The following is a 71,217-nucleotide window of genomic DNA, read 5'->3' as shown; positions in this document are numbered from 1 at the left end:
GGCACCTTTTATATTTCCTAGACATAAACAGTAAAATTATGTCAAATATTACAAGTTTATAATGGTAATTGGAATTCCATGTATCAAGTCTACTTGGTACACAGGATATTTATTTCTTTCCGATTTTTACAATTATTACATTGTTTTTTAGCTTTTCATAACATCACATATATTTTGTATCATAGTTTCTTTAAATTTAAATATATGATTGGTATTTGGATATCTGCCCTGGTCAGTGGATGTATCATGCCTCTTTTGACATGCATCGGCTGTAATACTTTCTAAAGTAGATTTGCTTTTTGTTGGGTGTGAATAGACCTGTTCATGGCCATGTAGCCCGACTGGCAGGCCCGGCCTGGCCCCCGGACGGGCTTGAGCATGTATTTTAGCCTGCGGGCTTGACCTCGGGCCTAAAAGCCCGAGCCCAATTATTTTACGGGCTGGGCTTGGGATTTGTTAAAAAAGCCCGGCATGGCCCGACTTTTGTATAAGTTAAACCCTAACCCTAACTCTTCTCATCCCCTTTCATCACTCATGTCTTTTTCTTAGCCGAACAAACTCCCTTCTCGGTCATAGTCTCGCATGGCCAAACATTCTCAAGAGTCTTCTCACTTTTCCTTCTCTCTCAGAATCGATCTCAACATCTCATTTATTAGATGCGAGTCACGCAAACTCAGGCACTAGCTGTGAATCCTCTCTTTCTCTCTCTCTCTTTTCATTGTTCGGTTGTTCCTCTTCTCATTTCTCCTCCTCACTCTCAGAATCTCAGCTCAGTTCATTTATCAGACGTGAACTCAGGCACCGGCAACAAGTCCTTTCTCTTTGCCCTTTTGTCTCTTATTGTTTGGTCGGCGGCGAACACAGACACAGACACAGGTACCGGTAGCGAATATAGACACAAACTCCGATCTATCTTTTTGTTAGGTCGGGCTTCGGGCTCGGGCTTCAGGCTTTTTATTAGAGTTGGGCTCGGGCCCAAGTTGTAGGCCCGTTGGTCGGGCCGGGCTCGGGCCTAACAAAATCTTGTTTATGAAGAGTAAAAGCCCGGCCCGAGCCCGACCCGGCCCATGAACAGGTCTAGGTGTGACCAACTGGGCATAAACTAATTTTGTATTTTTATTTTTCATATCTTTATATGTTGTTAATACATAGGTCAAAATGTTTTAAAAACCAACCCAAAACGAGAACCACTTTGGCCACCGGTTTTTGGGTTAGTGGTGTGATTGTCTGGTCTGAACAGATGGCATGTAGCAATTTAGAAAAAAATACAAAAATGACTAAAAGCTATTGTTTGGGTGCTAATTTTGTGTTTTTATTTTTCATATCATTATATGTTGTTAATATATAGGTCAAAATGTTTTAAAAACCAACCTAAAACGAGAATCACCTTGGCCACCGGTTTTTGGGTTAGTGGTGTGATTGTCTGGTCTGAACAGATGGCATGTAGCAATTTAGAAAAAAATACAAAAATGACTAAAAGCCATTGTTTGGGTTGAATTGGTTGGCAAAAAGGAACGGTTTAGGAGTGAAATGGAACCAGTTGCTCTGATGGTATCTGGGTGAACGGTCCAACCATTTGGGTTTGGGTTAATGATGGTTTGGAAATCATGACAGTACCATCAAGTCACAGCAGATTTTTTATCATCTATTAAAATGTAAGGTTATGGAAGAGTTCAAACGCTGGTTTGACGCATTTGTGCACTCTGGTTCAGTTTTGTAGGCATGTAATAATAATGGATTTGTGCAATGACAATGATAACAATCATGAATTAAAAAAAAAAAAAAGGTTTGCATTCAAACCAGTGGTAAACGAAGTTGCCCAACTTGGAATTCTTATTCATACCCATCACAACTTAAATTTGTTTGTTGTGACTACAAAACTATCTTTTTGCAAAATTAAACTAACTTTACATTCTTATTATTAATTTGTATTGATACCGAACATATTTTATTTCCACTCTTCCCAAACGGAGCCTAAAGATAATACACGTAGGGAGTGGGATAAAAGGGTTAAGGTTGATGTAAACCCAAGAACTTACGGTACATTAGGAGGCAACCACCGAGTGGCCTACCCTATTTGATTTTACCATTAAGTTATTTTGGAACTGTTGAAAGGTATGGTTAAACTTGTTTTGTTTTCAGGCATAGAGATAGGTAAAATAGTAAAATCTGATTATTGACCAATCAAAACCCCATGAATTCTGATGAAATCTCTGATGGGTATTAGATGGAAGCTTTGGGCAAGGAAACTACATCTTAGTTTGGTTGGTGTTGATTGATACGCATCTTACTAAGATTTTGCTTTGCTTGGATGAACAACTCTTACATCCAAAAGAAAAAAAAGACGTGGATGTTGCGTCTCCAGTAGTGTGGTCATAGAATGTGCCTGCAGCCTGGTTCGTAGTGGGCGCTTTGGACTGTCATTTGATTGGAGAATAAAAGCACGCGAGAGTTGATGGGAAATTGGTAGGATGGGTGCCTAGTGAGCATTGTCTTTGCTTGACTACGCTGATTCAAATTACTGGTGGGATATCGGCATCTCCAATAGGAAGTGTTATTTTGTGATTACTCACAATTTCATAGCCTTTTGGTTCCTCGCTGCACGAGGTATCGGAACTCGACGTCCACTGCGTTTAAGGACCTGCAAACAAGAAGAATACGAGACCCTCTCTCTCTCTCTCTCTCACGCGTACCCACATTGAAAAGAAACAAGTGGATTTGACGCGGTGGAATTGGTAGAAATTTTGCCCTGAAATTAGGGGACGGTGAGAATCTTGGAGTCCTTGGTATTTGTAGTCATTGGCAATTTGACAGTAGTATTGAAAGGAATGCTCTCTGGATTGTTGAATACGGTATCCTAATCTCAGATTTAATTTTGTTTCTGCCAACTAATAATAATTTCTTGTCGTTTATTATGTTATTGTTCTTTTCCATTCCTGACTTATTCCCACTTCCCAGGGTAAAAAGTAATGGTCGATCCTGTATCGTCTATCATTTTGCCACTGATGCTTCCAAGTTCCATGCTTACTTTGAAACCTTAGAGATGCAACTTTATTTTCTTTTTCCGTCCTTTGGTGTTAGAACGGAGCTGGACTCTCACCAGCTGAGCCCTCTTGCACCCTCCTCTTTTCCTTTCCGTGTCTTCCGTCTTCCTATTTTTTGGGCATGTTGCCTCTTGTTCTAGTTCCTTTACACTTGAAACATGTGTTCCTTTAGTGGCAGCTTTTGTGATTATTGAATATGAAGTTTATTTGACCTTGCAATTGCATTTCTTGTAATTTAATACTCCTGGAATGTATTTCTTTCACTTGCCTACGAATTTTGTTGACCTGGTAAGGACCATTTTGAGTACCTTTTGTTTTGGCTCACCCTACTCCTATCCTAGCTTGTTCTGTATGGTTTTACCTCTTTAATGTCCCATGGTTCATTCATGCTGTTTAATCCAGCAATGAAGTCCATTGAGATATGACTGACAGAAACCCTTATATGTTACATGTAACCATCCTGGCGGCGTTGGTCTTATGTTTATTGGGGATTGACTCATCATTTGCTCTTAGTTGGTTTATATTAAGAAAAAGCATGATAAATTTTATGTTTATTGACGCAAATTTATACGAATTATTTTGTTTTCTTGCCCTTCCAAATCATCGTGAGTTAAATATGCTTTTATACCCTCCCTATTCAGTACTCTTATCGTGAGTTAAATGTGCTTGAGTGTTAGAGTGACTGCTTTCTGTCAAATAATAATAAAATAAAAAAAAAAAAAACTCCAAAGGTAGGACTGTGTCCAGTCTACCCCTCCCAAGGCCCCAGATAGCTGGGACCAACATTGGGCAATGGTTATCTTTGTGAGCACTATTCACTCATTCTTGGGCCTTAATCCCTTAAATGGAAAGTCAGTTTTTGCAACTCTACTCAACTCAGCCTAATCCCCACTATTTGGGGAAAAATCCTTGTGATGTTGATATCACCAACTTCTGGCTGGCTTGCGTAGTAGTGTATCTGACCTGCCACCTACCTGAATTCTACATTATTCTTTTTCTGATTGCCATAGATGTGTTTGGTTACACCTTTGAAAGGCATGTTTATTTCTGAAATTTTGCTCTGATTTATAAGTGGTTAGGTTGCAAACTTATCACTTTTTTTTGTAGTGGTGCTCATCAGTGTTAACTTTTTAAGTATTTTAAAACTTTGACAATGACAAGAATACCCCTCGTAGTCATGTTTACATATAAAGAGAACCGCAATGGCTACTCTTCTCCCTATAAGATCTGATTAGACTTACAGAGATTTCAGAGTTCAGGCATCCAAATGCCACTTTAGTGTTGGCTTTTCTCCCTAAAGTGGATTCCAGCAGCTTTGCTAGCAAACTGTGTTTTTTTCCTTGAATTTTGTAAATTAGGTTCTCCTTTACATTGTTCAGCATAAGGAATATAATAAGAAATGCTTCTGCAGAGTACAAATCTGTTGTTGTTGTTTTTTTTTTTTTTTTTTTTTTTTTTAAATTCTTGCACATTGCTCAATGTAAAAGGCAATTGATAGTGAATACTGAGTTTAAGACAGGCATATCCATCTCTTTGTATCAATTTAGCAACATTGTTGTTCTAGAAACCAAGAAAACATGAAAGGAAATGCAGTCACAAAGTGCATACAAGATTTAATGTGGTTCAGCAATTTGGGCCCATCTTCATAGATATGCAAATATTTATTATTTTCAATTTACCAATTATACCCCCACGATGGAAGATAGGTTTTATCACTGAACTAGGTTTTTCTATGATTTTCTAATTTGAATATAACTGGGAATATTTGTTGCAAATCAAGTACTGAAAGTACCCCTATATAAATTTTGTACCGTCAGATTTCACTTGTTATACTGGGGCCATTGACCCTGTATTGCTTGTAACAGATTACTTGGAATGCAAGCCATGATCTATTAAACTTGTGCTTTGCAGTTTTGCATGTGTATTATCTCTTTAATCTGCATTATTTTTGTCATTGTATAATTCTGAAATGTGGTGGCAAATGCCAGGTTTATGATTTTACTTTATGTGAACTTGATTACCCATAAGTTTTAAACTCTGGTGATGTTTTTTACCATGACAAATTTTTTGTTAAGGATATTATCTTGTTTTCTGTTACTATTGTCTTGCTGATTTGACTAAGCATGAAATTGTGGTTAGATATTAAAATTCGCCCAGTTTGGGTTTACTGATAAGCCTTCCCCCACCCCCACTCACTTCTAGTGTTAAGTTTGGTTGTATTCTTTGGTGACTTGTATGAAAACATCTCCAGCATTATTTATACAAGATGCTTCCGCATTTTACTTTGCTAGTTCTGTTAACTTTATTCTCAATTAACTTTTGGAGGAATGGCTATGGTCTTCATGGATTCCTTAATACATCCGTATGCATGGTCAGCTTGGTTTTGCCATTTTCCCTAGCGATGTTTCACCTTGGTCATGATGTTTGTTAGTGATGTTCTTTTAAATGTTTACAAGGATTTGTAATTTTTCTTTTTCATATGCATTTCTCCTGTTTTTTATTCTCTATATATTTTGCTGTCAAGTTTGAAATCATTTTTCTTTGATAAGTTTTATATCTTCCTAAAATGGATTTGCGGGGGTTGTTCTGATTGCTTATGCTTGGTATCCTGGTCAGATGAAGCTGCTGGATCATCTGAGGATGATTTTAGTGGAGGAGAGATTGATGCCCAAGAGGTTCAACCAAGAGATGAAGAACGAGAGCTTAAGGACAGGCTCTTACGTAAATATAGTGGATATATTAGTAGTCTGAAGCATGAATTTTCTAAGAAAAAAAAGAAGGGAAAGCTACCGAAGGAAGCAAGGCAAACACTACTTGACTGGTGGAATATTCACTACAAATGGCCATATCCAACGGTAAAAGTTATATACAAGGTTCAGATTTACCATTTTAGCGCCATCTCCATGTAGAGGTTTTAGATTATCATTGTAGGTTTTCTTTTGTGGTTGTGCAATATGTCTTTTACAGATTCTAGTTGTTATTGAACACAAGCTAAATTTGTTTGGTTTCTTGTATTTAGTACAAGCTGAATTACTTATCTATAATGATTTATTTTTCACATTTTATTTTAATTAAATTGTTGTATTTTTTCCCAAGATCTGGATATATTTTTTCGCAAATCTCCAGCTGGAGTAAATATTCTGCTAAATTTATAGACTGAAGTGCATAAACATTGCACTCTTTCATGAAGATATATATGGCCTTATTCTGCAATTCCTAATTGTTCAGGAAGCTGATAAGTTAGCGCTAGCTGAATTGACGGGCCTTGACCAGAAACAAATAAACAATTGGTTTATAAACCAGCGGAAGCGTCACTGGAAGCCATCAGAGAGCATGCAGTTTGATGTTATGGAGAGTTTTTCTGGACCCTTCTTCATGGGCGATTGAGGTGGACTAATTTTTATAGCAGCAGATGCATTATCCTTGAGGGTAACCGTAGCTCATACCAAACCCAATGCCTTCATGGTTGTTTTATCTCTTCCTACTTTTTCCTTGATTATTATAAGTTTGGTTGGGCTGGTTGCCAGAAGACTTGGTGTAATTCTTTAGATAAAACATCTTTTGCACTTTTCACAAAACTATAATCCAGGATCTAGCTGTTTGTGGATTTGAAGGTTCAGTCTGCCATGTTGAGCAACTTAAGAGTGGCTTCCATAACCGATGCTGTATGCCTTCCTGGTGAGTCTAAATGCGGTCATTTAGGTTTAGCAAGCTGTCCCTGGTTATGAGAAAAGGAAAACTGAATGATAGCTCATTCTGCATGGAAATTTCTCCCTCATACTTGTAATGTGAATATTCTTGTTGTACATGGAAAATTTTCAATTTTTTTTTTCTACATAGTTTTGTACTTTGGTTGTTAACTTATTCATACTGTCATTTCTGGTGGTTGGAGACATTATTTTCCATTACATTGACCCTTGTATTTGTTTTGTTTACACATTTCCTCTTATTAACTTTTTTTTTTATTTTCCTCTATTTTGATGTTTCATCTCTAAAGCTGTGTTTGAAAACAATGCAAATAAGTGTGAATGCAAATATGTAGAGTGTAAAATGGTTCATATAAATTGCAAAATTGGGTTAGTTTTGCACTGACAAATTTACATTCTTACCAGACTTTTAGCTGTAATGGATGTAAACATGAATTCCAATAAAGCATGCTTTTTTTTTTTTAATCACAAGCCCACTTGAATGCAAATATGTAGAGTGTAAAACGGTTCATATAAATTGCAAAATTGGGTTAGTTTTGCACTGACAAATTTACATTCTTACCAGACTTTTAGCTGTAATGGATGTAAACATGAATTCCAATAAAGCATGCCTTTTTTTGATCACAAGCCCACTTGAATGCAAATTTATTTCTTTTTTATTTATGTATTTTTACATCTTAGTATCAATGAAAATATACATTGCTGTCATTTGTCAATGCATAAATGTAATATTGTCAAATACATGCAAAAGTGAAGTAGAGTGCAAATTTACCCTGAACCGGAATTTACATCGTTTACATGAATTCCAAACTCAGCTTAATGTGCTGAAGACTGTGTAATAATTGAGGACCTAGGGCCACCAGTAGTAATTGGAAAAGAGTAAATATGCTAAGTTGCTAATTCGTATATAAGCAACTTGAAATAGATAACAATAGCCCATAGGTGCAAATTAAACTGATGATCGTTATTTATTGTGGTGCGCCTCAGACTCCCCACAGTTCATGTCAACCTTGCATTAATTTGGAAGTCCCCATGACATTTACGGGGGATGTTCCTGCACGCCGAGATGTGCGGTGGGGTGCTTGTGAGGTGCGGTCATGGGGAGATATCCGAACAAGAAACTTGAGGTTCAATTTCAGGTCACTAAATGCGCTAACATGTTTTTTAAGTCACCTGTATTATTTTGTAACACAGATGCAATTTCAGAACCTCTCAGTGATCTTTGTATCAAGAAAAAACCGGTCGGTTTTTTTGTTCACCCCTGTTCGGGGGTTTAAGAGCTAAAATCTAGGGCCTATTAGGACTGCATATCCTTCCTGACCAAGTAAATGGATGCTTAGGATTTTTTTTTTGGTAAATGGATTCTTAGATAAAACCAGTTTGTCCCTCTAGTCCCTGCATTAAGCATGTGCTTTCTAGTCAGATGAACAGTAGGAAAGGATATGATGAATTGTTTAATTGGATACTACATAATAGGAAGGGCTAAAAGGTCTGATGAATCATATGGATGAGTGACCATTTGTTAAATTCTTACGATATGGAACAACTTGGGGGATGTTTGGTATTTGATGGTGTTTATTTGATATACATTTTATACAATTTTGTCTTCGAGGGAAAGCTGAAAGCCTTCACTATTATCATAAATGAATAGCCCATTCCCCTGAATTTGGATTTGCTCCCCGGAGAGCGTGCCTCAAGTTTGGCTCGAAGCTCAGTTTAGACCAAATCGAATCAAAATTTTCACGAACCGATTTTGAATAGCTTGTAAAAATCTCAGCTCATGACCACCCCTAGTTGATAGGTCTTGTTTATCCAAACCACGAAACCAACCTGGGCAGCTAGAGACCTTACTTACTGAGCCACTTAGCACCTTCCGGTGTTCAAGTATTGTTCTGTAATTTAAAATGCCTATGGTGGTTATTACTTAGGCCACCATTGATTGAAATCTATGATTATTTGTTATCATTTAGAATTATTTTTTCCATTATCCTTTTAAATGTAATAACACTTTATTTTTCTCCATTTACTCGGTCAACGCAGCTTGAAGCCCCTGGCAAACGGGATAGTTCTGGAGTCCTGAGACCTAGGGTTGCATGGGTGGGCTAAATCGATCCTTGCCTGACTCAACCAGAACTATTTCTGGGCATGGATTCAAATTCTGGGATTTGGGATGGGCCTTTGTATTTAAAACTTGAGCCAGGTAAATTCCTGGGCTGGTGCATTGGATATAGCTTGAGTGTTACCCAGATCTGGCCTTATGTAGGCATGACTTATATTCATAAATTATAAATTTAATGTCAAAACTTGTCTTTGAACCTTGGATCTCTCTACAGAAAATGACCATTTAGTTAATCATGCTAAAGCGAATTCTTTTTTTAACGTACTAATATCATTGTATATACTGGCCCAATAATTATGCCTTTACCAAGCCCATCCCGATTTATGTGCAAAAGAGTCTGGGTTTAGGTCGGGTTGGGCGTGGTCCTACGTTTCACATGTATGGTTGGGTCTGTGTTGACTCTTTTCCGGTTCAGTCCTCTCAAGTTGCAGCTCTAGTCAGACTCCAGCTTTGGTCATTTAAAAATTTAATAGCATTGTTTTTGTCGAAACAAAATGATTTCAATGTTAATAGTTTATGCTTTGTAGGCATTTTCTCTGGTTTTCTTTTCGTGTTTTATCAAAGTAATAGTTCCTATTTATTCCCCTTTTGGGCAAAAAGCTTATTTGTTTGTCTGTTTTTTTTTTTTTTTTTTCTTCTCATTTTGTACTGACTGTTCAAGACTTCAAGTCATTATTTCCCTTTTCTTGTTTGTATTGTTTTGGGGTTAGGTTATGGGGAAAATCTATGATGTAGAAAAGATATGGTATGGGAAGAGTTTTGACCAATCAAAATCCACCTATGAATTTTGATAAATAACACTTGATTGGCTACCACGTTATGATTCCAGTTGATTGGTCAGAAGTTCTTCAGATACCATATCTTTTTCATATCAAAGTCGAATGATGCCAGAAAGACATGATATTTTGAAAAGCTTACAACCAATCATCGGAATTAACCAGGTGGATTTTCATCGGTCAAAGCCTAATCGATATCATGTCTTTCTGGCAATATGGATGAGATTACATTGTCACCCCACAGGGTGCACCCCACAGCACATCTAAACCGTGCATTGGGAACATCTCTCAATAACAAGTATGGGAGAAGTTTCCAATGCACACCCAGATGTGCATGTGGGGCGCCTGTGGGGCATAGATGTGAATTCATTATAGCTAGATTTGGCTGAAGCTGGGATTCTGGATTTTCTCTTTATAGAGTGTACCTCACACCAACATCATAATATTTTTAGCAGTGAGTTAGGAACATCTCCCATATTTATATGTTATTATTCATGGAAAGATGTAATGGTTAATTTATAGGGAAAGTTCCCGATTAGTACCCTCTACTTTGGTCCCCAAACTTTAAAATGTGACAATTTAGTACCCGAACTGTTAAAACTTGTCAATCCAGTACCTACTGTTAATGAATTGTTAACAAGCTGTTATGTGGTATTTGAAAAAGACACAAATGCCCTTTGAGTGTCATATAATTTTCTTTATCAACCATTCAAACGTTGACAAAAAATTAACAATCCCAAATCCTTGCTTCTTCTATTCAAGAAAGTTGGGACCACATCTCAGTAGGTATTCTAGAACTTTCTTGAATAAAAAGAGGCAAGGATTTATGACCGTTAATTTTTTTGTCAATGTTTGGATGGTTGATAAAGAAAATTAGGTCACACTCAAAGGGCATTTGCGTCTTTTTAAAAGAATGTAACGGTTGATTAACAGCTTATTAACAATAGGTACTGAATTGACACATTTTGAAAGTTAATACTGAATTGTCTCATATATTTTAAAGGTCGGAGACCAAAATAGCATTATGCCTAAAATACAAGGTATTAATTGGAAATTTTTCCTCATTTATATGCCATTAAAATTGATGTGAGGCGCTGTGAGTAGCAAGTCCGATTTCCATAGGTCCCTGATGTTGATCTTGAGGCCATAATAGACTGCTACCAAACGTTAGGAGCATCAGAACTGACCAACAGGTGGGTTTATACTTGGAAGATGAGTTTTGAGTTATATGCCAAATCCCAAAAGTCAGCTTGTGAAGTTGGGTGCTACACATACACTTATTGGGTGGTGGTGAAAAGCTTTTCTTTTTGTTTTTGAGGTTTCTGTTGGGTCAATTTTTAAAACATTGTTGAGTAATGATGGCTATAAAAAGAACTATATGAATTACAGGCTTATACCAATGCTAAAGTGCAGACTAAGGTCATTTTGAGGGCAAAGCTTCCAAACCACACAGTTGAATCGAAGAACTCGTGACTGGGACTCAGTCCTGATTTTTCTACGTTTAGTGTAGACTAAACTGCTGAACAACCTCTTACAGCTTTCCAGTTGGACATCCGTGTTGATTTTTAAAGCACAGCTTGCAATTTGGAGGGAGCATTTGTCAGTATATATGAGAACCATATCAGCAAAAACAATACCCATTTGCTGAAATGGCAGTTGTTTTTTTGTCTTAAAAAGCAAAATTTCACACACCAAACACCTATATCATTCAAACAAAAAGGTATTTAGGAAGACTACAATAACTAAATAACTAAAGGAAACAAAACCATTAGGATCGAGAAGACAACACTCTCTGAGCAAGCCAATCCTCTTGCCTGGTTCGCCTCTCTAAACATGTGCCTATAGGTTGCACCACCATCCATCGTCTCCTTCATTTGCAAGCATCCTGAAATAATGTTTTTTAAGATTTCAAGGATGAGAGATCGGCCCTTTGTAAATAACAATTTTCAAGTCCCCCTTAATCGTAATTGGTAGGTTGCTGAAGTTGAGGGCCAGATTATGGGCTTCCCAAGCTCCCCAAGCCTTTATTGGAAATACGGGGTCACGGAAAGTCAAAGCCTCTCTAAACTTGCTTCAACGGTCGGCCTTGCATCAAAAGTCAAAACCACCCTTCATATGCGTTGCACGGTAGTAATATCCATACTCTCCTCTTTATTTTTAAGGAGTGAAAATAATCTCATATTTAAAAATTCGAAACAAATTTTGTATATTTTGGGACAAGTTGAAAACTGGTTTTAGTAAGAGAAAACTATTTTTTCAAAACATGTGTGCAAGTGTGTTTTCCATGTAATTGATTAATCAAATTCCATTGAATTTAATCTCTAATGAGATTAAAATTCAACAGCTTTTGCCACATTTATAGAAGAAGTGCCAAGAGAAAAACCTTTAAATTAAAATCCAAGAATTCACCCAAGTGGTCTCTAGCAATGACAGTGACAGAACATATTCCATCCCTAACACGAGATATATCAAAATTAATTTTGATTTCACCGTACTTTGGGGGGAGCCAAGAAATGTGATTCCACTTTTTTGTTTATCTTTACTATCATTTGATTTCTCCAAGAGCTCCCTGTAAGCCAATATTCAGAGAAAGCCTTACAAGCTCTCTCCAAAATAGTTTGAGGGACATCCTCTTTGGTTTCTCCAAGAACCGCTTTGTAATGGTCTAATGGCTAAACTGTTGAAGTAATCCCTATCCCTTATTTCAACAATTGGAGTTACAGAAAAGGAAATGGATTGAATAAGCTTCTCATTGTGACAATCCACAACCTTTGACAATATTGGAGTCATGCCGGCCGATAAATGATGTTACCAATTAGACTATCTATCTATTTGGGTTCCCTTTGAATTTGATCACATATTGACTTCTAAAATGCATCTTTAGACTTAATATCCTATATTAAGGAGTAGTAGTTTTACTAGGTTGCTTGGGCCTTATTGTCTCAATGGAACACCATCTGTGTTTGAGTGAATCTTAAACTTCCCATTACTTCGATTACATACTGCTTTTTCTAGGTCTTCACAACAATGCATGCTTTTGCTCTTTGGGGATGATTATTATTTTATTTTTAATTTTTGAGAGCTAAAAGACGTTTAATCTGTATTTGATTTAAAGGAAAAAGTAGGGCAAGGTAGGATAACCTTTGCAAGTCTTGTATAAGTTTTCCTATCTTTCTCTTCCATTTCCTACCTTTTAATTCATTAATAACTGCTCAGATTACAATTACAATTGCTTCTGTTAGCATCCGGGATGAACATACAGCCACATAGTTCATGCTGTCAAATGATGTTTTAAGTTCTTTCATGCATGGGTGGCATGGCTTTTTTATCTACTAATCAACAAAGAACGTTTTTCTCGCCAAACCATTGATGTCGAGTTGGCTGCATTCCTTGTATTGATGAAATGTGTTCAAGCTGGTATGTCATTTAAGCTCCGTTTGGTTTGTGAGAAGATTTGGGTGGGATGGGATGGGATGGGAAAGTATAAAAATTTAATTTTACATTGTTTGATTTTATTGTGATGGGATGAAATGAGAAAGTGTAAAAGGGACCGAAGTATTGGAGCTCAATCTATTGTTCATTCTCCTTGCCATTCGAACTAGAGGAGCGGTGGTGGTGGCAATCTCTCTCCTCTCTGATCTCTCCCTCTCTCCCTCCATTCTTTCTTTTATTTGCTATTTCTCCTCCCTCATCCACTACAATTCTTAGCATTGGCAGCCTACGAAACCAACGAAGCTCAAAGCAACGGTAGCTTGCGAAACCAATGAAGCTCGAAGCAGTGGCGACCTGTGAAACTAGCGAAGCTCGAAGCAACGACGGCCTGTAAAACCAGCATCGACAGAGGATGAGGCATGCGGGAAGGAGGAGGAAGATGAAGAAGAATACCAAGTTCTAGTCGAATGGACGAGGCATGTGGGAGTGAGGAAGGAGATAGATTTTCTTGAGTTTTTTCACCGAGGTCCCACTGTTTTGGAGGAACCCCAAATCCACAATTTTGAGATATGGCATCCCACCTTTTTCTCATCTCATCCCCCTCTTTCCCTCAAGACAAATATGAGAAAAGGAAATATTTTTGAAATATTCTCTTTTTCTCATGCCAATCCCACAAACCAAACGAAACCTTAGACTCGGTTTAGGAGGAGTAAAAATACAAATTTGTAAAATACAAAATCTTATATTTTATATTATTTTCTATATATTTGGACTATACATATATATTTGTATTTATACTCTTTCCAAAGTGAGCCTTAACCTCAAATACACCCTAACCCAAATCGGCATTTGCTCTTCGCACTAACCTTGCAAAACATTTCATCATGCATTGGGAATATCTCCATGAATAACAATACAGGGACGCTGGTTGGCTTAGATTTGATGAGATTGGAATTTGTGGCCCACTGATTGCAAGGTTGGTGTTTGAGTGCTTTGGATGGTAGGAAGCCGGAAGAGGCCTGTCAGTAGTAGAGCATCAGCCTTAAGAGAAAGTAGCCGTCTGATATGGAAAACTTTGAGTAGCATGGGAAAAAGACAATTCGCAGCAGTTCGCTGGTGTATTTTTTCTCTCCTTTCCTCAATCACTTTTTTTTTTCTTTTCTTTTGCATGGAACCATGGACATGCATATTGCAGAGCAGTAGTACACATCAGTTTTTCATGTTCACATCTCTGGAATTCTTTGGCAATTGGCATTACATTACGCGGTATCCATCTCAAAATACCCTTTTTAAAAGTCTTTTCAAAACCCTTTTATCCTACTCTCAAAAGAAAAAAATGAAAAATGACTCCTTTGTTGATCTGATCGGGTTTCTGACAGGAAAGAGACGCCTCCTCATTGAGCCTTCTTCTTGCTCTCTTTTATTCATTCTCCAGACTCACAGGCTCATTAACTGTGTACCCCGTTATCCTGTTTTTCTTCTAACTTCACCCTCACCTCCTCTTCCCCCAACACATTGTTTTTTTTTTTTTTTTGGAGAGATAGAGAGATGAGATACATTAGATTAGTGATTGTAATTTCTCTTGTTTCACTACTATTCAACATAAATCTGTGCTCGTCAGTTTATGCCAAGACCCAAGAATATTCTTCAGGAGTCAAGATATGGAGGAAAAACAACAGTTCCAACAACTTCAACTACTATGGCTTCGGAAGAAAGGGTGGTCATGATGCCTCTGCAGAACAGAAGAGAACAACCCCAAGTGGTTCCAACCCACTTCACAACCGATGAGTTTTCGAGAATGAAGTAGTACGTTTTCAAGGATTTACAGCTCTCCGGTTTTAAAAATCTGATGGGTTTTCATTGGATGACTCAAAAGGTTCCTCCATCAAACTAAGGGGTATGCATTGAAACATTGAAACCTGGAAGTTGTAGAATCATGACTCAAGAGCTGAGTTCTTCCTCCAAGAAGGCAAGAATTTGTTTTCAATTGACTGTTTGGTCAGTTATGGATGAGAGCATAACTCCCATTTTTTAATAAATTTGTTTTGTAAGTTGTAACAAGTTGTAAAAGAAAAACGTTGTTATCTCTTTTCTTCTTTTAACAAATTATTTCCTTTTTTTTATATATTTTTCACCACTGAAATCCCGCTCTAGACTTAAAATCTTTGATGGATTGAGATGAGATGAATGTTTTATCCTTCAGCCCAGATTACTTAGATTAGTTGAACTTGATGGCTGGAATAGGGGCTTTGTCCCCCACATCAGCCATGCACGTGAAGTGAGAGATTGAGTGGTTGTGGGGTGTTGTGTTATTATTGGTCACACAGCCTCTAACACAGCCATCAAGTTCAGCTAATTCCGATCCGTTTCAATTCTTTGTTGCTGCCAGTACCCAAGGCCCCAACCCAGATTTAACCCGACTAGAATACACCCATAGCCATATATACATCATCAAGCAAAGCAAGAAGTGGCGGGTCCAAACCAAATGGCTACTTACTAGCTAGTCAATTGTGCCGGATTCACACACCTGACACCCCAGCCCAGAGTCCAGAAGGAATGGTAAATGGTAATTAAGAATAACTGGAGTCGAAGTTAAATAAGCACACACAGGCATTACTTAGGCATGCAACCCAACCCAGATTGGAGGGATCGGTGAGTCGACCCAAGAACTGCCATCAGGAGCAGGAGATCCCATGGGGAGGTGAGAGATCATCATCAGAGAGTACATGCATGTAACGTGGAGATTGCCAGAGGACGTTAGCATTTAGCATGTTAGCACAGCTCGCTATCTGCTGGGAGTTGGGAGTTGGAGAACAGAATACAACAGAGATAGAGGGCGTGGGACCCCCATTAACTGAGCCTGACAAAGAAGAGCATGTGATGTCAGCCCTCTTAGAGGCTAGACTACTACTGACAAATTTGTCAAGTATAACCCTCCACCTCCAGGTCCAGGAGTTTGTAGGGGCCAAGCTAGCGCAGAATATAACAGTAGAAAGGGAGCAAGTAGAGACGAGAGCCTTCACCCTTTTGTCCAGGCAAATCGATATGTCTGTCATAGGGGATCTCTTTTACTCGTACAGATATATCTATGATTCTCTGTAGCCGCCAAGAGTGAAGAAAATGACCACAGATGCGCCAAAAAGCAACACAACACACACTCACAGAAAGAGGGGAGAGGTTGTGGTTTTTCTAGTATCACTCGTCTCCAATAATCTCCACTCATTATCGTCCCCTACCCCCCGGAAACAAATAGATTTTTTTTTTCTTCTTAATTTAAAAAAGAAAAAGAAACACTGGAGTGTAATAGTGCTTCCAAATCTGATTTCTGCAACTCTCAATTCTTGTGTACAATCTTGGTTGTCTCTCCTCTTCTAAAAAGACTGGTTTCTCTTGGGGCATCTCCACGTTGGATGTCACGGACACCCCTAGGAGGCGGAGGGGTTTCAAACGAAGTACATAAAAGCTAGCAGATCCATCATGGAATTCGTAGGGCCCCAAGATGAAGAGCTGCAGTAGCTGATGAAGTGAAAAGTGACAATCCAGAAGCCATCCAAATCCAAATTAAAGACGACCAAACAAAACAAATCTCACTTGGATGGGCATGGGGCCACTGCTTGGACGCAAATTAAAGCTTGCGCTGTGTCTGGCTCCGGCCTCTCTGTGTGTGATCATGAAAGAGACCTCTCTAATGGCCACTGGGCTTGGAAACTGGAAAGCCCTGACATGCTTCATCAGTAATTTGAGCTCTCTATACATTCATTGAGGTTGAGGGGTCATTGCCTACTAACTTGAGTAACGTGGGGCGTGGGCGAGACAACTGAAAAAGCACGGCATTGGAATTCAGAATTTCAGATCACCAAATCTCAAGTTATTCTTGAGTTGTAACAATATGATGAATCCCAACTTCCTAGATTTTGGATGTGGAACCTCTGTTTTAACTCAGTCTGTAAGGCTGGTTTCTCATTTCACCCTTCTTGGATGGTTGTTTGTTTTTTTCTTCAGGCCAAAAAGGAATTAAAACCCTCTGATAGATTAGTAAGATGTGTGGCAGTTAAGTAAATGGCTCACATTGATCCATTAGAAGCTGAAATTACTGCTTGGAAACCGACCAGTCCGGCAGTTTTTGCCTTTCTAACAGTCTTTTTTTATACACCTGTAAAGACAAATATAAGGTTCAAAAAAAGAGGGTGTGAAAGATCCTGGCAATGAAAATTTCCAGAGAAGGAATTCCGTTGAGTACATTCCTTTTAGGCTTTTACAGAACCCGAGAGAAGGGAGAAGTGAAATCGAAATGATCAAGCAGCGATTTGAGAAAGAAAGAGCAAAAGGGAATTGACTCAAGACCCTAGAAAATAAACCCCACCTTAAAAAGAAGGCCAAGGATCAGAGTGCGTGCAACTGAGCAAAGAGCTTATTTCATATTTGCTTAGTGAACTAGACTAGAGCTTCAGCATATAAATGGGCTTTTATCATTCTCGTGGCTCGGTGTACGCAAAGAAGCTCGTCTGTTTGTTATGTTTTGTTATAATCAGTCATCGAATTCTATGCTTTTATTATTAGGCAATTGCCAAGGGATTACATTGGGTACAGCTAAAGCAACCTATCTACCATCTACATCCATCGATCATCAATACAATCCAACCCACATTCAATCCGACCCAGCTATAAGTGTTTGGTGGCAGTCTCTAAGAGTCCAAACTTCCAAATATGAATACGTATTGTATTGTATCGGTAACCCAAGGTCACTGACACTCGAAGTAATAGAAAATTATTTAAACACATATAATTTAACATTGGATGTGGGAGTGAAGTAGGGATTGCAACCAGGTGGGTTTAGGGAGAGTTTTGCAAATTCTAAACTATACCCACCTCTCAATCCATACCTTTCCCTGCATATTAAAATGCAAAACCCTTTATAATTCTACCTTTCTTGCATTGAGGGTGGGATAGGTCGAATTGGATCCAAAATTCCCATCTAATTTCCTGTTAAATATGAGCAATAAACCAGCCAAATAACATAAAAAAACTTTCAATTATTTGATTAAAACATGTAAAAAGTGCATAATTTATCAATTGTCATTTACATAAAATTTAAAATATTATTAAATTCAACTTCTATTATATAAATTTTATATGCCATTTACAATATGTGGATCAGAAAGGGTTGAATTTAGCCTAATATCGTACTCTATCTGTATTCGTACAGGTTATAAATTTATTTTATACATTATATAATATAAATTATGCGTATTATATTATAATATTTATAAAAAAAATATTGATGAATTAACAAAATCAGATACGTGCAACCATCTGGATCTGCTCTCCCATTGTACGTGAACCTAATAGTAGGATCAGCAACCTGTCAGCTTCCCAGATTCAACAACCCCTTCTTCCCATCTTTCATTTTTTTCCAAGTGACCAGGTCCAAACCCCACTGAACATCAAAACAAAACAGAACTGAACCACGTCTTCTACCCTCAAACCGAAACAAAGTATGACTACTGGTTCCCCCAATTCCTACTACGGTTTTGGTTACTAATTCCCACAATTGTGGTGGTGAAAAAAGACGGGGAACCCCACAGTAGGATTTTATTCAATGTTGAGAATATATTAAAGAAATATATGTTCACAGCAAAGGATTTGGAGCAGTTGCTACAAAGTGCAATGCTTCAATTCTCTAAACTTGTGACAGCACCACGATATCATTGTCGGAGTCTTTGTTTTGTTAATCTCCAATGATTAGAAATATGATCAAATTTCCTTTTTAACTTTGTAATTACTTTGAAAAGTCAGGTCCACTTTCATAACTTGTATTATAAGGGAAGGGGTTTTGATCAGAAAAAAGCAAAAGATGGATACTGTTGTCAGTGTCTAGCTTTCTTTTTTATTTTTAATTAAAAGCAATTTTGTCCAAAATTTTTTAAATTTTGTCAATCTCTCTGATTTGGTCATATTTTTCTAAAGATAACTGAATTTGTAAATTTATCAAACGTTGTCATAGGGCTGTTCATAAGAAGATTCAAACTGACCAAATTGATCAATTTGGACTGACCTAATTTGAGTCGGCCAGGTTTTTTTCAGTACCGGTCGGTTTCGGATTGTAAAAAATCATAAACCGATGGTTCGGATCAGTTTCAGTTTTCATATGTAAAAACCGAAACCGAACCGACTTAGTAGTTAGTAGTTAGTAGTTACAACCTAACTTAATTTCTAGTTTTCTAGTTAGGAATGACACTAATGGCAAGTATTGTAAGACAATTAGACAATAAATTTTTTTGAAAAAATTTAAAGAAAAAAATCAAAGGATCCTAGTTTTTATGGTCTTTTACACGAAATAGGCAACCAATTACAATTAGAATTAAGTGTCTTTTTTTACTTGGATTAGAAGGTTTCTTGAAATATACAAATTTCAGTCTTTTTTCTCTAATACAGTTTGATTTTCTATTTTCTTGATAACTTCTATTCTAACTTGGTCCGCCCCCCTACTAATTTCAGTCTTCTTTCTCTAATAGAATTAGGTGTCCTTTTTTACATCAAATTTCAGTCTTCTTTCTCCAATCTACCAATTTATTACCATGGTTGAACTTAGAGTTGAAATCGACCCAAACCGACCCAACTTGACTCAAACCGATCAGGTCGGTTTTGCTTAACACATAGTTGGTTTCGGTTTTAGTTTCAATTTCAGGTAACCCGACTAAGTCGGGTCAATTGAAAAAATCTCAATAAATCGACCCAACCCGACCCGTGAACAACCCTACTTTGTCATTTATTTTGCAAAAAGTCTTATATATATTATATATGTTCAAATATATACGGATCGGGTTTGAAGTATTAAGCCCAGGCCCCATCTTAAAATTTGTAAACTTGATGAGTAAACCGACCCTCAACACAAAACCCAGGCCCAAAGCCCGAAATTTCCGAGTCGGGCCGGGCTGAAAGAATGATCACCCTAATTTGAACTATTGATCGCCCGTTTGTACGGATAAGCTACAGCCTCTCAAATGACTGACTGACAGCCGATAGCTTTTTTACCAAACACACCACGGAAAGCCTGAAGACGCAGCGCTTCATCCCTCTCAGGGGCAACCTCGTCAATGAATTCCAGCTTTTCTCTTCCAGGCTGAAAGAAAGCCGACGGAGGAGCGAGGATAAGCCGAAGCAGAGTACCGGGGATGGCTTCACTCCTCCTTTGTCATTCTCCGTTCTCCGGTCACTGCGTTGTACCCTTTCGTTCAAAAAGTAAAGTCTCATTCTCCGGTGGTTATCGGTCTGTGCGATGTGCAGGGGATCGCCAAGCACTCTTTAGCCGCATTGCTCCCGTCTACGATAACGTCCGCCACCTGCACATTCTTTTCATTCCATACCCCAAACTCGCTTTTATTTATTTATTTATTTATTTCTATTTCAATTAATTATCACCGGCGACGACTTATTACGTTCTAATAGGGCGCCAAATTGTCCTGCGGAAGTATACAATCTGACTATTAATTATTTTTTTTTTCAGCTGAATGATTTACTGAGTTTGGGGCAACATCGCGTGTGGAAAAGGATGGCCGTCTCCTGGAGCGGGTATGCAATTTTAAACTAACACTTTCAATTCCATTTTTTATCAAAAACATCAAATTTTCTTGTTAATTAATTAGTTTTCTTTTCGTAGTCTTTTTCTTTTCATTTTTTTCTATGGTTTTTCTGTAGTTATTACCCAGAAAGAAATTTTTATTATTATTGCTTTTGAAATCGTGACATATAATTCTTGCAGGGCTAAAGAAGGAGACTGCGTGCTTGATTTGTGTTGTGGAAGTGGGGATCTGACATTCCTTTTGTCAGAGAAAATTGGATCTCGTGGGAAGGTTTGCCTACATACTTTTTCTTTTTTCCTTTCATTTTATTTTTACTATTAATAATTAATAATGGTAAACATTCTTTTTTTTTTCTTTTGTTTTTATTATACTAGTAAATGTGGACGTGCTTGCAGTTGTAACTTTAAATTACAAAACATACCTTTGTTTTCTTTACAATGACAATTATTATTAATTTATTATTATTGTTGGTGTTGTTGTATTATTTTGTATTCCATTTTCATCATAAATAAAAGTAAATTTTATTTTAACAATTTTTTATTTAATATGATGAATATATAACATTAGAAATGTTCCCAAATATTTTTGACGAAATTGTATACTTTTCAATTTTTGTGTTCTATCTTTTTTAAATATTTATTATTCAATTATGACATCACCACGAGTTTACTTGAAAAGTTTGATCATTGACCCACCATCTAGATAGGAAAGTAGCCTTGCTTTCAAATCAATTTTAAATTATATATTTCATCTACATTATATGAATAACGTTTGTTTATCATACTTAATTTTTATTTGATTCTTTGTACCTTTTTATTTTTTAAAAATTTATTATTTTACTATAACATCATTGGTTAATCCATTTGACCCAAACAACTAACCTACCACCCCAACCATTTATTATTGTATTTCCATCATTGATAAAATTATGTATAATACTTATTTTTGTTCAATATGATGAATGTATAATATTATAGATGACCTAATATTTTATTTTATTTATATATATAACATCAAATATGTGCCCAGATTGTTCTCTAATTTTTTCTTTATTTTTGTGATTTTTTGTTTTTATTTTAAAAATTTTATTATTTGACTATGACATTATTTAATTTAATTTCAAGGTTTATCTTAGATTTGTAATTTCATTTTCATTGTTAATAAAAATATTTCTTACATTTCATACTTAATTTTATTTAGTATAATGAATAAATAATATTAGAGATATTCTCAATTCTTTTTTCTTGTACTTTTATATATTATTTATTTTGATTTTTTATTATTTGATTATGGCATTATTGGTTAACCCATTTGACTCAAATGGTTGAATTGCTTACCCACCACTGGGAGGGATGAAAATGGTTTTATTTTCAAATTATTTATTTTTATACTATTAAAATCAATGTTATGGTTTTAATTAATAGAATTTAATGATGAGAAAAATATATCTTAAATATAGGATTTAATGAGAGAATATACCTTAGATATGAGACTTAATGAGAGAGAATAGGAAAACAATTTTATTTCCAATTGGTTTTAAATTTTATATTCCCTTTCCGTCATTAATAAAAGTATTTCTTATTTATCATACTTATTCTTGTCTAATATGATGAATATATGATATTAAAGATGTTCCCAAAATTTTCTTTAATTTCTATATTTTTTTTTGCATTTTATCAAGTTTTAATTTTTTATTATTTAACTGTGGCAACAATGCAACATGGGTTGGCCTATTTGACCCAAATTGTTTAATTTCTTACAACTACATAAAAATACTGCTTTTCCAAGTCAGTTTCAAAAGTACAAGTTTTTATGTTATTAGAATTATTTATGTATGGATTTAATTAGTGGAATTTAATAATTAAAAGAAACAAAAATGCCTTAAATGTATGGTTAAATGAGGGTGAATGAGTTAATACCTTAAATGGAATTTAATGAGAGGGAATTGAATGCAATGAATAATAGTATTCAAATTACATTTTCTGCTCTGATAATAGATAGGGACCCTATTCCAAAAAGGGGTATTTTAGTCCAAAAAATTTCCAGAAATCTTAGACCCTATTTGTACTTTTTATAGTAATATAGATAGATAGATTTATTTAATCTTTTTTTCTTTCAACAATTTGGTGGTCTTTGTTTACTGTTATTACTCACCAGAGCTCCATCCGAGGGCCTCTGTCAACAATTCAACCATGTTTGAAGTGACAAGCTTTTCTACACATACAGTAATTTGGGTCTGTTGGGCTAAAAGCCTGAAACTCGTCCACTGTAGGAAGATATGGATCCCATTTCATCTCTTGATGGGGTCAGACCTCAAGACTAGCAGACCTTGGTTTTCTTTATTTATCCATAAAATGTTGGCTGCCTGTTACTTCAAACCGTAAGTTCAGTTAGTAGTTAATGGAAGTTGCATTTTCTACTTGATAACCTGGTTACAATTCGCAGGTAACTGGTCTTGACTTCTCAAAGAATCAATTACTGGTGGCATCCTTTCGACAAGACTTGCTTTGGAAAGCTTGCTACAAAAACATTGTGTGAGCATTGGTAAATCTAGCATTTGGTCAGAACACTAACATCACTACTGAACCAAAAATTGTAAAGCTTCTTTCTCAAGCTTCCTGATGAAGCTTTCTGTTTTTTTGAGTGTGCTCAATATGTCACGGACTCACAATTTTAAGTTGCCCATTGTGCACTGTACTTCAGGGGGACTTAGAGATACACATTTTTAGTTCAACTTTTTATGACTAGACTTAGAGATGTACACATTTTTAGTTCAACCTTTTATGACTGGACTTAGAGATATACACATATTTAATTCAACCTTTTATGACTGGACATAGAGATATACACATTTTTAGTTCAACCCTTTATGACTGGATCTGAGTCATTGAAATTTAAATTTGCATACTTCTATCGACCAGCGAGATCAACCTTCTTTTCTATTTTCATACTTAAATGATTAATTACAACAATTGCAGATGGGTTGAAGGTGATGCACTTGATTTACCTTTTCCCAATGGTTATTTTGATGCAATTACTATTGGTTATGGGCTGCGGAATTTAGTGGATAGGAGTAAAGCCATGAAGGAAATGTTTCGAGTCCTGAAACCAGGTACTTTTATTAACTCCCTATTTTGTTTCTTAAGAAAGAAAAATTGTAGTTTGTATGGTAGGATTTCTAAACTTATCCTGAGCATTTCAGGCTCCAGAGTATCAATTTTGGACTTCAACAAGAGCACAGAACAATTTACTACCACAATTCAGGTACTTATCACAATATATCAAGGCATTGCATGCAATCTTCATTATTATTGTATTCGTTGATTTCTTTGAAATCAATACTGCATTGCTATCCTCATGATGTAAAGAGTTTCTTAGATTACTTTGGACTGGTCTATCCATTAGATCCAGATGCATGACATGAAAGGTTTACTGATCATGGACTGTTACACTGATATATTGAAACAAAATTGCATGGGAACATTGAAGGACAGATAGCTACCCAATTTTGAGTTCATAGAGGCATAAAGTAATTGACTAAACTCAATTAGGCCTTATCTCAACTATATGGAGTTGGCTACATGAATCCTTTTCCGCCATTCTTCTCTGTTCAATGCCTTGATCATTGTGAAATTATGGGCCTTTAAATCATTTCTAACTACCTCAATCCATTCCCCTTGCTCTTCTAAACTCTTCAACTTGTAACAAATCACTTCTTCTCATTAGTTGTGTAGATGGCTTTCTTTGCACATAACCAAACCATCTTATTCTACTTTCTCTCATTTTACCACCTATAGGAACTACTTCTACATTACTTTGGACCGGTTTATCCATCAGATCCAGATTCATAACATGTATACTGACCATGTTAGCCTTATAACCATTTTATAAGGTTTTCCATTTGTCTTAAGTGGTTTTCTCCCATCGCATAGAGCTTTGGATGCCCCCCTCCAATTTGCCCATCCTGCTCCAATTCTATGGGCGACATCCCACCTCACTCTCTCCCTTGCTATGGATTATTTGTAGAGGCATAAAGTACATGAAAAGTTAACTAGATAATTTGGGAGTTCATATTCAGACTGGTGCATCCATTATATCTTCTTTCAATCTTCTTGATGGGTGGCCTATGTTGCTATTTAGTATCTATTCCAATTTGAGGAAATGTTTTTGTTGCTTTTTCCTCTCCCATTAATTGTTTACAACGTTATTATTTTAAAATTTTTAATTTTGTCTAGGGTATTGACAAGTTTTAGTATTTCAAAATCTTAATTCCATATTTTATTTGCATATATTGGTAAAAAATGATGATATTGAGCATTTCCATTTTGCAAGGAATGGATGATTGATAATGTTGTTGTTCCGGTGGCAAGCAATTACAACCTGGCCAAGGAGTATACATACTTGAAAAGTTCAATCCGTGAATTCTTAACTGGTAAGGTCTTGGTGAAAATAAACTGTCTGAGAGGTGCATGCATGTGGAAATTATATCGTAAGAATATAATATTGACTATAGGACATTTTATCTTTATTCAGAAATATTTAACAAAGGATCCTTTCATTTCAATGTAAAATGTATAGATAAGTTATCAGACTGAAATGTTTCAGTTATTTTTGTCCCTTTCATGCAAAAAACTTAATTTCTGTACATTTACATCAGAACAAAAAAAAATTGGAAGGGAGGTGAAAGACAAAGTAATTCTGTAAAAGGGGTGAAAATAATATCTGAAATATTTCTCTAGTGAGGATTTTAACGTTTCATCTTTTTTGTGGTGGGGGGGGGGGTTCTATTTTTGATGTAAAGAGATTTCTGCCCACAGAGCCAAACAAGAATTGGTAACAGGTTTGGGTAGACAAGAAGGCACGAATAAATATGGAAAATTGAACTTTTAATCCAATGGTCAGAAGAAACCCTTTTTCAGGCAAGTGTAATATCAAATATTGAATAGCCAAAAGTACTTGTGAGAGACACTAGAGAAGGTTAGGCACAGTCTGATGTTGAACAGCAGATTGCACAGCTGGCCAACTGAGGGGGTTCCCTACATGGTGGATGTCTCAGATATTGTTCCTCCACATGGCAGAAATATGGCAGGCAGGAAGATCCTTATTTGACCAGATTAGGGAACTTTTTCCCAAAAAATCTGCCTGCAACTCAAGTGTCATTGTTATTAATCGTGATGTGTATTGGATTCCTACAACAAGGCTGCCTTTCAGTTATTGCATTTGTAGATATGGGAGAGTAGGTGCAAGACCTGGTGTCCACATCTGTCAGGCCAACTCATCTCCATCATGTAATCATGTGCAAAATTTCTTCCATGGAAACTTCAAATAGTTAAGTACTATGTTGGTACATGGTTCATATGAACTTGTTCCAAATCCTAGCGGGAAACTGTGGCTGCTCTGCACAGATAACCTTTATCCTGTATGAAACATGTTTATAGTATGCTTGGAACTTACGAACTTCTTAATGAGTGATCCTCACTATAGTTGTTCATTTAATGATGATAAACTATTTGTTGTATAGGCTCTGTTGTTATCAATGTAAAGGGAGATTTTTTTTTATTAGATTGAAATGTTTCAGCAAAAACTTTCACCCTTTTCCAAAGTAAATGGTGTGCTGCACACAAAATGGGACCAAGTTCTTAGTGAATGATCCTTGCTATAATTGTTTCATTTAATCGTCAACTTTTTATTAAATAGGTTCTGTTTGTTCCAGTGTAATTTGAGTGAGAATATGGAGAATGGAAAGTGAATATAATATTCTACAATGTTCTGATGCAGGCAGAGAGCTAGAGGAACTTGCCATGGAAGTAGGATTTTCCAGTGCCAAACATTATGAGATAGCTGGAGGCCTCATGGGAAATTTAGTAGCAACTCGTTAAATAGGAATTTCCACTTGCTTCGCATTCTCTTTGCAAGTTTTCCAAGTTTGTTCAGAAGAATGCAAGTTTATCATCAGTTAAACTGCAACTTTAGGTTAAGAATTCTTTTGTAATCTAAATCCACAATATTTACATTGACTAAAACAAAATATACTTACTGGCTTATTGCAAGTTTGCAACTCGAGTAAAAATATTAAGCAACAATCTTGGTGCTATTAAGATAGATGACCAGGAGATACCCCAATAAGAAATGAGCACATCATGGAGGGATTAGAGATGACTCTGATCAGTGACAAGATGAGGACTGAGACGATTTGGTCATGTACATCGTTGACCAACGATTGCACTGTTACAAAAATACCTAGCTGAGCTTTGTAGGGTCCTCGAAAAGTTGTTGTCTAGTGAATACCCTAACTAAAAGACCAAGAGAATAATTTAAACCAGTTTACAAGCTGGCATGCATTCAATAAGCCAAAATTCAATAACAATAGTAATAAAGTTTATTAGTTCTACAAGTTTGCCTTTCATTCAAAATTTTCTCTCAGATCAGCTCTTCTCTATCATCAGCTTGTCAACAGTATATGATTTGTCAAGCTGTTGCATGCCAGCCCATAGATCATATATTGCTCGCAATTGATTCAGCGGTGTGAAACTCTACTTTCTTGTTGCTGGAGCTTTTAATTGAAGCAGCATTAGGTGGAAGGGTGTTTCCAGTATGAGGTAATTCTTTTATTCACATTTCTATGATTTCACCTGGGATAAAACGAACTGTAGGAGACACTGGCAACTGAAGGCGAAGATGTGGCATGAAGATGTTTACATGGGTTTTCACACGTGTCATTGAACTCCATGGTATTTTCGTCGATAAAAGGTGGGTTGGTCGGTGCTGGGAGGTCTTCGTCTTTCTTTAACATCATATGTAGTGCCTTCGACATTGATGGCCGTAATGAAGGGACCTCTTGTGTGCACAGAAGTCCCACATGTACCACCCTCAAAATATCCTTCTTAATGGTGCTGTTGATATCATAGTTATGCAGCATCAAATTTGGATCAAAAAGGTCCTCTACTGTTCCCTCTTGGAATTTCCTCCATACCTGTTGCACCCAGTTGCAATGGGGAAAATGAAGAAAATAAATGGTTAAACTTGAATTATGCAAGCAGTACAGAGAATGGTAGATATGAGTACAAGAAAACTGTTCTAGAGACTTACAGAATTGACAAGACTGTCCGAGTATTCAGATGTTTTACTTCTATTGTTTTGTCTTCCAGTAACAATCTCTAGCAAAAGCACTCCAAAACTATAGACATCTGCCTTTTCTGTTAACTGACCATGAGCTAGGTACTCTGGAGCCATGTATCCTCTTTGGATCCAAAGAAAGGAATCTAAATTTATACTCATTCAAATAAAAATTTAATATCTACATGCATATGTACCAATCTCCCTAATTGATAAGTTTACAATAAATGCATGTCAGAGTGTGGAAACGCTCAGAAGGAATAGAAACTTACAGAGTTCCTGCAATTGCAGTGCTTATGTGACTTTTATCTTCTTGGAAAGACCTTGCTAACCCAAAATCAGCAATTTTCGCCCGGAGCTTTGAGTCCAATAGGATATTACTGGCTTTTATATCTCTATGGATTATTCTGATCTTGTTGTTCTCATGAAGATACACCAAACCTTCTGATGTCCCTACAATTATTTCAAATCTTTTCTCCCAGTTCAATGCTTTCCCTCTGTTTGAGTCTATTTTGCCACAAGACAATAAAATAATTATACACTTGTTAAATAGTTGTATCTTGTAAGAAAGAAAACACGAAGACAAATTCAAATAATTTAGAATCTACCATACTTCACAGAAGTAGCAATTGTTTAGTAGTATTGGTAGTTATCATTGTTCAAAGGAGTAGATTGAAGATCAGATGCTATGTGCTTTTAGCTTAGCTCAACTGTATGGAATGGTGAAAACACCTATTTTTGGTTGTTCAGCAATTTTTTTTGAGCACTGTAATCGTAAGAGGAAAGGACAATTACTGAAGTTTTATATCATACCAAAGAGGAAGCGATCAAGGCTCTTGTTTGGGAGGAATTCATAGACAAGAAGGCTTTCTGGTCCGGAACAACTACAACCCAACAGCCTGACCAGATTTTTGTGCTCCACACTGCTTATAATATTAACTTCATTGTAGAAATCTGCAGCTCTATGTTTGTTGTTAAAAAAAAGCCTCTTTACAGCAATCTCTCTTCCATCAGGCAGAACACCCTACAATGGAGGTGATTAATTTAATTAAAGATGCAAATAAAAGAAGATAATAAAAGCAGTTTGCTGAAATCTTAAAAATTCTGACTTATTAGAAGTTAGTGTTTGTAATTCCACTCTTTAAAGTTACCAGCAACTGGTGGTGATGCGCAGTTGCACATCTGTAGGCAAATTACCTTGTAAACTGTCCCAAATCCTCCATGCCCAAGCTTGTTGGCGTCATCAAAAGATCCAGTGGCCTTCTCTAGTGTAGAGTACTTGAAGTTCAAGCTACTGTCATTAAGGGTCTTTGCCAGTTTTACTGCATCATTTGAACCTGGAATCCCAGAAAATAAATACAGAAATTCAGAAAAAGGAAAGCCAGAGATCACCATCATTGTTCTCAACTAGGTTAGAACGTAGTTGATTGCCTCGTTAAAGCTCTCTGTTTAGAATCTTTTAGAACTTTATTGCTCTGAGATGGTAAGTACTAGTTTCTGGAAGTGATGTTTTTACAATCCAAAAACATAATCATGAAAATTCAACAGAGATAGGAAAGTTAATAATACGTTTTCAAGTATTGTAGTATTGTACCTCTTCTTTTCTTTTGTATTCTTCTGTGTCTCCAAATATAAGTCCCGATGGCCACTCCAACAGCCACGACGGCTACAGAACTTAAAATAGCAACTACCATCACTACTGTGTTCCCTGCAGAAGCCACATTGCAACAATCAGGTAATACAGCTTATTACGGTATTCATAAGTTGGTGTTGAGTCACTGCTGTAAATGACAATTGACTGTGTTATCATATTTGGTCCTACACATCGAACTGCAATTTGAATGGTGTTGAAACTGCTGAGGCATTGTGGGTACCTTTGGAGCTTCCGTTAGTCGTCTCAGAGTTCAAGAAATCTTTGTCTGAGTACCTCATGAAGCAACCCGTATTCAGAGCCCGACCCTCTGACCATGGCAAGCATCCTGTGACAAAAGCTGATGCGCTGTCCAAACATGCTCTGCAAGAGCTAGCATTCAATGTCTTCAAACAATTGGCCAGAACATAAGCCGACTGATTCACCGACCCAGAAACAGGCACTGCAGCCCTGGCGTAGCCTCCATTATTTGGTGCGGCCGCAACTGCTTCAGAAATAGCCCGTCTGGCCGACTCTTGGAACCTCTGTCCCATCCGGGTGGCATTCCCACACACGGGCTGGTCATTAGGACCGGTGAACTCCTGGAAAAAGCTATAGTTCTCTGCCCGCATAAAGCAACCGTCCAAAAAGATGCGGCCCCCGTTGTAGGGGAAACACTGGGGAAGGATGGTACGAGCCTCAGCGTAGCACAATACACAGTCGAGCAAGGAGAGGTCCCCATAGCATTGGGCAAGGCCGAAGTTAGCGTCAGGTCCTGAGCCCACGACTGAGGTTCCGAAACCAGTAGTGCGCATTTGGTCACTGATGTTCTCCATGGTGGCGACGAAGTTGGGGACAAAGGCGGTGGTATTATGCTCTTTTTGATGCCCGCAAAAGATTTTCACTGTTTGGGTTCTTGGGTCTCCTACTGTTGCTTTCAGTAGTAGAGATACCATGAAAAAGAAGAGGAAAGATAGCAAAGGAGCTGAGACCGACTTCCTCATCTTTTCCTAAATTGAGTGTAAAGTGCTTTGCTTTCTTCTTCTTCGTTCTCTTTTGATGCTTTCGTCTGTGGCAGAGAGAGAGAACAGAATAATCAGCCTAATCGAACTGGCAACAGTGAACATCGCTGTGTTTTGTGATCGATTCCTGCAATTGAATATTTTATAAAAAAAATCCTATCCAATCGTCATGAAATCAGAAGAGTTAAGACTGATAACTATGCCATGAGGGAGGATGGGGGTTGATCCAGCGTCCCCTCTCTGATAATTAAGGTGTGTCAATGTCAAGACAAACGCTTATACAACCTCGAAATTTATTTTTCCGCTGCTCATTAAAGTTGATTTAAGTACAGACACTGTAAAGAGTAGTTGGACATTATATTTATAATTTTATTGAGAAATTTATTCGAAGGGTTTTGGGATTTTCCGTTCACATGGATTCATGAACTAGCCTCATCCATCCTAACTCAAAAACCAGATTTGTTTCTCAAAGGCCGTGCTTCACACTAACTCCAAAGTACATCGTAGCCGTGCATTTTCCAGTAATGAAAGAGATTTTCTTAATAAACGGAATCCCTTAAGTCAACATATGACCTGTAAAGATTTAAAGGCTCTTTTGCCAACAATCAACAATTAATCATGTATTATCCTCTTCAATATCCACAGCAAAAGTCGGCAACCAAATGAAAATCAGAATAATCTATTCTATATTAAATTTATGAGTAGATGTACAAATGTAGAAATGAACATTCCAGAGAGCGCACCACCAAATGAACACCCAAACAATCAGCAATGCAATCCAACCACCATCACTTCAGACATTTATGCAGTTGATTTTGCAAGTATGAAATGCTCCCAATCGTGTTCAGTGAAAATCATACATCCTTATCAATCTTAATTAATTGAACACCCAAACAATCAGCAATGCAATCCAACTACCATCACTTCAGACATTAATCATCATGCTCGCACCCAGCCCCATCCCATGCCAATATGGGTTTCGCCTAAAGAAAACCACCACCAAAGTCAATGCAATGCGAATCTCCTCCACCTCAGTATACGACATAGCTTTTTCTATTTTATACCTAATCCCAGCTCGTTTCATAGGATCAGTGCAGTTCATCATTTTTTTTTTATTTGTACGTAACAATAGCATACGTGTGGAGGTGCGGTATAGAGTACAAACTAACCTAGCGTATTGATTTCGTACAAAATACAATAGTTAAATCTTAAATTGTGGGGATAATTTTGTTATTTCCACCCAATAGCATACGTGTGCAAGTTCTATGCACTTTATCACTACTGGAGTGAAAAATCATTTTACAGTCTACAGAACAACCTTACCATGGCGTTCAGCTAATTCTTCCTCTTTTAAATTATGATACATTAAAATTAAATGTCTTATTTATTGGTCCAATAATTGATTCTCTCAACGTAAAATGTCACATTTAATGATACATCTTTCGTAATGAATATTTATATTTAATGAGAGATGGGGGTCATCTAAGTCTTAACTAGTAATAATATCAGTGACTCACATAGTAATATCACCCTTTCCTCCGTACTTCCTATATGGCTTAAATCGGGTCAATTTTGGATCAGAACCAGTCGTATCCGAATCTGATCCAACCATTGAAATTCCAAATCCAAAATATCCCATTCGGATTTAATTCGGATCCAGTTTCTTCTCCTTACAAAATTTTAAATAAAAATAATTATTTTTTACATATACATATTATAATAAATGGGCTTCTAGGATGATATCGGAAAAATTTGATGTTTCTCGATTAGTATCTTGTATTTTGTGTCTAGTGTCACTTTGGTTCCTGAATTTTAAAATGCGATAATTCAATATTGAATTTTTAAAATGTGATAATTCAATACCTGCCATTAATCATTAGTTAACATATCGTTAAGTAACATTTTAAAAGGATATAAATGCCTTTCGAGTGTCATTTAATTTTCTTTTTCAATTATCTAAATATTGATAAAAAATTAACAGTCCCAAATCCTCGCTTCTTCCATTAAAGAAAGTTGGGATTACGTTTGAGTGGACATTCTGCTGATCCCAACTTTCTTGAATAGAAGAGGCAAGGATTTGAGACTATTAATTTTTTATCAGTGTTTAAATAATTAATAAAGAAAATTAGACAACACTCGAAGGATATTTGTGTCTTTTTAAAATATCACTTAACAGTTAATTAACAACTAATTAACAATAGGTACTAAATTATCATATTTTGAAACTTTAGGTATTAAATTGTTACATTTTAAAATTTGAGGACCAAAGTGACTGTAGACCCGAAGTACAGGATATTAATCGGAAATTTTCCCAAATGTAAATGTTCTCCCAACAAGATCGTAATAGGCATTTTAATTAATAGCTAAATGACAGATATCACTGTTTGACTGTATTTTCTGACCAGAAGATGTTGCCGTGTCTATACTCTTCAGGTGAAAGAAAGAAAGAGTAGAGTGGATTTAAATTCTATTTCCGCCACAAAAATGAAATAACTGATGTGGGAAGGAACGAATACCAATTCTACCAAGACATGGAATTCATGATTTTCCAGATTCCGAGAGGCTGAAACTGAAAGAAGGGTCCAAATGATGGAATCTCGAGATTCACGGAATTGGCAAATCCAATTCCATTTCGGCCTTGATTCCAAATCCCCCTACTCGAACTCTATAGTCTCAGGTCTCACCACGTCTGAAGTCTGAACCGCATAACCAGTAAAGCAGTAAAGACTGATCCCGTTGACACACCGGAGTTATTCCCCCTGATCTTATGGGTAACCACGATATGAAATTATAGGAATTCTTATGTGATTCCAACTGTAAATTATAAATTATAAAAAAAAATCCTAGAAAAAAGTTTGAATAACGAGATAAATTAAGTTCTTCATTTTATCAGCCAAATATCCAAAATCTTTTAACTACAGAAAGAGCCGGAAGAACTGGTTACTTGTAAGATCCTCTCCGGAAGAATAGACTTTTTTGACGTCTGAGAGGAAAGACGGTTTTACAGCTTGATCTTACAGAATATAGGATGTTGAGAAGGTTTGTTTTCTTCTTTTGCTCTTTTTTTAAGCATCTTTTCAATCCACAGGATTCTAATCATTATTTATTAATTGCACGTCTTTATACCTGTGTTTCTTTCATTCGAAAAGTTCAAAGAAACCGCAAGTAAAACCGATCTTAACCGCGATCAACCATCGGAATTTAAGATCACAGAAAATAATCTGAAATATATTTTTGCAAATATATCGAAGAAAAGACGTTCAATGATGTACCTCTGTTTTTCCTATTTCTGCTCAAAGTAAAACCATCGATCGTTGAGCTCTGAGAAAGATCTGACTCTTCTATTTCTGTTCTTCCTTTCCATAAAAGAAAACTAAGAAAAAATCCTTCAACGATACTCTGTATAAAATGCAACCGAAGGAGAAAAGAGAAAGAAAGCCTCTAAAGAGGGTTGTTGAAGAAGAAAGCGATTACGCGAATTGAATTCTGCGACTAAATAATCTTATTCTTCGGAGTTCGGAGTTCGGAGTTCGGAGTTCGGAGTTCGGAGTTCGGACAGGACAACAGACACGCTTGCGCGCAAGAGACGTTGGACAAAATGGAAACCGCTTTTCGATATCTACACTTTACCCATTATCTTGCTCCATAATTCCCAACCTGTCCATATTTCCCTTTCTGCTCCACCGTCAAAAAGTGCAGAAGTTTTCCGGTGATAGAGGATATGTTTGTAATTTTCTAGAACGCACGGTGGGTCCTATTACTATTAGGCTGCCGCGTTGTAAGTGGCTAGTGTCTATTGCTGGAATGACTTTGACTTTATTACCTCCTAAAATCAAACCCCTCAAAATCTAAATCCAATCCTTATGCTCCGGTCAACCTAGAATTTGCCCCTTGTTTTTTAACAAAATATCCTAAACAACCCCATCAGATATACGTGTCGTCAAGAGTCAATAAAAGTGATGTTTTACAATTTACAGCCCCCACCCCCACACCCCGCACAAAAAAAAGAAAAAAGAAATGAAGGGGTATGGATTACAATTAAGCCAAATTTTCAAATTTATTTTCAGCCAAAATCTACAATATAACAATATATCCACCGCACCGTGTAATTGGTTGGTTGAATGTACGATTAAATTAATTTTTCAAATTTAATTTTAAAGGCAAAATATATGATGAATCATGAATCCATTGCACTGTGCACCAAAAGATGTGATTGATTGAATATATAATTAAGCCAAATTTTCAAATTTTATATTAAGGCAACATGTGCATGCATCCACCGCATTGTACTACTGCAAAAAAATGTGATTGGTTGAACGCAGTAATAATTATAGTTTGTTAAATGTAAAAATATACTCTTTATGAATAATTTATCAATGAAAAGTAAGCAGGTCTTAATGTGATTATTTGAGATCTAAATTTAAGATGAAATTAATATTAATGAATGTATTATAGTTGAATTCTAATTTTTATTTAGGATAAAATATTTAGGAATGGCAATAGGGTGGGGCAGGATTGGGTTTTGCCTCCTTAACCCCAAACTCAAATGCCCCACTCCGAATCCCTGTGAGGTAAGAAATTCTAACCCATCCCTGCCCCCATAGGGAACGGGGTCCCCGAATTTGCCCTGCCTTCTATTAGTCATTCTTATTTATATACTTAAAAATTTATTTTTTCTTATTTTTTTTAAACATATTTAGAACTACTTGATATAATATAATATAATATAATATATATTAATAGTATATATACATATATACTGATGAGGGCGGATTTGGCCCTCCAATGATATTATGATACATGGCATCTCGGAACAAGTAGGTGACACCTGGAACCACTTAAGCAATAACTTGTCTTAGCCAAGTTGATGGTCTCCCACCTGGTGGTCTGGCCCAGGCACGAACTGGCGGCCTGGCACAGGCGCCGAACTGGCGGCCTGGCCCAGGCGCCGACCTGGCGACCTGTGGGACGTGCTCACCGAAAAATTCGGCATGCATATCCTAACACTCTCACGATCCTTGGAAGTTGGCACATGTGTCGAACGATCTGGAGGGTGGTCAATGTGCATGGCGGTTGCCTCTGGGAATCTCGGACTACTTAGACGACTTTTCGAAAATCTCGGATGCGGTGCATGAAGTCCACGCCAAACAAAGCCTATTTAAAAGCACCAACCCCAATGGCATAGGGGGGCAAGTAAGCATATTCTAGATCTCATACTTTGTGATTTTTATCTCGCAGTCTACTATGAGAGTACTGACTTAAGCATCGGAGCGACCTCGCCGGGTTAGCCATCCCGGGTCCTCTGACATTGATTCCTTGCAGATCTCTAAAGAACTACGAAACTCAACAATCAATCCAGCTCGCCACCAGGCAGCTCGGCCCTTTGGTCAGCTCGACAACTAATAGGAAGCTCGGCCCTCTGGTCAGCTCGGCACTCTGGTCAGCTCGTCACCTAACCTGCCTAGCTTGGCCCAATCAGTTCGGCACCTAACTTGCCCAGCTCGGCTCAGTTAACTCGGCACCTAATCTGCCCCCAACTCGGCATCCAGGTCCTCATCCAACAAAAGTTCACTTCGGCCTTTGAGCCATCGACCACTTGGAAGCAGACCAAATGACGAGGTACTTAGCATAAAAAATTGATTCATCACATACATACATATATACATGCATACATACTGGAAGGATAACCCTTCCCCTCTTGATCGGAGGTGGCGACATTACCGCAACAATCATGGTAGACTTGATCGTGGTTCATTGCCCCTCGTCCTACAATGCCATCCTTGGCAAGCCGACCCTTAATGCTTTGTAGGCCACGGTCTCCATGTTCCACCTCGCCATGAAGTTCCCCACCGAGTATGGAGTGGGCGTGGTGCGTGGAGACCAAAGAACTGCAATGTTAATGCTACTTGCTCTCATGTCGGGGACTACGCCCAGCTACAAAAACATTGATGGCCGATGCCTATGATCTAAAAGACGAGGTAAAAGCACAGTGCGGCCAACCTGTTGAAGACCTCGTCTAGGTCCCAATCAATGAAGAAGACCCCGAGAGGACGGTCCGGATTGGCTCTCTCCTAGATGATCGCCTCCGGGAAGAGCTTGTGCAGTTCCTGAGGGACCACACTGACGTGTTTGCCTAGTCAGTGGCGGATATGGCGGGGATCGACCCTAAAGTCATCACGCACTACCTGAACGTCGACCCCCACTACCGACCTATCAAGCAAAAGAAGAGGAGCTTCGCAATAGAATGGTGGCAAGTGATCGCAGACAAAGTGCAAAAGTTGCTCATCGTTGGCTTCATTCGAGAAGTTAAATACCCCGACTAGCTGGCTAACGTGGTAATGGTGAACAAAGCCAATGGGAAGTGGAGGATATGCATCGACTTCACTGACCTAAATAAAGCCTTCCCCAAAGACATCTTTCCTCTATTGAGGATCGACCAACTCGTTGACGCAACGGCAGGCCATGAACTCTTGAGCTTTATGGATGCTTTCTCTGGGTACAACCAGATCCGAATGCACCTTGATGACTACGAGAAAACAACTTTCATCACTGATCGTGGCTTATATTGCTATAGGGTGATGCCCTTTGGCCTCAAGAACGTCGGCGCCACTTTGGTGAATGAGGTGTTCAAAGACCAACTCGGCCGAAACGTGGAAGCATACGTCAACGACATGCTTGTGAAGAGCAAAAAGGCTGAGCACCACCTTTCCGACCTAAAAGAAGTCTTCGATACCCTCAGGAAGTATAAGATGAAGCTGAACCCAACCAAATGCGCTTCAGGGTTGGCTCGGGTAAATTCCTGGGGTTGATGGTGACACAGAGGGGGATCGAATCAAATTCAGAGAAAATGCAGGCCATCCTCAACATGCAATCACCCCGGACTCACAAGGAAGTGTAACGACTTACCGGTAGAGTAGCCGCCCTCACCAGATTCATGTCCAAATTCGCGGATTGGTGTTTGCCCTTCTTCAAAGCCCTCAAGCAACCGAAGGATTTCCAGTGGACCGAGGAATGCGAATGGTCCTTTCAAGAGCCGAAGCAGTACTTGAGCTCACCGCCTCTCCTCACCAAACTAAGCCCAGGGGATGAGCTATTGCTCTACCTCTCAGCTGGGGATGAGGTCGTCAGCTCGATGTTGGTTAAATAGGAAGACCAGGTACAGAGGTCGATCCACTATACCAGCAAAGTTCTCAGCGATGCGGAAACCCGGTACTCCAACTTGGAGAAAATGGCATTGGCATTAGTCACCCCGGCCAGGAAGCTCATGCCATATTTCCAAGCCCACAACATCAAAGTGCTCACCAACCAGCCCCTCAAGCAGGTCCTTCAAAGGTCGGAAGCATCTAGCTACCTAATCAAGTGGAGTGTAGAGCTTAGTGAGTTCGACATTGAGTATGCACCTTGTCCCGTGATCAAGGCCTAGTCCCTGGCAAACTTCATTGCCGAGTGTACCTTTACTTCCAAAGACCCAAACCTGCCGCCACAAGTATCAACTCTACACATGGACGGTTCATCGAATCAGAAAGGCAGCGGGGCCGGCCTCATCCTCCTCAGCCCAGGCAACATTGTGCTAGAGCACACTCTCAAATTCACGTTCAAAGCATCTAATAACGATTCTCAGCTAGTAGTCAACCAGATCCACGACCAGTTCGAGACGCGAACGCCTACCATGGCGAGCTATCTACAAAAGGTGCAAGAGCTCATCCACCAGCTTGAGCACTTCAACATCCAGTAGATCCCTCGAGCAGAAAACATGCGAGCTGATACACTGTCCAAGCTAGCTAGCTCTCCAAAAGCCGACCTCGACACGACAGTACGGTTGGACACGTTGAGCATTGCACCAACGACCCTCCTTATCCTCCCGATACAACATGGTTCATCCTGGATGGACCCCATTACACAGTACATTCGAGAGGGTACACTTCTGGAAGATCGGATAGAAGCAAAGAGGTTACAGAACAAAGCAGCCCGGTACTACCTTATTCAAGGTCAGATCTATCGCCGCTCGCGTACTCTCCCATACCTGAAATGCCTCTCCCTAGCCGAAGCAGATTACGTCCTCAGGCAAATCCACAAAGGTATCTGCGGAGACCACTCTGGCACACAAGGCACTCCGGCAAGGTTATTTTTGGCCGACTATGAAGAAAGACGCAGCTCAGCTAGTTCAGAAATGCAACAGTTGCTAGCAACATTCCAGATTACGTCCCCTTGAAGCCGATCACAAGCCCGTAGCCATTTGCACAGTGGGGTATGGACATCCTTAGTCCCTTCCCCACTGCGGTTGCACAGAAGAAGTTCCTCCAGGTAGTAGTGGATTACTTAACCAAATGAGTGAAAGTCGAAGCTCTGGCATGCATTACCGCACAAAATGCCCGGAACTTTTTCTGGCAAGATATTGTTTGTTGATTCGGTATTCTACGCATCCTCATTACAGACAGCGGGACGCAATTCACCGACCGAAAGTTCAAAGCTCTCTGCACCGACCTAAGGATTGATCATCAAACCACTACCGTATATCGACCCCAGAGCAATGGGCAGACCAAGGTAACCAATCGAACCTTGTTACACGGCCTGAAAACTCGGTTGGATCAGGCCAAGGGAAGGTGGGTCGAGGAACTACCGAGCGTACTCTAGGCATATAGGACTACTCTACGGATGACTACCGGAGAGACACCCTTCAGCCTAACCTACGGGGCCAAGGCCATGGTGCCTATGGAAATAGGCTCTCCGAGTTTCTGGACCGAGTTTTTTGATGAAGACCCGAACGACGAGGACCTCCGCACGGAGTTGGACTTAGTGGAAGAAGCCCGAGACCGAGCACATGTAGGAATGGTGGCATAACAGTAGAGGGTGACGAAGTACTATGATTCCAAAGTCAGAAGACGCGAGTTCAAGACAGGCGACCATGTCCTCCGCAAAGCCATCGTACCCGCACCCAGGGAAGGCAAGTTCGAGCCAAATTGGGAAGGGCCATACAGAGTCACCAAGGTTCTTGGGCCGGGCACCAACAAACTCGAAGACCTTGATAGACAACCAATATTGAGAAATTGGAAAACAGGGAATCTTTGGATGTATTATTAATAGTTTGGTGACTAATGCAAAGTGTTTAATTCAAGCTACACACCCGATTGTCCTACACTTTGCACACACACACACACACACACCACTGTACGCACATAGAGCCACACTACACAACCGTGCTACACCGTCGAGTGACACATGCGTAGCTCGTCGCACCTCACTGACTCAGCTGATCTTTGAAACGGCCTGAGCCCCTCATGCATAGCTTGGCAGCGCATTGCTGACCAAGTAATTCGACTTGGTTGTTGACGGTCGAGCCTAAGGTGGAGAGGAATGTCCCCGCCCACCAAGGCCCGAAGGCGGTCATCAAACTTCACTCACTCACTGACTAATAGTCAGTCAAGAGCTAGCTAAGCAACAACTATCCCTCGAAGGGCCCCAAACGCTCCCGAGACCAGAAACTGAACATCCTAGAGATGAGAGCTCGGAATATACTCCAGCCTCACTAGACGGAGACTGAAGATCTCGATCAAGGCAAGGCCGAGGAACACAAAAAAAAGCATACACACGAGTTTAGAACAAAAGGTTTCATTAAGTTAAACAGTTGGTACAATGGATGAAAGATCGGCATACCGAGCCATTACAAGAACAAGAAAAACAGAGGAACCCGCAGCTCTTCAATCCTCGACAGGGGGATCAATGGCCTCGTCACCGCCCTCACCATCTTCACCATCGTAGTCCCTATTGGCTTCCACATCGATAAGATTGTTCGAAGCAGGTGGAGTGTCTAAGTCATACGGCTCCCAAGTTCGGGCAATCTCACTTAACTCTGGGCAGTGACGCAGAGCCCTCCTATGGAAAACATTGAATCCAGCTTCAAAGGAAGTCGAGGCATACTGGTCCATATCCTGCCGAAGCTCCACCGAGGCCTTATACCGATCCACTGCTTCCTCGGCCACCTCCTGCCTCAGCCGCTCCCTCTCTGCCTTTAGCTCGGAAATCTCATGCCTCATGCTACGCACCACACCCGCCTGCTCAGCCAACTATGCCTTTAGCTCGGCGACCATCTCTAACGCGGCTGATCATCCCCTTGCCGCCCGAAGCTGGTGTAACTGAGCCTTTTATCAAAGTACTCGGAATGCTCCACCTCGTACAGTCCATGCAAGTGTCGGAGGTGGTCAACGAGAGCTATTTCCAAGCACACGTTCTGTGAACATTAGAAGTATCCTTAGCATGAAAAAATCTACTTAAAAGCAACAAGAATGAATACGAGCTAATCTGAGCCGCAGCTTGAATAAGCAAACATTTCAGGGCACTACTTCCAATGCTCGTGGCTTCCTCGATAATGTACGCCATCATCATTCCTCGAAGCAGCTGCTCGGGAACTCCTGGGGTCTCTAGCCCGTCCCTAGTACGGACCGACCAACGTGGCATGTCTATATCCAAGCTACTTCCTCGGTAATGTACGAACCTCCTCAGGATCCACGACGGCGATGTCCTCGTCATCATTGCCCCGCTACCTAACTCTTTTGTGGCGATGGGGCGCTCTCTCAGAAGACCTAGGAGGAGGGACCACCTCGGGGCGGTCCTATGGTGGTGCACCAACCCGGCGCTGCCTTTGTCGGTTCTCTCTCATGCGGCGGATAATTTCTTCCTAGGTTGCCATCTCCACACCTGCATCGCGGAATCAAAGCAATAAGTACAACCCGACTACCCTTTGCATCAACCCGGCGAGCATCAACATCTCTGAGCATGTATGTGCTATCACATCTATCTCGTGAATCATGCTCAGAGCTGACCTCTCCTCCTATGTGAGCGCTAACCACAGAGGTTGGGGTTCTTTCATCCTCAGCACCTGTAGCGTAGTAGAAAGGGGGAACCCCCCAAGACAATGCATGAAGAAGAAAGTCTCATTCCAATGCTTCACAGAATCGGGGGCTCCGACTAACACCCAGACGTTCTTCCTAATCAAAAAGTAGTAATACCCCCTGCTGGTGATGCTTTAATTAAAGGAGGAAGCTCACTATGCCAAGGGTCAGCTCGATATTGCGAACCGCGCAGTACGACATAAGAACGAACAAAAACCTAAAGGAGTTCGGCATCAGCTGCACTTGCAATACTCGGTACCACTCAAGCACCCCGACGATCCCTTCAGGCAGAGGAAATCCCAGCCCGACGTCCAAGCTACTCTCGTGAACACAAATTTTGTCGGGCTGAGCATTTATCGCCATCTCGTCGAGCTGCGGGCACCTCATCCTGAATTCCTCGAGGATATCGTACATAGCTCGGATCTGAGCTATATCCCCAGGGGTCAAGACGCAAGGCATGGTCTCGAACCGACGACTAGATCGCAAGGGAAACTCAACTTCTACCCCAGAGGGAGCAACCTCGGCAGCCTCGAAATCCCCAACCTCCGGCTCATAGTTAGACTCACTAGAACCCAAAGAACTAGAAGCAGAAGAACAATGGGAGGATGAGGAAGACATCTTACTGAACTTAGAGTTGAGGAACAAGAGCAAAGTCCGAGCAACACCAACAACACCTCGCCAAGCAATCTAGGCAACTTCCCTTGCAAATGGCAAAGGAGATATGCCCGTCCACCCCTTCTTATAACCCCCAGGAGCGCAAATCGAAGCCAGATCAACCGCCGCCCTAATGAAGCTCGGGAAGACCAATCAACGCGATTTTTACCACATGCGCAAGGCCTCGAGAACCGAAGCGACGACCTTGACAAGCAACGTTCAGAGCATTAATTGCCCCTGTTCGCCCTTCAGCACCGGTCCAACCGACACCACGGAAGCCCAGGGTTCACCCAGGACCACCGGTCCAATTAACTCCTCGGATCTCCTCAGGACACAGACCAAAGGAGGCCACGCTATAACTCAGTCGAGCACTTCACTCTTCGAATTCGAAACTGGGGGAGTGGTGTTTGGATTCCGAAATTTTAAGAGCAAGTTCCTCAGCCGAAGGACAGACAGCTCAACACCCTTCCTTGGCACACCATGGCCAAGCATCACAATGGCCTCAACACCAAGGCTCGGCCTCCACTGACGCAGCGGAGCCTTCCTCGGCACCTGGCCGAGTTAAACCCCCGACTTTGGAGCTTAGCACACCATGGTCGAGCATCACAGTGGCCTCAAAACCAAAGCTCAGCCTCCACCGACGTTAGAAAGCTCTTCCTTGGCACACCATGGCCGAGCATCACAGTGGCCTCAACACTGAAGCTTGGCCTCCACCGGTGTTAGAAAGCCCTTCCTCGACACGCCATGTCTGAGCATTACAGTAGCCTCAACACCGAAGCTTGGCCTTCACCAGGAATCAGAAAGCCCTTCCTCGACACCCGGCCGAGCTAAGTGACCACATAGCATTTCAGCCGAGGAACAAAGAGCCCTTCCTCGGCTCCCTCAAAAAGACAAACCCCGAAACTCATCTTGACACCTTGGTGCCCTGTCGAGCTACACGACCGTGCAACGCTTTGGCCGAGCACTCCTCCTCCTCCTCGGCTCTAGAATTGGGGGAGTGGTGTTCGGATTCCGAAGTTAGAATTCTTAGAGTTCTGCCGCCGACGATTGAAGGACTCCCTGGCCACAGCCGACATTGCGTAGATCTCACATTCTAGCAAACACCAAGGAACATCAAGTGGACCCGACACTCATCCATACTTCAACTAGAACTCGATTTGGAATTCCTCAACTGAGGAACAAGGTGTCATGCCGCGCTACACCTCGACCGAACACCTCATGCCTCGACATCAGAACTGGGGGAGTGGTGTTCGGGTCATGGCTAAGCTGGTCCAGTGAGACACGTGGCCAACCAGTCATTGCCCGGTTAGTCCAGCCACATCAGCATAGCTCGGCGAGCTCCGCAACACACACTCATTCCACGGCCTTGGCCGGGCTACAACTATTACTGTGGCCCCTCATCTTATCCCCTCAGCCACGTCAGTTACTCGTGGTGCGGATAAGCATAACTACGAATAAAGATGAGTAAGGAAGACAACTCTGCCGGGGATTAGGACTCTGTCCCAAATACCTCGACGACTCACCTCATCTCGACAACCCCGGGAGATTGATCTGACCAGGGCATGGGTCCACAACTATAAGAAGGTATTCCATGCTCAAGGTAAGGGATTCCAACTTCTGACACCCATACTGCTATTCTGCTCGGACCAACATCTTTATAGCTCGGCCCGACCATCTACCACCTTCTACTGACTTGAGTGCCGGAGTGCTAACGCAGGGATAACTCCTCGGGCCTCTAACTTCTCCTTTCTTGATCATAGGTCTTGCAGCATGGCCTCGTTCTTGTAACTCGGCACCACCCTGCTAGCAAGGACTATCAGGTTGCCCTCCTCATTTCACACCACCTCGGATTAAGCAACATCAGTTAATATAATTTCAGAAATTAAAAGAAAATTAGTGCAAAAAGTTAACTATATTTTTCTTCAATTTCAAAATTATATTGTTTTGATTATTTAGAGTTAATTGTTGCTTGCATTTACGGGAGTTGTATCGAAATACTGAATCACCATACTCCATACACCACATCTGGGATTTGTGACGGATCGATGCATTGTAGGGAATTGAAACTGAGATGGTAATTAAGTAATATTGATCCCAGTACCGAATCTAGGACCGACAAATTCGTGGAGCCCACTGCCACGATGATCTGCAGCTTATTTGCCAAAATTTAAAAGGATAATCTTCATCATCCATTGGTTTGGTTGATATATAATTATATATTATATATTTTCTTTAAAAGCAATTCACGCAATGTTTCTTTGAATCGGAAATGACTAATCACGCATTAGATTGCGGGGTTGGTCTTGCATCATATCGATCGTTATTTGATAGAGAACAAGAAAAAAAAAAAGAAAAAGAAATAAAGAAAAGTCCCAACCCAGAGATATGCACTGCTTAATTAAGAAATAAGAATCTTTCTATTATTTGTGATGGGATATCCTGAAAGCTAAAATTCTACATGAAATTACAGGTATCTTGCAATTTAAGGCGGATGGAGAGTAGTGGGCAGGAACTTCAGTTTGGAATTTAACAAAAAAAAAAAAAGTAGAAGAAACATTTCCAATGTGAATGTGCGTCGGGATGTTATACTCTTTTAGAATTTTAATTTATATGGTTTAGTTCTACTTCTATCGTTAGCGTTCGTTAATATTATATCACAATCTATACATATGTGACATCACACGACACATAAAACATTTTGAAAATCCAATATTATCTTCCAGGTTAGCATAATATACCAGTTTACTAAATACATAGTCTCTAACGATTAGGGGTGTTCAAATTTGAATTAGAAACCAAATTTCGATTTTTGATGTGTTAAAAAATCAGTTTTCGGTTTTGATTGGATTTATTTACAAAAATTAACCGAACCGAACCGAACCGAAAACTGAATTACTATACTATATATAATTGTATGTATATAAGAGTTTAATACAACGGAACTGTAGAGCCAGTGAACCACTTTGGGCTTTGGGTCCAAATGAAATTAGTATCAATAATAAATAAAAACACTACTTTAAATTAATTAATAATTAATAACTAATAGTGGGACTACAGGAGTGTGATACTACATAGTAAATACTAGGATTTGCCAATTTGGAAAACTCAAAAGAGTACAATTAGACTGGAGTTGCCGATTTGATTTTTTTTCCCTTTTCCCCCTGTCTCAAAAACCGAGTTCTTTTGTTTTTTAAATTGTCAAAAAATCAAACCGATTTGGTTCGGTTGTGGGATATGACCAAGCTGAATAGTTGGTTAGTTCATGGGTTTGAACTGAACTGAACTGACCAAATGTACACCCCTACCAGCAACCCAAATTGTTTCAATGAAAACCCCAACGTCGATCCCTCCATCCCACTTGAACTGGACAGCTTAATTCAACATTTTGTATTTTATTTGTTTGGAACAGTGAATGCTTATTTACTAAATATTTTGTATTTGATTTGTTTAGAAAATTAAGAAAAACAATAATAAATCCGTTTATTAATACTTAGGTGTGAATAGGCATCACATCAACAAAATAGTGAATAAAATCTACATGTTGGAGGAAGCACTAAAATAAAGCTTCCCACATAAACCGAAACTTAATTTTACAAATTTCTATACATACAAATTCAGATAATAGGGCAAATGCTGAAATAACGCCCATATAACAGTATTTATTTAATAAACGCGCACATACAGTTCCAAACACCCTCCTGGTGTCTGCCATCCTACCAAAAAAGCCACCACCTTAAATGTCTCACCAATAGCTTTTCACGGAAGCACACCAGCTTGCCTGGACATTTCTCCAATATTGTAGAGTGTAGACGCATACAGCTTCGGAGAAAATGACGGGCGCTTGCTTGATTTTAAAAATTTGATAAATAATAAATAACAAATATGACATGATGTCAATTGTAGAGTTAATCAATTTCCTATTACTTTTAATTAATACTCTTAAGAAATTTGCCCCTTATAAAAGAGTGATGAATTTATGGGTGTGATGGAGCAATCAAAAGGCTAAAACAAGCTTAATGGTTTGCTACGTGGACACTACGCAAGGTTCAAAGCACGGCAGTCTGGCACGCACCGAAAACCAAACAGATTGCCTGATCTTTATTGAAATTTTTGAGGACAAAGATTCGATACTATCCCCAATAGATCGCCGATCTAGAAGGTTACTTTTCTGCCAAATCGTAGACTCTTACTTGCCACATCTTCCTCCACGTGGCTAGAATAGTGTTAATAATGTGAAGACATCGAATCATCAACTACTGAATATTAAAATAGCAGTAGCGCACAACAATTATTTTCTACATTCTCAAGTTTTGAAGATTTTGATTGGGCCCCAGTTGCATCACATTTCACATTTGGATTACATTTTAAATAATTCATACTTTTTTTTGTTTTAGTTTATAAAACAAAAAACAAGTGACACAACGCATCATCAAGAATGTATTGTTTTGCTGACATGGCATACAACTATTTTGTTTTAGAAAACAAAACCATTCACATCAACAAACACCCCCTTAATTATCCCGTCCAGCCGTTTAAGTTAAGAAAGAATTAATACTTAGGATATTTAGTTTAGATGGATAAATAAACACCACAAATGAGTAAACTAAAAATAATAATGGGAAGAAGAAGGATAAACGATCATCTCCATTAGTTGTTGTTCCTTTCTGCATCTGTACGTCTGTTTCTGTCTGGGCCTCATGTGATATCGATGGAAACTCGGCTGATCTACATCCTCCTCTTCATGCCATTGTTGAAACAGCTGGTAACGAAGGCAAACCCTCGAACTGATATCGTCGCAAGGATTTGTGGAAATGTGACATCAAACGATAGCAGGCTGTACGTCGATGAATTCACAAAGACTCTGAAAATAATCAAAGACGAAATTTACATGAATGGTTTTGGGACAGCGGTCGTGGGAGAAGGCCTACAGCAGATCTATGTCATGGCTCAGTGCCACGGCGACCTAACATACGACGACTGCGTCATCTGCACCAACTTCTGCCTCACCCTCCTCCCGGGTTGCTTCCCCAAGACCGCCGGACGCATTTATCTCGACGGTTGTTTCGCCAGGTTCGACAGTTACGATTTTTTCAACGAGAGCGTCTTACCCTCAGACTCCTCAGTACGTAACAATTTTCTTTAATTTCCTCCATCAAATCCTCTTATATATATTAACCACATTCGCATATACATACGATACATATATAAATATATTGATTATATTCCTGTAATTGAATGGTGAAACAGGTATGCGGAATGACGGAGTCTACTACGCCAATAGATTTTAACGCCACCATCAAGCTACTGCTCGATAGAGTGGTGAAGATAGCAGTTACCAACCATGGGTATGGAGACGGATCTGAGAGATGGGGCTCTGGATCAGTATTTGCACTTGCAAATTGCTGGAAGACGCTGAATGAGGAGTCCTGCTTGTCTTGCCTGCAAAACGCTGCAACCAACATCCTCACTTGTCTGCCGTCGACGGAAGGCCGTGCAGTTGATGCTGGCTGCTTCTTAAGATACTCCGATTATAAATTTTTGAACGACAACGAAGATCTCTTCTCAAGAAAAGGTAAGTCGTACGTCGTATATACGTAGCTAGAAGCATAGAACTAGCAACCCGGCCCCCTCCCTCCTAAGTCTTACGTGATTAATTATATACGTCCTAATTAAGTATATATATAACTATAAGCAGCTAGATCAGAAGATTTTGTTCAATAATGTTGTGTTTGATCTTTGTAGGATCTCTTTTTTCATTCACCACCTTCGTTTTTGTTTTTGCTACTGTCTGCATACTCTCTATCTTCGTGGGGATCTGCCTGGGTGATGTCATCTACAAAGGTCTACATAGGCAGAGAAGAAGGAAAGCAGGTAACAATTAATTAATCAATCTTAGCACCACACCATAAATTAATTAATTCAAGCTTCAGTAGTCTTTGTTTCTCATAATGAAAACCGATCAGATCATAGTTGACAGACAGAGAAGTCACTTTTTCAATTTCTAGATGTTTTCTTTTCGTTTGTGCTCCTCATCCCCATTTCATTAATTTGTAATAAAACTATTAAGAATTGGACGTGGTGGAGACTTCAATGTTCGCGAGGACCATGCATTTCAAGTACTCGACCTTGGAGAAGGCAACAGACTACTTCAGTCAAGCTAACAAACTTGGTAATGGAGGATATGGAGAGGTATTCAAGGTATTAACTAATTAATTCTTAATTTCATGCTAATTAATGTCAGCAAAACTTAACTTATAAATCTCAAGTCTTAACACTAGTTGTTGTCTGTGTTGTGTTTCCAATAAGCAGGGAACTCTAGGAGACGGTAGGGAAATAGCAATCAAGCGGCTGTATGTGAACTACTTCAATCGTAATCAGGAGATCCACAATGAGATTAACATCATTAGTCGGGCAACCCACAGGAACTTGGCTCGTTTCCTGGGTTTCTGCATCACCAACGAAGTTAGTCTCCTTATTTACGAATTTGTACCTAACAAAAGCCTCGATTGTTACATATTTGGTAAGCAAGAGCTCATTATAAGTAACAGAACTCAGACTAATCTTACAGATAAAAGAAAAGGTTAAATTGGTAAGCAAGAGAGAGCTATGATGGGGAAGTACGTACGGGTCACCACAACATAAAATTAGTTTTTTTTTTTTTTTTGAATAATTGACCCTACACATTTTATCTAGAGACCCTAAACTCTAATACTAAAATAGAAACCAAATTTAGCTAAAGCTCTAATTAATGTTAATCAAAATGGAAATGAAACTACTTAATTAAAAAAAGAAAAAGGTTACTTGATAATTCTGCTTTATTCTTTTATTGGGTTCCTCTTGGAATGACTGAATTATTAATGGACATTTAAATGTGTAAATAGATGCACAAATAGTAGGAGATTCCTAGATTCATGTCATGTATATATGCATCTGTGTGAAAATTTTCTGAGTTATGAATGATTTCCTCCTCCTAATTCCTATATATATATATATATATATCCATGGAAGGCAGACCCAGAAAAGAAGAAAGAATTGGACTGGAACAAAAGGCTGAATATAATCATGGGAACAGCTGAGGGCCTAGAATATCTTCACAAACGGTGTGATGTGACGATTGTTCACAGAGATGTCAAGGCAAGTAACATCTTGCTAGACTTGCGTTATAGACCCAAGATTGCAGATTTTGGTCTAGCTAGATTTTGCAGCACTACTACTGAAAAGACCACCGAGAACTCTGCTAATATTGCAGGCACATTGTAAGTATTAGTTTTCTTTTCAATTATTCTAGCAAGGGCTAGCTTGAGACATGGGCTTTCTTAACACAAGAATCCCCAATTAGTCTTAGCATCAGCTGATGAATCTCCAGATTTCATTAAATGTTTAAAACCATTTTGGAGGGTTTTAACATTTTTAGTTTTCTGTTTTTTTTTTTTTTTTTTTTTAAGGGGATACATGGCTCCTGAGTACATTACTCGTGGGCTTCTAACAGACAAAGCAGATGTGTACAGCTTTGGAATTCTGATACTGGAAATCGTCGGTGGAATTCAGAATAACAAATTCCAGCCAGATAATTCCCTCGACACCCTAGTTACCTGTGTAAATCCCATTAACAATGTTTTCAGATATTTCTGTGTTTCTGCATTAATTTACATAGATTTTAAATATATATATATATATATATATATATATATATATATATATATATATATATATATATATATATGAATATGTTTCATTTCATATATGGTGAACGTGAACCCATCTCTTAAAACAGGCATGGCGGCACTTTCAGTCGAATACGGTATCAGAAATCATAGATGAGAGCCTGGAGATTGAAGACATAGAAGAAGTCACAAGGATTGTTCAAGTGGGTCTTCTGTGCACTCAAGAATCTCTGATGTTGCGCCCTGAAATGACAGAGGTAATCCAAATGATCAAACGAAAAGATTTGGAAATCCCCAGGCCTTCCAAGCCTCCTTTTATTTGTGAACCCTTAAACGCCTCAGGCCTACACTCTTCCCCATCATCTAATACGTGTACTGACTATAGATAGATAAACATCTCCATTGTTTTTCAGAAGATTTTCGCCTTTCTCTTTTTCATAATCCGCCATTAACGACTACGGTTAACTCTCTCCCCCCCACCCCCACCCCAGAACGCCAAAAGGAAATTTTGGTCATGGTTAAACCTAGGGATGACTCATGACTCTACCAAGGATTAATTTACTGATCTAGCTAATATATTGATTTGTTGGGTTAAAAGGGTCGGACTTGAAACAAGGTAGACAGACGTAAATTGGGTCGGAACTTGGAAGCATGCGTCAGTCATATACTAATCCAGATTCCATATTGCTAGCTAGCATCATCACATGGGGTTCATTGCTTCATCTATAACAATTAACGCATGCCGTATGGACTTCTGAAGTTTGAGTAAAAGATTCTTTAGGGGTCCCATTTTCTGAACTACTACGCATTTTTGTCTTTGTCTTGTCTGATAATAAGAGATTTAGAATGTAAATAATGTACACCGAACTTAAGATGAAGAAGATATGTCAATCATGGGGATCATGATCCATGTTTATGGGTCATAGTTGGGTTGCATCAATTAGAACTATAAGCTCATTACGGCGTCTCTTTTTCATGATCCATGTTTATGTGTCATAGTTGGGTTTCCTTTTAATTAACTTCATTTGAGTGGACACTATGTTTAAAACATCATTTTCCACTTCCATCTAACGGAGGAGGATCAATTATGTAAATCAGTTACCAACTATATATAGGAAACCTTTTAATTAGTAAAACACAAATATTTGGGTAGGTACCTTAAATTAGAAAAAAAAAATATAGGCTTTTATAAAGTTAAAATTATTGGTTATAAATTAAATTTGTAGAATTTAATGGTGAGAAACAAAAGTACCTTAAATATAGAATTTAATAAGTGAAATGGGAGTCAATAAATTAGTTATGGGACTTAATATGAAGGGATATGATGAAATGATAATTATTAATTAAATTTACGATTTTACTCTTACAACATCGAGGATTCAAATTAGAAAATAAGGATATTTTATTAGTTAGGCTCAGTTTGGAAAGAGTACAAATACAGATATGTACAGTACAAATACATACAAAATAATGCAAAATGTACATATTTGTATTTGTACTCCTTCCAAGGCTCAGTTTGGAAAAAATATAAATGCAAATGGGTACAGTGTTAATACATACAAAATGATACAAAATATAAGATTTTGCACTCTAAATATTTGTATTAGTACTCCTTCCAAACTGAGCCTTAGGCTGTGTTTGAAAATGATGCAAATATGTAGAGTGTAAATCGGTTCATATAAAATACAAAATTGGGTTAGTTTTGCACTGACAAATTTACTTTTTACCAAACAGACTTTTAGCTGTAATGGATGCAAACATGAGTTCTAATAAAGTATATGCTTTTTTTTTATCAAAAAACCACATGAATGCAAATTTACTTCTTTCTTATTGATGTACTTTTACATTTTTTTATCAATGTAAATATGCATTGGTCTGTCATTTGTCAATGCATAAATGTAATGTTGTCAAACACAAGCAAAAGTGAACTAGAGTGCAAATTTACCATGAACCGGGATTTACACTCCATTTGCATCGTTTTCAAACGTAGCCTTAAGAAAAATAAAAAAGCAAATGGTCCATTCCACTTTTTTTATAGATGTAAGGGTAGTTTAAAATTTTAAATTATTTTTTATTAATTTAAATTCTATTTAAAGATAATTATATTAATAAAAGTTTAAAATAATTAATAAGGAATTAAAATCAATTTTGAATTAATTCCATTCTAATAGACTAATTCCACTTCTACTTTGTTCAAGGAAAAAAAATCGTGCATCTAGACCTGTTCATGGATCGGGCTCGAGCCGAGCTTTTACTCTTCATAAACATGATTTTGTTAGGCTCGAGCCCAAGCCCGGACCAACCAATGGGCCTATAACATCGGCCCGAGCCCGGCCCTAATAAAAAGCCCGAAACTCGACCTAAAAGAAGAAAAAACTCACCGCCGGTGATTGTGTTCGCTAGTGTTGAGTTCGCGCGTGTGTGTGTGTGTGTGTGTGAGAGAGAGAGAGAGAGAGAGAGAGAGAGGATTCACCAGCCGGTCTACCGGAGTCAGTTCGCCTATGAGATGCGATTTTGACAGTGAAAAGAGGAGTCAGTTCGTGTATGAGAGAGAGAGAGAGAGAAAAAAGACTCACCGCCGGTCTACCGGAGTTGTTGCGCTGGCGAATGTTCGCTGGTTCTGCGGCTGCTTGATAGTATGAGGATGTGAAGAGAAGAGAGGTTCGGCACTGGGCAGTTCGACTAACAGGAAATGTGGAAATAGATGAATGAGAAAGATTAGGATATTAGGATTTTTGGATTTAGTCTATAAGTTAGGCCGGGCCGAGCTATTTTGGCAAATTTCAAACCCGGCTCGAATTTATTGCTGACCGGGCTTTTTGGCCCAAGATCAAACCTGCGGGCTCATTTGCGTGTTCAAGCCCGTCCATGGGCCGGGCCGGCCCATGAACAAGTCTACGTGCATCACACGTACGGAACCCAAGAATCCTTTTGAATTTTGAATTTTGATCGACGGCCCGCAACAGCAAGCCGCATGGTCCCCAACTTTGGGCACAAGTCAAAAGTATTGGCGTCCTACGGTTGAAGGGGGACCCAAGAATGTCTTTTCAAATCCCAACACATGGACCATGCATACAGGTACCTGAGGTGACATATACCGACCCACATGGACGCTTGGGTCGCTAAGCTCTTGATGAGAATTGAGAATGATATCGCATTCTTATTCTTTTGTTGCCTCTCCTCAATTGCTTTGACTTCTTTGGTTTTCGGTTCGTAGTAGTCGGCCACCTAAACTAGGCGGTGCAATTGTTTTTTTTTGCTGCTGCGACTGAGGACCTGAGTTGCCATGGCCCATGAGGGTGGCATCAGCGGAGCGACGTCCGGTCAATTCAGCTTGATGACGATGATGAGAGCCGAGCCATCCAAAATTTCCAGACTCCAGTGCGCTAGATTTGAATATACACAAAGAAACAACGGATGCTATACGTTTTACCATCCGGATTCTTTACGTTTTTCTGATAAAAATTTCAAGTAAATTAACAAATAGTGGGTTGGTAAACAAAGGAAATCAAAGTAAAGTCCACATCTTGTTTTTTCTTTATTATTTTTTTAAATCTTAATTTAATAAAAGGTAATTTACTTAAACACCTTCTATAGTTTTATGGATTTACTAAAATCTATCGTATAATTTGTATTTTACTAAAACACCCTTTATAGTTTTAAATTAATTAATTTAATCGATATTTTTATTGAAATGACAGTAGAAAATAATAGTTTTGATCCTAATGTTCATTTGAATAAATTTAATAAAAAAATAAAATTTAAAATATCATTTTTACCCCTAATAAAAAATATAAACAATTACCTTATTTGTCTCTATTTGGTCAATTTTATTTTACAAAGAAGTATTAAGGATAATTTTCAAATAAACAATCAGGGCACATGCCTTTGAATATTTTTCACTCAGTTTAGGTGATAATGTTATTATTTTCAAAAGACAAAATAAATAGGATACAAACTATAGGTGGTGTATTTAGTAAAATGAAAACCTATGAATAGGTTTCAATAAATTCAAGAAACTATAGGGAGTGTTCGTAGACTTGTAGTAAATGACCCTAAGATAAATGTCTAATTTCTATGGCTTAATGGCACGAGCTTTTGTAAATCACCTGTTTTGTTTTTTATTTTGTTTAACAATGTATTTTCATCACTTTGGCTTGGAATAAATGGGCCGGGGAAACCCAGTCAATAGTTCAGTCCGACTCTGACCAGTAAATGGAGGTCCAATTCATTGATTGAACTCTATTTTTAAGCAGTCAACATCGAATGTTGAATGATGGATAATTGTGACCTGCCTATAAGCCTATTGGCACTGCAAATCAATGACCACCAAAAGTTCTCTACAACATAAACCTAAGAAATATGGTCTCATTGGGTCGGGATTGACGACTGGATTAGGGTTGATTTTTTGTCAACCTTATTTTACTTCAGATTAGGACCTTTGAGCAATCCGATTCTATCATTATAGGTTATAGCTCCTCTACATAATATCATAATCTATTTATCTTAATACACAGCCACATATATGCCTATGGGGTGTCAACCAAAAAATTAGTGTATGAAGTTATGGATACTCATTTTATTTTATTTATCTATAGGGTATTTATTTGTCTATTTCGTTTGTCTTCAAGGGGCTATATAATGCTTTTTGCTTTTAATGATCTTGTTAGTTGTCATTAAGGCTTTGTTTGTTTGAGGTGTGAATACAAAAATACACTAATGTAAATGAAAACCGGTTAGATCTATAAATACAAAAGTTGAACTGCTTCGGTGTATTTTGACACTCCATCCAAATGGTCACAAGACTAAATCGGAGTGTAAAAATACATCAAATCGGGTTTTACACTCCATCCAAACGTAGCCTAATGATTTTCATTCCATAAATTTATGGTTGGGAAAATCTATGATAACAGAAAAAACATGATACCAGAAAAACATATGCGAGCAAATCCAATCTGAACCTGCTCACATTAACACTTGGTTGACACCTGTACTCGTATCTTCTATCAATGGATCCAATATTGGTTCAATCTATCCAACCCAATATAAGGGTAAATTACATATAGTACCATGTACTTTGGGGGTAGTGACACATAGGTATTCCGAACTTTTAATTGCAACACTTGAGTATCCTGAACTCTAAAAAATACACTTAGATCTATCTGTTAGTATTCCATCAATTAAATGTTACAAAATGTTAAAAATACCCTTTTTTATGTATTTCTGAGATCATTCTCAGGTAACCGAACATCTCCCCACAATGACATTCTCACATGGACAGAAAACAATATACTCAAATTTTCTAACAATAGCATTCTTTGGTGATCATTTTACTTGATAGAATGATCTCAAAAATACTATAGGATATACTCAAGTGTCTATTTTTTAAAATTCAAGATACTCAAGTGTTGCAATTAAATGTTCAAGGTACCTATCTGTCAGTACCCCTAAAGTATGGGGTACCTTTGAGCCGGCTGGAGTGGGATCAAAAGGGCTTGCCAACTAGGATTTTTGTTAGTCAAAATGAAGTACGGCGAGAGTGATGAGTTAGGACAGTAGTAAGAGAACATTAATAAAGGAGGGAGCCTTCTAGGAACGAATCGAAGGCCACATGGATAAGGCCTATTTACGAAACATCATGTTTTCTAGTCATTTTCAAGGTGCACAAGGAATAAGGAATAAATGATCACATCTCCGCCCCACAGCACATCCCCTTTGTGTATTGGCAATATCTCCCGATGATAATATCAGTCATCATCGGGAAATATTCCCAATACACACGGTGGGAATGTGCTATGAGGTGTTGTGGGGGGGAGATGTGAACTCAAGGGATAGGCACCTGGAATCGGAATTGGAATGGAATAGCCCATTCCGATTCCAACCATTTGGTTGATCAAAATGGGATTTCCATTCTAGGTAAAATAGGAATCCCCCATATGCTCCCCAGGAATGTGATTCTTATACCCTTTTTTATTTTTTTGACAAAATAGCCCCTATTTTCTATTTGACCAAAGGCCTTCATCCAATGCCAGTCGTCGTTGGATTGGATAACAGCCCTCGTTGATCGACAATAAACCAAAACAAGCCTTTTTTTAACTTTTTTATAAATAAGCCCTTTTTTGTCTGGATATATATATATATATATATATATTGATAGAATGGGAATAAGTGAGACTTAAGAAGCTGGGCATTTGCTATAAACTGTAGGCATCATTTGATATTAAAAACCAGGCAAAACCTTCCCTGCAGCAAAAGGTGTGATTGGTTGCACATGATAGTAAGAATGTATATTTTATGAAATTTGGATCAAAGAAAAGTAAGCAAATTTTAAGTTGAGATCTCGATTTTACATCCAGACAATATTAATGAATGCAAGATAGTTAAGTTGCAGAAATCAAGTGCATCAATTTGCTAGTTGCTACTACATCAATAATGCAATTTTTGCTAAGCCCTGTGAGCTAGTCAGTCTCAACTGGCTAAATACTCAAACTCAGCTTAAAGTAATAAAGTTCGAGTCAAGCTTGACTCAAAAGTTTGAGCTTCTGCAGTTCTTGGCTCAAGTGGTTCGCAAGCCTAATCAAGTTCATAATAAAATACTATTTTTAATGTATTTATGTTTATAATATAAATACAAATAAAATTATAATCAATTTTCATAATATATTTCCTTTATAATATTTATAATAGTAATTTATCTATAATTTTTTAATATATATAATTTTTAATAGTAATTTATTTATAACTGGCTTGAGTCTAACCAAGCTCGAATAGCTTGAAGTATTGACAAGAGTCGAGTCTGAGCTAGAAACTTGAAACTCAATCAAGCTCAAGTTGAATTTCAAGTTTTGAGTTAGTTCGAACTTAAACAGCCTTATACTCGGCTCAATTACACCCATCAAAGCTTTGTCTTCAAAATTTTCATTTAAATCGGTTCATATCATCATCTTTTTTTTAATTCATACATTAAATACTAGTTTTCAGTAGAAAATATCAAATGAAAAAAATTGTATTTTCTAAATGGCGCAACTTGGGTTGGGTTAGAAATTTGTCAACTTTTTAATGGGCCCAAACCCTAAGCTGAGCCAAATATAATTGAAATTCTTTAAATCAGACAACCCAACCTTTAAGTGTGCTTTTAGCTTTTTAAAGCAGAAGTACAACAAAAAATTGGTAATAATAATCAATTATAATATCTATTGATTATTTACTTCAAAGGAAAATATATTGAGACGAATAAACAATAACTGAATGGGCAAAAGTACCTTGAGAAATCATGACTCGTCTAAGTTTTTATTCTGCTTTTTATATAAGGTGATTAGATTTAATATGCTATAATATAAACAAATTAATTATTAATTAACAGAAGATAGACCACAATATTATATTTATTATTTTATATAGGATTCATTGACTATTTAGCTATCAAAGTAGTTAAGCCTGAGGTTTCAACAAAAAAAAAAAAAGGGAAAGAAAACAATCAAAATAGCACAGCTAGAAAGGTTAAAAGATTCATACAATCTTTATGAAGTCAAATACACTGTCAAGACCTTAAGGCAGTAAGTTTCCTTACCTTTATCTTCATTTCTCTACTTTTTCTTTCAAACCCCAAACACGCAAGCTATGACTCTAAAGTCTTAACACAGAAGAAACTTGTTTGTTTCTTTCTTTCTTTATTTTATTTTGTTTTATTAACATGAAATTAAATTGGTGGCCGAAATGACAAAAGACTCGAGCCAATTAGTGATGAACACATGAATCCTGCTACCTCATCAGATGGGTCCACATAACTTGCCACATCACTCCAATTAACATGTGGAAAAACTTTGGCCAAATAGCGCTCTGACGTCAATAGAAACTCAAATTGCTTTCCATTTTCTAGAGGATTCACTTGTCAATCACGTTGTTCTAGATTTTACATATATAGTCAAATAAACGAAAGTCAATATATTTGGACGAATGAATCTCTGGGGGCTGTTTGAAAACAGATGAAATGGATGAGATTAATGAAACTTCAGTGAATAAATTAATTAAATGATAAAATATTGGATAACATAGTAATTAATCTTACCAAGGTAGCTTGAAACCTCCTAAATGAGTTATTAATTGAGTCAGTTTGGCCTTATCAATTAACAAATATAATGACTTAATATTATATATGGATTTTGAATAAAAGACCTCTTCATAAGCACTAAAGGGCCCAACCCAACTGATGACATTTTTTCAGTCTAAGGAAGGTGTAGCCAGCCAGCCAACCACTGGCCCACTATTGAGAGTCTGAGACGATGGAAATGGATGGGGTGGGTCCGTCGGGATTCATCATCTCCTTTCATGAGTCATGAATCATGGATCATATAGGGTAATAGCATATAAGGGTAATTTTTGGGGTTTAATATTAATAAAAGTAATATATTTAAAAAAATTTTAAAAATAGGTTAATTTTTTAAAAATAATATCAATAAAGAACAAAAATACCGTTCATCTTTTTCTTCTTGTCATTTGTTCACCAAAGCCGTCGTTCGCCACCACCGTTCGTTGTCGCCCGCCAAAGCCTCTGCCCACCTCTGCCTCTTGACTCCGGCAACATTGTCGGAGGTGGCTGGAGGCAGAGGTGGCGACGACGATGCTGGTGGTTATTCCTCTGCCCGCCACCTCTGTCTCCACCCATTTTCGACAACGTTGCTAGAGGTAGAGGCAGAGGTGGCGGCGTTGGACAGAGAAACCACTAGTGTCATTGCCGTCGTCGCCACCTCTACCTCCGGCCACCTCCAGCAATGTTGTCGAAGGTGAAGGCGGCGGCGGGTGGTGGCTTTGATGAACAAAAGGCAAGAAGAAGAAGATGAACAGTATTATTACCCTTTATTGATATTATTTTTAAAAAGTTAACCTATTTTTTAAATTTTTTTAATTATATTCTTTTATTAATATTAAACCACAAAATTTGCCCTTAATAGAAACCCAATCATATATAACGCACCCATGCCCAGTTAAGGCCGCTTCACACCGGTCACTTACGTACACATACCGATATTGTTGTTGTTTCATGATTTGGTTCCGCAAACGCAAAGGACGTTCACTCTTCGATATCATACCTTTTCAGACATCATAAACTTATCGGAGAAGTACGGATACATACGATGCAGAATTCCCCCAACTGCAGTCTGCAGCATCTATACATAAATTAATCTGGAAACTGGTACATTACACGTATGCAGTCATTTAATTTTTGGACGAATTAATTATTTGAAGTACCCCCCTGAACTATTTCACAATTTCTTAAAACTTCACAACTTGTTTAAATTACCCTTGAACTTTTAGAAATTCAATTTTGGTTACATTTTATCTTTAAATGAGATAAAAAGAAAGAAATCTTTTTTACCCTCGATTATTCTTCAAATTTTGAGAACCCAAATCATATAATCGGTTAGGGTTAATCCTTTTAAGGCCTTAAATGGATAAGGTACTAAGGTCGGTGGTGAGGGAAAAATTGGGTTTTCAAAAATTAAGGGCCCGTTTAGTATGCCTGTGCAGTCTTTTGGTTGTTTACATTAGGGCTGTTCATAAGAAGGCTCAAACCCACCAATCCAAACCGACCCAATCTGAGTTGGTCGGGTTTTCATCAGTACGGATCGGTTTCGGGTTGTGCAAATTCTTAAATCGATGATTCGGGTCGGTTTCGGTTTTCATACAAGAAAACCAAAAATCGACCTGAACTGAACCGACTTAGTTCCTAGTTCAAACATGAAGTTCCAAAGCCCATTAGGCCACCTAGTTTTTGAATGGTTGCAAGAAACTTTGGATTAGTGAATAGTGATTAATGAACAACTTTTGTGATTAACTTTTCATTTAAATTTTATCATAGGAGATGACTGAAATGATGTTCACTTTATGACTGTTTTTAAAATTAGCAAGATTTTATCATAGGGATGAACTTAGAACCGAAACCGACCCAACCCGACTCAAACCGACCAGGTCGGTTTTGCTTAACACTGGGTCGGTTTCGGTTTCGGTTTCTATGTCAGGTAACCTGACCAGGTTGGGTCGGTTGGAAAAACCGCATTAAACTGACCCAACCCAACCCGTGAACAGCCCTAGTTTACATGTTGGGAAAACGGATTTTTGGTCTATTTTCGTTTGGTGCACGAAAGATCTAATAGTCAAAAGATGGAATGCCAAAAAGACACAAAAAGCTCATTCTAGGCTGATTTCGAGAAACTCTAAATGAAGTTTCTCACATCTTTCGCGTTCTATTTTTACACAAAAGACACGCATCTGCCAAACATGTTTCAAAATACTCAGATCTTCATACAAAATCTCAATACATCTTTTAACTATCAGAATTATCAAAACATCTTTCAAAAAAGATGCGCCAAACGGGTCTTAAGAAAAGGCTCACGCGATGTTACATGTAAATGGAACGTGCCGGATGACTAACATAAGGGTAGTATTTGCCATACTTTTGAAAATTCATAGATATTTTAAATAGATTCTAAAAATTCAGGATACTTTAATGAAATTCCGAAACTATGTGAATAGTTCAAGTAATTGTGGGATAGTTGATGGAGTTTTGTCCAGTTTGGACTTTTGGAGCGGTGCCTGCTGCTGGGAGAATAATTTAATTAACCTCACCACTCACCTACCTCACAAAGATGCCTCCGACGATTTCGTCGCCGTCAGTTGCGCTCCATCCTAACAGGGGTACCCCATCCACCAAGGCCCAAACCCATTTTATCTCACGTCTCTGCTACAAACAGTCAAAGAACCGCCATCATTTGGCTACAACCGAAATTCAATCTCTGCACTGAACTTCCAAGTTGTAACCAGAGATTGGAGGCTGAAGCATCTCTCTCTCTTTTTGAGTCAAAATATCAACCAAGTAATAGTCCATCCCACCTTCTTTCCCTCCCTCCCTGCCTCACCAACTGTATGCAACCTAATCTCAATTAGAATAGAAATAAGGGTAATCTGGAAAAAAAAAGAAATAAATCCTTCAGAAATAAGAGAGAGAAACAGCAGGAGAGAGAGATGTTTCATGGAAATATAAACTTACCAGTTTGGATATCCATTCATCTGTCCTGTTATCTTTTTCTCCTGCTACACAGCATCTAAACGAAAAAATAACGAAATTCAAGAAACCCAATTGAAGTTGAACAATTTTCTCGTTCCTAATGCTTCGACATCTCATAGTCTTCTTCTTCGCTCTCTCATTCTTCTTCTCACCCTCCCTTTCCGATCCACGAATCTCCCGAGCTGCCCTACTTTGCGGATCCTCTCGGAGCCAGACGGGCACCAATTTCGTCCCGATTTTCGTTAAAGAAATGGAAGGTCTTGCTCAACGCGTCAATGTCCAACGTTGGGGAACCCAAACCACCTCCTCTTCTCCCAGCAGCAACTCTCCCTCTATATACGGCCTAGCTCAATGCCACGGCGACCTCTCCCTGACTGACTGCCTCCTCTGCTTCGCCGAGAGCCGAACTAAGCTTCCCAGCTGCCTTCCCGCCAACTCAGGTCGAATGTTTTTGGATGGGTGTTTCCTCCGTTATGACACTTACAATTTTTACAACGAATCCCTCGATCCTCAACACGACAAAGTGGTTTGTGGTTCAACCGATGGTGGTATCCTCAAAAATGACATGAAATTGGAGTTTGCAAATAAAGTCGGGCAAGCGATCATCAATGTAACGGATATTGCATTGTTGAACGACGGATTTGGAGTGACGGAGGTGAAAAATAGAATCTTTTCGGTTTACGCCTTGGCGCAATGTTGGAAGACGCTGAGCAAAAACGGATGTAGGCAGTGCTTGCAGAAGGGGGGGAGTGCAATCAGAGGGTGTGCTCCGGCAAGTCAAGGGAGGGCTTTGAACGCCGGGTGCTATTTGAGGTACTCAACGGAGAAGTTTTATAACGACTTTTCAGAAATGCATACAGCAGGTAAGAATGGTTTTTCTTCTTGTGTGTGTGTTTTTAGTTTTAAATATGTTGTCGCATGAAGTAAATTGAGTTCTGGGTTTTGGTTGTTCTTGATGCTCCACAGTTTGGGCTCTCTCTCTCCTCCCTTTTCTGTATGGGGATGTATTCCAAATTTGCATCTTCTTTTTGTTTTTTCTTTAACTTTAGGATCAAATCTAGTTTCTACTGTTAATACTTTAGTCTGATTTTTTTTTTCTTTTTCCATATTTCACGGGGATGTTGGGTTGTTGTGCTGGTTTAATGTGTCTTACAGTGCTATTATAGTGTAGTGTATATTATTGTTGTTTTCTTTTTTCTCTGATAGAAAAGGGACAGAATAGTAAATTACTCAATCCTGTAAAACTCTAACTATATGAATCTTTAAATCGATTAATGAAATAATGCTGCATCTTCGTATATCTGTGTCTTAGGTGTTATCATGACTTTTGTATTTCTGGAGTTCATGGTTTCTGTGTTTCTGATGAAGAGGAATCTGTTCTTCCCTGCTTTGCACTGGCCCAGGATGATGTGGTTGTGTTGGTTCTTGCATTTAGCTACTCAGCTATACTTCTAGTTATTATTACTGGTGGAATATGAGGATTTGGACATGTGGTTGCTGGTTAACATTATCTATAAGTTCATTTGATTTTCTTCTCTGTTTCTTGTTGTTTCAGGCTCAGCTGATACAGGTCTTATTGTTGCAATTACTTTGGCAGCAATTGCCCTCTCTGTGCTTATTCTTTTTGGCTCTTGGGTCGGCTACAGAAGAATATTAAAGAGCAGAAAAGGTACAACTCCAATAATAGCAATGTTATTAATAACTGTAAAAGAAACATAAATTGACTCGATTAGATTTTGTGGTTCTCCATCTTATCTATTGAGGGTTCTGATATAGTTGTCTTCTCTTGCATCCTATAGAAAAGAGTAACCTCGGTAGGTTTGCATCCACTGTGAATAAGTCTAATTTGAACTTCAAGTATGAGACACTGGAAGTGGCTACAGACTTTTTCAATCTCTCAAATAAAATAGGCCAAGGAGGAGCTGGTTCAGTATTCAAGGGGACTCTTCCTGATGGAAGGGTCATAGCTGTTAAGAGGTTGTTTTTTAACACCAGGCAATGGGTGGATGAATTCTTCAATGAAGTAAACTTGATCGGTGGGATTCAGCACAAGAACCTTGTAAAACTCTTGGGTTGTAGCATTGAAGGCCCAGAGAGTCTTCTAGTCTATGAGTTTGTGCCAAATAAAAGCCTTGACCAAATCCTTTTTGGTAAGTCCTCTGGCAGAGCCAGTTGCAAATCTCTCATTTCTCAATACCCAATTTTAAGTTTCTTTACTTAAATTTCTGGTTTCCTTTGCTATTGAATTTCAAACAAGTTTACACTGCTTGAGAATTCCAGAATTAACATCTTCAAATTCCTAGATTAAACTTATTAATATGACTATAAGTGGACAATATATATTCATTACAAATGGAAATAAATGAGATATGATCTGTATATTTCTTTCTTGCACACAGATGATAACCAGACCCAAATGATAAGTTGGCGGCAGAGGTTTAATATTATTGTTGGGATAGCAGAAGGACTTGCATATCTACATCAAGGTTCTCAAACAAGAATAATCCACAGGGACATTAAAAGTAGCAACATTCTCCTTGATGAGAATCTGACTGCAAAAATTGCTGATTTTGGACTGGCTCGATGCTTTGGAGCTGATAAAACTCACATTAGCACTGGAATCGCAGGGACACTGTAAGAAAGAGCTCATCTATCAGTAAATTTTCTCTATCATTCTCATGAAGTCCATGCAATATATCTACGTAAGGATATTAGTAACTCTAGCAATTAATGTAGAGTGAAGACAATGGTTGTCCTTTAATAATACAATAAGCAGTTTCTCATTAGCTCTTTTAGTTAAAGATTCTTGTATAGAGAAAAGAATCATGGATTCTAATAAGTAGTCAGAAATAATTAGCTGTGCTAAACTTGTATTTTTTTACTCTATAGACAAGAATACATGTCTTTTTTCTTCCTTTCTCTACACATTGAGTGCACATGCCACACTTTTTTATTGGTTCAGGATTTATTGAACTACAAACCAACGTGCATTTATTTTGTAGTATAGAATTTAATGATTTAGCATCATTGTTCTAATGGAGATCTTAATGCTGTCTAATATCAAGTATCAGTTCTAGTGGTTGACTTGTCCGGAACTTTCTTCACTGATTTTGAAATAAACCCATTGACAATGACAATATATTTTCTCCCTTTTTTGTGTTGGTAAAGAAATTTCTACATGTGTATAACAGCAGGAACCCGATACAGGGTGAGGCGTCCACTGACCCAAATACTCATTTATCTCTCCATGAAGTTTCAGTTACTGTTTACGTTTTGATAAGTATTTGACTAAACATACTTGCTTCTAGGTATCCATTTTTTTTCTTCTCTGTTGTCTTTTGGAAGTATTTCTACAAGTCTATTATTAAGTGTCTTCTTGGTGCAGCGGGTACATGGCTCCTGAATATCTTGTTCGAGGGCAGCTAACAGAAAAGGCAGATGTTTATAGTTTTGGGGTGCTGGTCCTTGAGATTGTATGTGGTAGAAAGAACACGATTTTCGTACAGGAGACTGGTTCTGTTCTACAAAGAGTAAGATTCATATTCTTATTTGGACAACATTCAGTCTATCTCATATTCCTTCTTGCTCTTACATGTATGTAGTGGCATAAAGCGTTCCTTCCATTTAGTCAAATTGTTCATTATGATCTCAGGTTTGGAAGCATTTCCAATCTAATACACTGCCAGAATGTGTTGACCCATGCCTGAAAGATGATTTTCCAGTGAAGGAAGCATCAGATGTGCTCCAAATTGGACTTCTTTGTACACAAGCTTCAGTTTCTTTGAGACCATTCATGCCTGATGTTGTTCAGATGCTTACTGATAAAAGTGTGTCTATTCCTTTGCCAAGGCAACCTCCTTTTCTAAATTCTACTATCATGGATCCAACCACGTCCATCAAATCTTTTATCTTACCTACTTCATCATCAGATGAGAGTACAACCTTTAAGGCATATGAACCAAGGTAGAAACAGCAGGAGTAATCAATTGGATATGGTATGTTATAGCAGCGCCATGATCTCGAATCTGAAGTTAAATATCTTTGGTTTGAAACTTTGAAATCGAAAGACTGTCTGTGCAAAAATCCTGCAGCTTTGGCAGTTTTTATATGCATTCATCCTCAGTGAAGCTTAGGAGCCCATGTTGAATTAATGTACTGAAGATGAGGAGATGCTTGCCACATATGAACAATAGAGGCATGGCAATAAGATGGTAGACGTTATGATATATTACCGAGGACTTCTTGTCATTTGTAATTTTGTGTGGATTGAGGGAGGGAGGCGTTCTATATTTGATTCTCTTGTTTCTTTTCCTCCCTTATTCCTCCCCAACCCCCAACCGCAATAAATAGAAATGGATGGTGAGATCACATTGTATCCTTTTGGTCCCTCCCCTCATGCATTTTGTTCATTCAAGTCTCAAAATTTCAATGATCAAGTGGGTGAATGAGGCCCAAATTCTCTCTGAGTTCATTTCATTGATTTTTGTTCTTTGTTCTTTATATTTTTTTTCTTTTCTGGATAATATGATCAATAATAATCTGCTTAGCAGGTTGAGTATCGGCTAAATTTCTAGCCACAAGCAGACATTTCTTTGGGAAGCTTCAAACAGTTGAGGTTATGATTGAAGCAGACGTCGTTGATAAGATTAGTTCAATGCTTTAGCTGTTCAGCAGGCTGTGGAATCAATGATAACACTCTACACCAGTTATAAAATACATGGGGCACAGCCCACTGAACAACCTACACATTCTGCTAATCTGAATTTGCACATGAGGCTCACTGGTTATACCATGAAGAGCCTGCGGTTTGGTAGGTTTGATCTTGATCTTGTGCTTCCTACTTTGAATAAATGCTTGGTGATTATGTACTGGGTCAACAAGTCATATTTGATATTGAACCGAATCAAAAGCAATTCCTATTCAAGTCGGCTAGATAAAAGAGGGGGTACCGGATCCATCCTGCCCCGACATATCCATACTCAACCAAGCCTATAATATAAACGTTTTAATGCTGCAACTTTAATGGGTCAAATTCAGTACGGATTCTCTCCAACCAAAACCTAAATAAAAAATCCAATTATTAATATAATTAACTGGAGTCTAATCTGTAGGGGTTTCGTCAATGCAAGTTTAGCACTTAATCCAACTTGTATACATGCCTATAGAAGAATATAAAGGGGATATTTGTCTGTGATAAAAAGTTAAATTTGATAATACAATGTTAACAATGAGGTTAAACAAATATATAAACATTTCGGATGGCATTGGGATGTTAATCTCGAGGTAGTTGCGTGTGACCATGAAGGGGGTAATGGAGTGCTTGAAGCTATTGCAAAGATTGAGGAGGTATGATTCACAGCAAGCTCTATTGGAAGGTGTACATTTGGTTCAACTGTCAAATTTTCAAAACTTCATCTTGCAAGGAGATGCTAAAGTCATTATCAAATTCTTGTCGGACGCTTTCCTCCGTCCACCTTGGCAAATCCGTAATTCGATTGCTGACCGCAGGAATTTATACAATTCTCTATATTGTAATTGTAATGCTATATCAATCACTTACACAACGAGACAATGCAATTCTGTGGCTCACTTTCTAGCCCAATATGTCTGTTGTTTATCATGACGGGACTTGGGAGATTTTTGTCCCAACCTTGTCCTTTCTTATGTTTCTCTTATTATTATTATTATTATTATTTTTTTTTAAAGTAGCTTTTCGTTAAAGGCAAAAGGCAACAAAACAACAAGGAAAAAGAAACAGAAAAACAGAAACAAAAGAAAAACAACTACAGAGAAGAGGAAAACTCTTTGAGTAAGCAAGACTTCAGAGATACTAAAAGGAACAGACGAACTGGATTTAAAAGAACAGTAAAAGCCCCGACTTGCTGCAGAATGGTCAGCACTATTCAGCAATCTTGAACACCACTGAAACCTGTAATTTTCTTTTTTATAAGCTGCCACCTCCTGATATCACGATAACAAAATAAAACTTCAGGCTGCACCTCAGAATTACTGTCACAAAAAACTTTAACCAAAGAAGCACAGTCTGATTCAAAAGTTACGTTTGACAGCTCCAAATAAATCAGCAAAAAACACTGCTTCCCTTATTGCTTTTTCTTCAGCTACCAAAGGTGATGAAGCTTTCATTGCACCAAAACCTACACCCCAGAAAAATCCGCAGTGATCTCTCAGAATGAAGCCGAAGGACGCTTTATTTGTTGAGACAAAACCAGCATCCGAGTTCATCTTGAGGAAACCTTTGTCAGGAGGCTTCCAATGGGCATCACCATTGGAAGAGATCTCTCCGCTATTGACTTGTGAATGTTAGCACAATGTAGGGACTTATAATTTTGTTTTCAAAAAGGAAAAGGTTCCCTATCTTTCCAAATTCCCCACATTGTTTGCATTATATTTGCCAAAAGGTCCAAGTTTCTTTTTCCTAGGGGTAGCACAATATTTTTAAACCACTCACCAAAAGTATTGAAAGCTCTTCCGTGTTCTAGATTGTGGCCCAAACCAGAACCCAACCATATGCATCTACATTTATCACACAACAAGAGAGCATGAGGGGTTGTTTCGGGCTCCTTGCCACATCTCTCACAATTTCTGAGTCACCTATACCTCTGTTCAACAAGGATTTTTTAACAGCTAAACCTCCTAAACAAGACTTCCACAAGAAAAGCTTCATCTTTGGTTCAGTTGGAATCTTCCAAATTAAGTTCTAAAAGGATTTTTCTTCATTTAAGGGGCTGGAAGGAGCCGAATTAAGTTCCAAAAGGATTTTTGCAATAGAGTAGGTAGATCTAACAGTGAAACAACCATTTTTATTTCCAGTCCATACTAGTTTATCTGGTCAAGGATTAGTAGGGAGGCCTAGATCCTTATTTTTTGAGCAATATCTTCATCCCATGTTCCATTGTTTCAATCTATTAAGTCAACTACCTTTTGGGAAGAAGGATTATTTGGTCTAGGCCCCATTATTTTAAAACCCTCTAAACCTGTAATCCAGGGGTCTTCCCATATACTTCATTGCCCCTTCCAATTTTCCAGCAAATCCCTTCCTTCAAAACTTCTCTACCCGCCACAATGCTTCTCCACCCCCAGGAAGGTCTATTGGTCATGGAAGAGTGAAGAATGTTGGTCTTTTCAAAATACTTTGCCTTCAGAATCCTGGCCCACAAGCTTGAGGAATCTAAGCAAAGCCTCCAGGCCAGCTTTGCCAGGAGAGCTAGATTGAACAAGTTTGGATCTCTAAAGCCTAGACCCCCATCTGATTTGTTCTGGCTAATTTGGTCCCATTTCACCCACCTTATTTTCTTTTTTTTCCTTCACTATCCACCCACCAAAAAGCTTTTTGACTCTTCACCATAGAATTGCACACAGACCTAGGGAGAAGGAAACAAGACATGCAGTATGCAGGTATTGCCGTAATCACAGATTTAAGGACCACTTCCTCGCCTGTTTGAGATAAGAGGGATCCCCTCCAGCTCCTTGCTCTATTTGATAATCTTTCAACAAGATACTTAAATGCTTGGGATTTTTCCTTCCTAAGAGAGGATAAGAACCTAAATAAATTGAGGGTTTTTCTACCTTTTTTATATGCATGCAGTTTGCAATCAGTTTCTTTAGCTTAGGATGCAAATTTTTACTGAAAAAAAACTTCAGATTTTTGGTAATTCACCTGTTGTTCAGAAGCTTTTTGAAAGAAAGAGATGGCCTCCAGCAAAGAGCTTGCTTCACTAAGATCTACCTTAGAGAAAATGTAGCTATCATCTACAAAAAAAATAAGTGAGAAATAGTTGGAGCTCTTTTACAGATTTTGATTCTTGCAAAGAAGAAAAATGGAGAAAGATGGTCACCCTATCTCAAACCTCTTTGAGAATAGAACTTCCTAGAGGGAGATCCATTTACCAGAATTTGGTACGACACTGTTGTTACACAAGTCATGACCCCCGGAGATCCACTTGTTCTCAAAACCCATTTTTTCCAAGGTAGATTTCAAAAAACCCCATTCCACTCTAACATAGGCTTTGCTCATGTCTAATTTGACAGTCATAAAGCCATTTTTTGCTATGGTATGTGACATGAAGTGCATTACTTCATGAGCTATAAGAATATTATCTGTAATTGCTCTATCAGGAATGATTTTATACACTGTGTTACACAGACTAATAGGCTTAAAGTGAGAGGCTTCTTCAGGATTCTTAACTTTGGGGATTAGGGCTATGAAGGTGGAATTCAATGATCTATTTAAAATTCCTTCATCAAAGAAAGACCTTACCTCTCTCACTACATCCTCCTTTGTCAACTCCCAAAATTTTTGGAAAAAGAAATTTGGAAAACCATTAGGTCTAGGGGTCTTTCTAGGAGACATTTGGAAGAGAGCTTCTTTAATCTCCTCTTCTGTAACCTGCTTCTGGAGAACCTCATTGTTTTCCTCACTGATTTGGTGGTTAATGTCTTCAAGGGCCTGAGGGATTTCTGTAGGATAGGAGGTAGAAAAGATTCCCTTAAAATGATTTCCATGGATGCTTTTAATTTGATCTTGGCCTTCCATCCAATCACCATTATCATTTTTTATTTTTAGGGTCCTACTTTTCACCCTCCTCTTAATTGTGGAGTTATAAAAGAATCTAGTATTTCTGTCTCCATGGTTTAGCCAATTAATCCTTGATTTTTGGGCCCACAAAATTTCCTTCTCTTAAGCCAGTTATCTAACTCTGTTTCCAACTCTTCAACACTTTTCTTATGATAGTTTGATCCCTGTTTCCAACTCTTCAACATATTTCTGTCTCCATAGGTACTGACACCAAGGCATACCTTGTCTGGCAATGAAAAGTTTAACAGATTCACGTTCAGAGGCGTTTGATTTAATTCACAGTTGAACAACTTTAAGACTTCTTCCTCTATTCCATCAGAATCAACATCTTCAATCACTTTCTTCCTTTTCATTTTCTACTGCTCCAAATCTCCCTTTTTCTCCGACATCTCTCCCCTTTCTCTTTTCGATCCCACCGATTTCACAAGCGGGATCACCTCAGTTAGGTTTGTGAGTGGATTAGGGCCGTCAATGGATTTGGTTCTTGAATTGTAATCATCCGACCCTAGACCCTAGACCCTAGTCCAAATTAATTCTTTTTTCCTCCTGTCCCGGCTCTAAAAAGTCATCCGAAGAAGCCCCAGATTCATTGTCCGAGAAGTTTCCCAATTTGGAGTTCTGGCAAACTCTAGATTTATTGGCCCCTCTATTTCACTCTCCGTTTCTAATAAGGCTTGGAGTGCAAGGATCGACTTACTATTACTGTGAAAACTCGAAAAAGTCTCCAGATGTTTCTCCTTGACATTGTATCTTGGAAAGGTAAGATTTGTCGATGCTGCTCTGGAGTCTCGGAAATCCAACCATTCTTCCACTAACGCGGCATGTCTTCGCCAGAAAAAAGCTACCGGCGACAAGATTACGTTTATGTTGCCTTTGAAAATTTCAGGATTTGTTGATGTTGCACCAATCGCTTCTCCTTCTTCAAACAATTTCCTTTTAACCGGTGCTTTTACTATGCTGAGGCTTGGTGCTTCTTGTTTAGATTCCCCTTGAGTAGCTTCATCTGATTCGTTGTCTTCCTTTGCCCCATCTGAATCCTGCAGTTTTGCCCCCTCTTGGTCAGATTCCAGCATTCAGGAAACAATCAGAATCGTTCCCCACTTCCACCCTTAGCCAAGGTCCACAGCCGTCTGGGGTCTTCGAACTGCTTAGATCTTGTTTTCCAAACTTTGCTTCTAGCTCTTCCAAAGATTTTCTGTTTTGTTTGTCCACTACACAGCTTCTTTCAATATGGCCAAGTAGACCACACCGGTAACAAAATAGGGGAATGTTTTCATAATGAAACGAAAACCAATTTTCCGCTCTGTCTTCAAGCATTCCTTTCGATCCCATTACAAGAGGTCTACTTACATCCAAGCAGACTCGAACTCTCAATCCTTTATTCCATTCCCCCTTCTTTTTCTTTTTCCTCTCCTCTTTCGGCTTCACTTCTAAGATCTTACCTGCTTCCCTTGCCAGTAGGTCTCCCGTTGCCTTTGTTCTGTATGCTATAGGTACATTCAGGATTCAAAGCCATACTGCGATTGTGTTCAACTTCAGCTCAGTCACCAAAACTTCATTTGACTGCTCTTTGAGAAGTAGTGGATATTTCTCGATTTTCCATAGTTCTTCCCTTAGAATATATTCCTCATGTCTTTTTCCCTGGAGAAAGAAATCCAGAGAATATCATCAGTAGCTCTTTCGATTTGCATTTCTTGTTTGATCCACCACCACGTATTTCTTATTTGGCCCATTACACCAGAGACATTAAGTGGTTTGTCAGACAAGATCTTCGCATAAAGGCCATTGGAATTTTGGGTGCCCTTGACCATCATTATGCTCTGTCCTCCTCTTTCTGCTATTCCATTCTACGTTTCCATCTCATTCGTTGTAGGAACACAGACGATTGTAATCTCGCTTCCTCAGACCACTAAAGGTAGA

General features: G+C 38.5%; 5 protein-coding genes across 12 annotated transcripts in view; 4 read left to right on the top strand and 1 right to left on the bottom strand.

Moving 5' to 3' along the window:
* Positions 1-7,017, top strand: part of LOC104593148 (homeobox protein knotted-1-like 6) — a 15,859-nt gene extending 8,842 nt beyond the window's left edge. For all 3 annotated transcript variants that reach the window (XM_010252868.3, XM_010252867.3, XM_010252866.3), the window contains exons 4-5: positions 5,661-5,899; positions 6,273-7,017. In XM_010252868.3, the coding sequence (XP_010251170.1) occupies positions 5,661-5,899; positions 6,273-6,431 (398 nt within the window). In that variant the 3' untranslated portion in view covers positions 6,432-7,017. The remainder of the gene's footprint in view (positions 1-5,660; positions 5,900-6,272) is intronic.
* A 13,094-nt stretch (positions 7,018-20,111) lies between these two features.
* MENG (S-adenosyl-L-methionine-dependent methyltransferases superfamily protein) lies at positions 20,112-26,711 on the top strand. Of its 3 annotated transcripts, none has more exons than XM_010252863.3 (8): positions 20,112-20,412; positions 20,586-20,650; positions 20,841-20,931; positions 23,107-23,195; positions 23,640-23,773; positions 23,864-23,925; positions 24,994-25,093; positions 26,440-26,711. In XM_010252863.3, exons 1-8 carry the CDS (start codon positions 20,254-20,256, stop codon positions 26,538-26,540), a joined length of 801 nt encoding a protein of 266 aa, XP_010251165.1. In that variant the 5' UTR covers positions 20,112-20,253; the 3' UTR covers positions 26,541-26,711. The 3 variants fall into 3 exon arrangements, with proteins under 3 accessions (XP_010251165.1, XP_010251166.1, XP_088757744.1); XM_010252864.3 differs by having other exon boundaries at positions 26,444-26,586; XM_088901618.1 differs by having other exon boundaries at positions 23,640-23,925.
* A 230-nt stretch (positions 26,712-26,941) lies between these two features.
* Positions 26,942-33,903, bottom strand: CRK2 (cysteine-rich RLK (RECEPTOR-like protein kinase) 2). The gene is made up of 8 exons (XM_010252865.3): positions 33,702-33,903; positions 29,652-30,476; positions 29,372-29,485; positions 28,975-29,114; positions 28,591-28,801; positions 28,050-28,284; positions 27,751-27,901; positions 26,942-27,634 (listed from the first exon to the last, which is right to left on the bottom strand). The coding sequence occupies exons 2-8, from the start codon at positions 30,409-30,411 to the stop codon at positions 27,290-27,292; spliced, it is 1,956 nt and encodes a 651-aa protein (XP_010251167.1). The 5' UTR covers positions 30,412-30,476; positions 33,702-33,903; the 3' UTR covers positions 26,942-27,289.
* A 12,710-nt stretch (positions 33,904-46,613) lies between these two features.
* On the top strand, positions 46,614-50,370 carry LOC104593308 (cysteine-rich receptor-like protein kinase 46). Of its 3 annotated transcripts, XM_088901381.1 has the most exons (9): positions 46,614-47,094; positions 47,220-47,544; positions 47,715-47,843; positions 48,040-48,170; positions 48,282-48,492; positions 48,985-49,228; positions 49,418-49,568; positions 49,747-49,893; positions 50,235-50,370. In XM_088901381.1, exons 1-9 carry the CDS (start codon positions 46,681-46,683, stop codon positions 50,244-50,246), a joined length of 1,764 nt encoding a protein of 587 aa, XP_088757507.1. In that variant the 5' UTR covers positions 46,614-46,680; the 3' UTR covers positions 50,247-50,370. The 3 variants fall into 3 exon arrangements, with proteins under 3 accessions (XP_088757507.1, XP_088757506.1, XP_010251363.2); XM_088901380.1 differs by lacking the exon at positions 50,235-50,370 and having other exon boundaries at positions 48,282-48,434; positions 48,981-49,228; positions 49,747-50,092; XM_010253061.3 differs by lacking the exon at positions 50,235-50,370 and having other exon boundaries at positions 49,747-50,092.
* A 9,845-nt stretch (positions 50,371-60,215) lies between these two features.
* On the top strand, positions 60,216-65,164 carry LOC104593145 (cysteine-rich receptor-like protein kinase 42). Of its 2 annotated transcripts, none has more exons than XM_088902249.1 (6): positions 60,216-61,564; positions 62,257-62,370; positions 62,501-62,851; positions 63,101-63,335; positions 63,893-64,009; positions 64,087-64,224. In XM_088902249.1, the coding sequence occupies exons 1-5, from the start codon at positions 60,802-60,804 to the stop codon at positions 63,987-63,989; spliced, it is 1,560 nt and encodes a 519-aa protein (XP_088758375.1). In that variant the 5' UTR covers positions 60,216-60,801; the 3' UTR covers positions 63,990-64,009; positions 64,087-64,224. The 2 variants fall into 2 exon arrangements, with proteins under 2 accessions (XP_088758375.1, XP_010251164.1); XM_010252862.3 differs by lacking the exon at positions 63,893-64,009 and adding an exon at positions 64,354-65,164 and having other exon boundaries at positions 60,224-61,564; positions 64,087-64,231.
* The last annotated feature ends 6,053 nt before the right edge of the window (positions 65,165-71,217 follow it).

Source organism: Nelumbo nucifera, chromosome 3, assembly GCF_055504915.1.
Source record: "Nelumbo nucifera cultivar China Antique chromosome 3, China Antique-T2T, whole genome shotgun sequence".
NCBI classification, from domain to species: Eukaryota; Viridiplantae; Streptophyta; class Magnoliopsida; order Proteales; family Nelumbonaceae; genus Nelumbo; species Nelumbo nucifera.
Note: the sequence above shows the minus strand (reverse complement) of the source record. Positions and strands in the feature narration are given on the sequence as shown.

Excerpts from the sequence above, each read along its gene's own strand:
- MENG (XM_088901618.1), top strand. The coding sequence starts at position 20,254 with ATGGCTTCACTCCTCCTTTGTCATTCTCCGTTCTCCGGTCACTGCGTT. Across the intron at positions 23,926-24,993 it reads AATTTACTACCACAATTCAG|GAATGGATGATTGATAATGT; the intron begins GTACTTATCACA and ends CCATTTTGCAAG. Across the intron at positions 25,094-26,439 it reads AATCCGTGAATTCTTAACTG|GCAGAGAGCTAGAGGAACTT; the intron begins GTAAGGTCTTGG and ends GTTCTGATGCAG.
- CRK2 (XM_010252865.3), bottom strand. The coding sequence starts at position 30,411 with ATGAGGAAGTCGGTCTCAGCTCCTTTGCTATCTTTCCTCTTCTTTTTC. Across the intron at positions 28,285-28,590 it reads CCTTGATCGCTTCCTCTTTG|ACTCAAACAGAGGGAAAGCA; the intron begins GTATGATATAAA and ends GTGGCAAAATAG. Across the intron at positions 27,902-28,049 it reads ACTGCAATTGCAGGAACTCT|AGGATACATGGCTCCAGAGT; the intron begins GTAAGTTTCTAT and ends TTGGATCCAAAG.
- LOC104593308 (XM_010253061.3), top strand. The coding sequence starts at position 46,681 with ATGGAAACTCGGCTGATCTACATCCTCCTCTTCATGCCATTGTTGAAA. Across the intron at positions 47,095-47,219 it reads TCTTACCCTCAGACTCCTCA|GTATGCGGAATGACGGAGTC; the intron begins GTACGTAACAAT and ends ATGGTGAAACAG. Across the intron at positions 49,229-49,417 it reads GCTAATATTGCAGGCACATT|GGGATACATGGCTCCTGAGT; the intron begins GTAAGTATTAGT and ends TTTTTTTTTAAG.
- LOC104593145 (XM_010252862.3), top strand. The coding sequence starts at position 60,802 with ATGCTTCGACATCTCATAGTCTTCTTCTTCGCTCTCTCATTCTTCTTC. Across the intron at positions 62,852-63,100 it reads CCTTGACCAAATCCTTTTTG|ATGATAACCAGACCCAAATG; the intron begins GTAAGTCCTCTG and ends TCTTGCACACAG. Across the intron at positions 64,232-64,353 it reads CTGGTTCTGTTCTACAAAGA|GTTTGGAAGCATTTCCAATC; the intron begins GTAAGATTCATA and ends TTATGATCTCAG.